This window comes from Trachinotus anak, unplaced genomic scaffold, assembly GCF_046630095.1.
Source record: "Trachinotus anak isolate AG129_WGS33_773 ecotype Australia unplaced genomic scaffold, CSIRO_AGI_Tana_v1 ptg000020l, whole genome shotgun sequence".
In the NCBI taxonomy this organism is placed as follows: Eukaryota; Metazoa; Chordata; class Actinopteri; order Carangiformes; family Carangidae; genus Trachinotus; species Trachinotus anak.
In genome coordinates this window covers 8,605,712-8,677,800 of record NW_027273871.1, presented here as the reverse complement: position 1 = coordinate 8,677,800, position 72,089 = coordinate 8,605,712, and the positions used below count along the sequence as shown (strand labels likewise).

Genomic DNA, 72,089 nt, shown 5'->3' with positions numbered 1-72,089 from the left:
TCTGTGGGAATTTTAAAGGGCCCTCAATTAGGCGTCCGTGGAAGCGCCTGTTCATCCCCCACTCTGCATGCAGGCCTCGGCTGGGGGTCCTGAACCCAGCTCCGTTCAGCTCTCTGTAACGCAGCTGCTGGACTCACCTCGCCGGGTGACACGCATCGTATGCAAAAGAGAAGCAGAGGAGGAGAGAGGAAGAAATGAAGCGGAGTGTGTGAATACATCTGCATGTGTCAGAGACAGACTGAAACTACACTGGAGGAGACGTACGGAAACAATTCACGACCGAAATACCTGCAAACCAAACTAAAAGTATAAATGAGAATCTGACCAGACAAAGGAAACAGTGTTTACTTGATACAGGCTGTAAAGATGCTCCAAAGATTCCTCAGTTCAGATTTTATGAGGCAGTGAGGGGAAGCAGCCATATTTGACTCCAGCATGTCAACTTTGACTTTGGTGCTTCGTTAACAGATGTTTCCAGATGTTTCCAGATGTTGATGCAGCCTGTCAGCAGCTGCACCCGTTCAGGGACGAGGTTTCTGAAATGTTGTTTTTAAAATATCAATCCTGTCTCCTACACCCTGTTTACACCTGGTGTTAAATGTGAAATGTATTTGAGGAGAAGGTGGAGTTGAGGAGGAGTAAGGGGTGGGGCTAACCTGCTCTTTCTGTCAATCACACAGTAGCCCCGCCCTAATGCAGCCCCTGCTTTATGGTGTATTTTCCTCTAAATGGATCATAATGTAAAAACTGAACATCATCTTGTGTTAAAGAAGACTTGAAACTAGAGACTGAGACATAAACTCATCAGCAAAACGTTTACCGAGGTAATAAACCAGTGAGAAGTCGAGACATTTTCACATAGACTTCAATACAATCAGACTGTTTACAACCAGTGGAGTTGCCCCCTGATGTCAGTAGAGAGATGTAGCTTTAAGGCTCTTCAGCATCGGCTTCAGTGTTCAGACCCAGAGGCTACGACCAGTCTGTGAATGTGAGCCAGACCAGCCCCAGGTCAGATCTGATCACACTTTCCTTATAACATGTCTGCGTACAGATTGCATGTTAATACTCATTGTAAACGTGTCCTAAATATTATGTTCATATACAACTAACTTATGTTTGCAAATAAGTTTTGTAGGATTTTTTAAAATCTGTGTTGTTTGCTTGAGCCAACTTGAAACTTTTCAGTAAAGTTGGGGAAAGAACAGTTTTGGTAAATTGCTGTAAAAGTCAAAGAGTGACTTGAAGCACAACACTGACTTTTGAATATATAAACAAAAAATGTATATAGCCACAGTGAAAGAGAGACAGGAAATTCATGGAGAGAGAGGGAATGACTCAAACCGGGGCCACCACAGTTAGGACCAGGCCTCATTGGTTCACGCTCTACCAGAGGAGCCACCAGGCCCCCCCACTTTAAATATTAAACTAAAACAGCTCAGTGTTGAAGCGGCCTAAACCTGTTAACATGAAGAACACAGGATGGGAACCACTGGTCTCTGGTGTCCAGGCTCTGATCATTGTGTGTCAGAACAACCACAGTTAAAGACACTTCCTGGACTGGAAAAAAAACACAACCAGTGAACCTAATCCAGGAATAATGGATATGGTCATGTAGGACACAGGGTTGATCAGAATATCCAGAATGCTAACTGCTAACTGCTAGCCGCTGCTGCTTCCTAAAGGGATGAAGAACATTAAGGTTGTTGTGGGTGTTTGTTGTCACTTCAACACAACTGATGCAAACAGACCGATGACATTTACTTAAATAAGAAGGTTGAAGATTTACACAGTGTTTGGTTGAACACGATGAATCTGAGTCAGATCAAGATGGAAATGAGCGAAGATGAAAACAAGATGGAGACAAAGGAGACGGTGGGTGAGGAGGGGTGAGGAGGAGAGGAGGATTTACAGTGGACTCCCCCCTTCATGAGATGGTTAATGACTCCTGATGGACAAGGGAAGCAGGAGGAGGAGGAAGGGGGGGAGGGGGAGAGGTGAGGGGTGAGGAGGGGCGGCAGGTGTGACTGTCATAACCAATATCAGACATGCAGCACAATTCACACACGCACACACACACACACACCTTAACTTCATCTCACCTCCTTTTCATCATGGCCACCCATCCTCCCTCACCTTTAGTCTGCCCCCCTTCTCCTCTCCCTGCACCTCCCCCCTCTCACCCTTCCTCTCCTCCTCTCCTTCTCATCCTCACCTCATCTCTCACTTCAGTTTCCTCTTCTCTTTTTTTTCCTGTCACCACTCCTCTTTTCTGTCCTCCCTCTCTCGTCCTTCCCCCTCGTCCGTAACCTCCCTCCATCCGACCTGCCTGCCCTCTTCTCCCCTTTCTTTCATCCTTTTCCTCGTCCCTCTATCCTTTCTCCCATCCTCCCCTCCCTCCGTTTCTCTTTCACCCCCTCCACACTTGTCGTCCCGATTATGCAGATGAGTGTTTGTGGCGGGGCCCTAAAAAGCAGATTAAGACCAGGAGCCTCTGGATTGTGACATGGCTATTCCACAGAGGCCAGCAGGAGGGCGGCATTAACACGTGTGTGTGTGTGTGTGTGTGTGTGTGTGTGTGTGTGTGTGTGTGTGTGTGTGTGTGTGTGTGTGTGTGTGTGTGTGTGCACGTGATTCAGTTATGGGTTCCCTCATTCCTCACATGGTGCCTGTTGTCTACATGGAGGAGTGTGTGTTGATGTGTGTGTGTGTGTGTGTGTGTGTGTGTGTGTGTGTGTGTGTTGATGTGTGTGTGTGTGTGTGTGTATCTAAGCATGTGAAAGGGAAGGAGACGGAGAGTGCAAGATGGCAAGCCACTTAGTGAAGGCCCATATGTGTGTGTGTGTATGTGTATGTGTATGTGTGTGTGTGTGTGTGTTCAGTGTCCCAGGACTGATCTTAATGGGGAGACGTAGCAGTTGGACACTACAGAATGAGAGTGGCACTACTGCCTACTTGTTATGATACACACACACACACACACACACTGTAAACTGAATGTTGGTCCCTTCACTGCACAGGAAACTACAGTAAGTATCTCAGATCGAAGCTGAACCAGGAGGAATCGTTGCCTTCAGGCTCAGACTCGGTTACAGTCAAAAGGTTTCACTTTATTTTCCTCTTCTGAATGAGTTTGATAAAACTGATGGTTTGTTTACAATCAGCTGATCACATGATCACATGTTTACCAATGTGACATCATCTCCAAAACTCAGCAATGAACTTCGTGATTAGTGAACTGGTCAGTAACGAGTTCACCTGTTCAGCTGTTTACCTGATGTCTTGATCAGGTGCTCTGTTTACCCTGAATGATGTTAATCCACCATGAATGAAACTCAGCACTTCCCTCAGAATTTTCACATTAAAAGTCTTTCAGCCTTGTCTTTATAAATATGTTTTTAATTCGAAAAAACAACAAGAAGAAGTAAACATCATAACATCGATCAGGAATAAGCTGAAGAAGAAGCGATGAAAACATTCTGTTAGAAAAGAGAAGAGAATAAAACATGACTCTGACATGATAGTGACATTTGTGAGCTGCTGTAGCTGGATAAAGGAGATGATTCCCTCATTGTATTTTTACCTGGTCTTCATTAGTGTGTGCTGACCACACCCCTGACTCTTATTTAAGACTTGGCTTTTATATGAGATTTTACATTATACCAATAATTATGCAAAGTAGTAAAAGAAAAAATAGTTTGATTTAAAGGGAATAGTTCAGTTGTGGGGTAAATGCTTATTAACAGTTTTACAGGAGACCAGGCTCATGTCTGTCTGCTGAATATGAAGATACAGCCTGCAGCTGGTTAGCTTAGCTTAGCAGCTGTCCAACGGTGTTAAAATCCACCTAGCAGCATCTCTTATTTAACCTTTTCTCAATCAGAAATGTAAAAACATCAGTTTATTGTTTTATGTGTAAAACTATTTTTTCTTCCAGAAGGTCACACGTTATTTTACATCTGGATATTTATCTGTTCTCATTCTTATTGTCCATTTGCAGACTCATCTGTCTGTCTGTCTGTATACCAGGGCATCTGTTTGTTTTCCAGCCTCTCTCTCCCTCTCTCTCTCTCTGTCTTTCTGATGTTCTTAAACCTCGCTTTGCCAGCTGCAGTGCTGCCCTACTTTCAGACGTCTGCCGTCTTTGCATTTGACAGCATGTTTAAAGGAAATTAATATTTCAGCTGGCAAAGAAACGCAGGCTTCCATCTCATGTGTTTATCTCTGCTCATCCGATGGATGAGAGTGCTGTGTGAACATGCAACACAAAAACTCAGGCACCTTGATTCTCGATTTTCAAGGGCTCTTTCAAAAAAATTTTTTTCACCCAAATCACTGCAACAGAGGAAATAAACTAAAGTAAAACACACATTTGTCAGTGATAAGATTAGAGGGGAAGTCACGGGCAATGATACCGAACAAAGCTTTAATTTTTCAGAAACACTCGGCCCATTAAATTTGCAAGTGCGTGTCTCATTTTGCAGACAATGTTTAAATATTGTAGCTGTTTGAATTCAGACGGCCTGGCCGCCTCTCCGCCGTCCACAATCCACTTCTTGAAGAGAGACGAGCGGAGGATGGAGGCGGCTTAGTGTCGTCTCTCCTCTGTGAATAAAATGTCCTCCATCATGTCTCGTCCTGCTGATGTGCTGCTGATACTGAGACTAACATAACATATGCCATCTGTGGCTAAAGCTGTTCAATGAATAAAGAAATAAAAGGTTCCATCATACATGCAACATTAGACTGTACGACCACATGCTTTTACATTTATGGGGACATTTTTAACCGTCACAAAAATGTGGTTGTTCACATATAAAAACGACAAAGTGTGAGAATAAAAGCTGAAAGTTTCTCTCATCAGAGTCTGTGCAGTGTGACTTACAGAGCCGGTCCTTCAGGGGACTTCAATAACCAGACAAACAGGATCAGCCAATCAGGAGGGAGGTGGGAGGAGACAGGTGTTTTCCATCAGCTCATCAGCTTTGGGAGTGAAGGCGACAGGTGTGTCTGAATAAATAAAAACCAATAAAAACAACATGTAAAGGTACAAAATTAATAAAAATAAATGGACTGACTCACATAATAATAATAATGATGATACATTTTATTTATAGAGCACTTTTCTAACTTAAAGATTCTTTACATGAATTTAAAATGAACAAAGAAAACAATACAATAACACACATGACACAAAGGTAATCATTAATCACACATTAAAATCAGTTATTAAAATAAAGGTGAGTTATGATGACACATTAAAATCAGTTAATCTCATGTTAAAAATGAAAATATATCAAACATCTCACATGAAAGGAGTAGAAATAAAAGTATTATAGAAAGAACTATGATGGAAACATGCTGGGACAGAAACCATGTTAGATACAAACCTGATGATAAAAAAATCCATTTACATTGAGATCTGCACAGTTTAGTGTCACAGAAGAAGAGGCTGAGGCGGGAAAATGGAAATGTGTTGGAACATGAGTTTATATCATTTCTCTGTTTGGCTCTTTAAGCTTTTAACACACAGACATGTAAACATGCAGTTGTTTAGTTCATCACACACACATTTGTTTATTGCACAATAACTCTCCTACAAATTCTGATTCTATAATACAATACAATACAAATACAAAACATTATCACTGGTTGGAACATGATCAGTTATGATCAGAGGCAACATATTTCTTACTGAATGAATAAATGAATGAATGAATGAATGAGGACATTTATTAAAGGCAGCAGAGACACCAGCAGCTGGTTGTTGGATGTCGGGTCGATTAAACCAAACCAGGATCTTTCTCCAACTTTAACCAGCTGATGTGAGTCAGAACAGAACCATAACAACTTTATAGTCATTACAAGTCACTGATACTGTTCTGTCAGACTGGACGTCCACGGTTCAGTATCTGTGTATTTACCATTTAGCAGAGACGTTAATCGACAACATCCTCATCAGGTTAATGGAAAACGTGTCTGGTTGTAATTTGTACAAACATCATTTTTAGGAAAAGGGTCGTGTACACAAACATACAACAACAAGACACAAGTGTTAGCACATTCAGGTATACACACACCAATACAGACACACACACACACCAAACTTCAAAGGCCTGTGGTTCCTGGTTTCCTACAATGAAAATAAAGTATTTATACTCAATACAACACAGTCTTTCTTCTCCTCAGACTTCACACTACACACCTGAGCAGCCTCCCTAAACATGCCCAATGTGTGTGTGTGTGTATGTGTATGTGTATGTGTATGTGTGTGTGTGTGTGTGTGTGTGTAGCTTTGAAACCTGGTCTTCTCCCATCACTGTTTGCAAACCTACAGACTCGACAGGTCTCATCAGATTCATCTTCATCATCCTCTCGGCTCAAAGACACAATCAGCTGACTGATTTATTTACCTGATTAGCAGCAGTTCGAGGTCAGAAACAAAAGCCCAAAACAAATATGTATTTTCACGTTCAAGTGACAAAGCTTTTGGGGATGATAATTAATCCACACAGAGAGAAGGCTGTGGTGGACGGCTGCTCTCCACAGGAAACAGCTGTTTGATTCTCTTTCCTTTGGATTCTTAAAACCCAAACTATAATCCAACTATTAGTGTTTGTGCCTAAACCTCAGAGCTGACAGATCATTAAACACTGACATTTCTGGAAGTCACCTGAAGGCATCAGATTCTCTGTGTTTCACGTATTTCCACACTCACACTTGATGTTTCTGTGTTCACATTCACAAGTATGTCAACATACAGTTCACTACAACTGCCTGGATGGTTCATTCAAAACTGTCAGAGGTGAGTGTAAAGCGATGGACACTTCTCACCCTCTACAGTTGCCATCTTGGTTACGCAGCGGAAGGGGAGGGGCCACCAACGACTCTTCACACTTGTGACCAAAGAAGGACGACACGTCGTCTGCGCAGATGGCAGCTGAATTTCCACGTCACAGGAAACAGCAGGACACAGGGAAGTAAAACACTTGTTTTAAAGTCACATCAGCAAAGCAGCCAGCAGTCTCCATCACGTCATCATATCCAGTGGTTTATTCACTCACTGGATTGAGATTGAGGTTTATTGACAGGATTGAACTAATTGAAGTTATTGTAACTACATTAAAGAGACAGAACATTTATCATTGTACTGGGATTTGGAACTACACCATTATGTGATATGATGTGATGTACGACGGTGTTCTGTTGTCCTAAAAACAGAACTTAAACTGGTTCAAGTGAACCAGATGGAGCTGTAACCACTGTTACACCATCCTGTTCCCACAGAGTATCCACTGTACACAGTGTACTGCATGTCTGTGTACTAATAGAAGTATTGTGTCATTACATTAGTTTGTTTGTTGGTCTGTTGAAGACGAGAAGCTGGTGTCACAGGTGGACGACCCTCCATCGTTGTTGTGTTTTGACCTCTGGCTGTAACAGGAGGATATAAAGCGTGATGATGTCATGATTTCAGCGTTAGGAGAGGTCAGGGGGGGTGTGCTGTGCTTCCTCAGGTAGGACAGGAAGAGTAGGGCAGGTATGAGATCATGTGGTAATGAATGGTAACAACCCTACCGACCGTCACGCTGACCCTAATTAAACTCTATTAACCCTCTGTCATCGCCCTCACCTCCGTCTTCTCCGTCCATTAGCAGGCAGCCTTCGCTGAGACGAGCCCGCGGTGTGGTAGAGATGTGCCGTGAATCCTGATGCCACGCCGAGTCAACGCCTCCCCTCCTCCCTCCTCCCTCCTGTCCTGTTTAATTAACTGGTGTCCGATGTCGAGGTGAGGAGAGGAGGAAGAGGAGAATCTTAAATTCTGAGTGAAAAGGGGAAAAAAGGTAGAGGAGGAGGAAGTGGAGGTGTGAAAAGAGGAGGAGAAGAGGTGAGGGAGAGAGAGAGCGGGGCGAGTGGGGTCGTCCTCCCTGCTAATTTGCTGACATGGGGGCATCGGGGAGGGCTGGCCTCCTAATAAGATTGTTTCTTGAAGGAGCAGAGCGAGCTGTGAAGGGAACAAAAGTAACTGTGCCCTGCGAATCCTGTAGCCAATTAGTCCGTATCAATAATTAAAAAGCATTGTCTGCGCAGGGGCAGGGGCGGCAGATTGAGTTTCCCTCCACTAGACTAGATTGTTATGACAAGCAGTGCCTACATAATGATATTAGCCATTAATAATTCAGCGGCGGGCCTGCGTTGCTGCAGGTGACAGGAGGCCTGAGCCGCTCAGGCAGCCATCAGTCAGACGGTTACCACAGGTCAGGAATCAGGGATGGAAGTTGGAAATTGCTCTGGGTGGACAGGTTGTGTTTCTGTGGTGTGTGTTGAATGTGAAGGTGAATATGGAGGAGACAGGTAACAATCAGGAAAACTCAGAGAAGAACTCCTCAGATCCTTTACTTACTTACTGTTTCTGCTTTGACCATTGTCTCTATCAGTTTGGACGCCACCGAGATGTCAGACGCACAATTACACCACAAGACACAAACTTCACCCTGCGAGCAATGGTTAGGATTCAGTTCCTGCACAAAGATTATTCAGTGTGTTGAGGGGAGGAGTCAGGACTCTCACACCAACCGTAAGATCGAAGGCCTCACCGGGCTCCAGCTGCTCCTCTGCAGCTGCCTGCAACAAACTACAACCAACTATAACAAACTACAATGAACAACAACAAACTACAACAAACCACATCAATCTACAACAAACTATTACAGACTGCAATAAACTACAATAAGTTGAAACAAACTACAAAATGCAGCAAACTATAGCAAACTACAACAAAACTACATCCGTCTGCAACAAACAGCAACAAACTACAACAAACTACAACAAACTACATAAACAAAAAACAACAACAAACTGCAACAAGCTACAATAAACCAAAATAAACTACAATAAACCAAAACAAACTACAACTAACTACAACAATCTGCAACAAACTACTACAAACAACAACAAACTACAGCCGTCACAGAGGATGAAACAGTTTAAACAGTCAGAAACAAACAGAGTGAAACCAACACGTCAGTAATGATTCCTCCACACTCAGTAACATCAGTTTAAACACATGGTGTCTAACTCGAAGGTGGCTTCGATGATTCCACAAAATAGCATGGGATCATGGGAGTTGTTGTCTTTATCATCATTGCCGTCAGCTTGGATTCCTTCAGAGTCAGTCGTTCAGGAGGTTTTCTCCTCCTCTTCACAACAAACAGCCCAGCAGATTAAAACCAGTGGAAACATCAAATAAAGCAGTTTCACTTCAAAATGAATAAAGTCGTTGTTCTTCTCTGGCGCCTAACATTTGCTCCGCTTTCTTCTCTGATAAATGAAGATCCAGACGCCCGATGACTGAAATCCTTCAGGAAGACATAATGACGTCATTAACAGGTCACCAAATGAAATGGACCATTGCCTTTTAAAGATATGACACATGTATTTTTTTAATTATATATTTCTTTAGAAAAAAAAATATGTAACAGGTCTAATCATTATTAGACAGTTAGATATTATACCAATATCTACAACAATAAACCTGGGATGATCCTTCATTACCTCATCATTCTATAAAACAACATTCAACACTTTACATAAGGAAACTTCACCAGTTTCATTTGCAAAAATATTCAAAGTAAAGAACTGATTCCCCTGAGAGGGACGTGTGTCATCGACGTATCACAGTATCAACTTGTTGTTGGTGTTTTTTCATTTCAACAATGATCTGCAGAGGAACCTGTCACTGCAGCCGCCCGCTAACTGTGGCAGGTTAAATGTAGAATATTTAAAAGGACCTCCCACAGAACAGAGACACAGGAGGAACTAGTAAGTAGTAAATATTCTGACTCCTCACGTCAGCGTTTTATCTCTCAGAATGTGGGTTGAGATGATTGACAGGCAGGTCAAAGCCTCACTGGCTCCTCAACAACTGCAACATCTGTGCTGGTGAGGAGGGCACAACAAAGAGGTGTGCGTGTGTGTGTGTGTGTGTGTGTTTGAGGGGGTGGGGCATTTGGTGCAGAAGCGATGAAGGCAGCAGATGCAGTGTCCATGTGTGTCAAACCCACACACACACACACACACACACACACACCACATGCCTGTCTCCGTCTCATGTCCCAGCAGGCCTTGCAGTGGGCCGACAGAATGGACGCTCCCTGCTGGTCTGGTCCGTCTGCTGGGTCCTGTGGGCGAGCTGCACGTCCAGGCCCCGTCACTGCAGCAGACACTGGGATGATGGGGTCCCTGAGGTCCCTCTGGTAAAGCTCCACATCTGGACCCTGCTGATGGTGTTTTTCTCACTATCTGTCATCTTTCTTCTTCTTCTTCTCTCTAAGCTTTTATTCTCTGTTATTCCAACATAAATGTGCAAGTAAATAAAATAAGAAATAAATAAAAAGATGTTGTTTTTTTACTTCCTGCTTGTCTTCCTGTCTTGAAGCCTAAACAAATCTGAATGTCTGAAAAGACAAGAGGAAAAAAAGAGACGACAGAGCAGCGAGTGAGGGAGAAACTGTAGAAGAAGAAGAGACGACGAGGGCAGAGCTGCTGAGTGGAACACGATAAAAGAGGCGTCAGTCAGTGTTTCACTCTGTCACTGTCAACTGAGCCGGAGGACGGCGCCGCTCAGAGGAAATCAGAGGATCCATCGCTCTGCTTCCTCACTGATGGGGCTGACGGCGGCAGATGTTGTCAATAGGAAGAGGAAGTCTCAGCTGTCACCTGGAAAACTCAGAACTTCAGGTTATAACTCAGATGTAGCTGCACTGGTCAGTTTGTCATTTTGTGACTGTAACATCTGCTTTAATAAAATAACAGTAAAAAAAAGATGGCCGCCAACATCCATCACTAGTTAAGATTTTTACATCTTGCTTCAAGTACAGAAGCAAACAGCAGATTATTGGCTAAGTGGACACATGTCCAGGGCCCTGGAGCTCATTAATTCTCTTTTAAAATATGTATTAAAATATCTTTATCACCATTTTACCATTTGTCAGGTTGTTAGGAAACAGGTTTGAATATTCACTGTAACATGAACGTGGAGAAACACGTCTATGATGGATCCTGTGGAGAAACAGTCACTTCCTGATAACGACTGTGTGGGAGAATCCTTCTTTTTGTAAATATCATGATAAAGAAATGAATAAAAAAGATAAGGACAAGGAAACACCTGAACAGTGGACCATGGTCACTGGGTCTGAACGTGTCTGCTGTGTGACTGGACCTGAAGCTGTGTCTCTTTACGTTATTCAGGTGCCTTCTTTGTATTGACTGTTAAAGATGAGTAATAATTGATGCCGTGCTACTCATGGTGTGGAGAACAAAACAGACTCTAAATCTCATTCATGTAACATATATAATAATATAAATATAATGTGTGAGCAATAAGTGCTGTTCCTTGTCTCTGTTTGGTCAGAGCGTTTACATGTGACTGAGGCTGTGGTGAGTTTTCCTCCAGGACCCGTGGTCATGATAATCTATCCAATTATTGATCCACGATCGGATGAAAAAGCTTCTTATTCAAAGTTTAGGTATATTTATATGGTGGTTTTTCTAAAATACAAAAGAACACAGTACTTTTACTTCCTCACGCTGGATAAAAACTGCACCTGGACAGTGATGGTAAATACAAATATGTATTTTATAAATCCCCTCGTACAGTTTCCCTCCTGTCAAATCTCCATGACGATGATCAGGTGGTGGATGCAGACTCTGGATTTAAACACATATCTACGAGTAAATATAAAATCCCATAATCTGAAGCAGCCACTTTAAACTGCACATTCATGGGAAAATCATATTTCTGTCTTGTTTCAAGGCTGAACAGCTGCACTCCTCAGGGAGGAGGTGCAATAATCCTTAACTGCAGAGATAACTGCACATTTTCAGACATTCACAGATGTATACTGTTTATATATGAAAAGTTGACAGAAATAGTTTTGTAAAGAAAATAAAATAAAAAGACCATCAAACACATGTCTACTTATACATCTAAACTGAGTAATCGCTGCATGAAGAGGATGAGCTTTATGGATTGTTGGTTTCAGTTTAGGGACACAAAGCCCCCACAAAACTGTGATGTCCACAGGTCGGAGGCAGGAAGATACAGATGTGGTTGACGGAGTAAAAGCCAAAGTGTTCAGACTTTAATCTACAATTATTTTCAGGATCTCAAAAGTCTTCTGGTTCTACCTTCCCCTCTTCGCCCTGTTCTCCTTAACTTTCCCTCAGACCTCATCTATAGAGGAAACGTGGACACGGGAGAACAGCCTGAATCAACAGAAGAAGACAACAGGCGGCGAGGCCGTCGTCCTCGTGAGACTTTGTTCTGGTGGCGACGGAGTGGCCGCGGCTGCCAACATCAAATAGTCAGCACTTTCTTATTCACTTTAATGTCTCCTCCAAGGAGAGAGCTAATCGGGAACGATCCCAGCATCTCCCTAAAGCGCTCCAACACAACTTAGCATAACAGTTAATAATACATAGAACCATCAGAGGGGAAATTGTATTCTTTCTGCCGGGCTGGAGAAATGAATAACTCCAACTGAAGTGTGACTCAGATCTTCTGATTGACATTTAACCCTGTCATCTGGAAGCGCTGAGGGGTGATCAATAAATTAGTGACACGGCATCAGATCTGTGTGTTTTAATGGCTGAGCTGTGCATTATTCATCCATCTGAAGGAGATGAGCAGTGAGCGGACTCCAGGCGTTGATTACCGAGCTAAAGACTGATCACAGTGAATGGAAGATCGGTGTCTGTGAAGCGCGGCAGCCAGACGGCAGCAGCCCATCAGGATCCACAGAGGAAAATAACACGGTGGGGGCCACTTCCACAGGGGCCAGATTTCTAGTCTGCAAAGAGTCAGTTTGCCTGATTCTGGACGTGAAGCTGAAGTTTTATTTCTGAACCTTCTGCTGATCAGTACAGATCTGTAACGCATCCGAAAACTTTTCTTAATTTTCCACCTTTAAAAGTTGCAGTTGGGCTGATGGAGGAGGCTGAAGATCGAGTAGCTACAGAACCAGATATATTTCTCTTTTGTTGGTTGTGACCAAGATGCAGATAAAGGTGATGCGACGTATTTACATTTGTCAGGCGTGGAAACTCTGAGGTCAGTGCTCGCTGCGTCTCAGCTGTGTGTGATCCAACGTGTCCACAGCAGACATTGAAGTTTAACCCACTGGATGAGATTTACATGTGTAGTTTATGATTATGGTGTTCTTAAAACATGACTGATGAAGTGCACTGTGATTCACTGACAGTCATGTCAGGAAGGGAAAATGCATTATGGGAAATGTATTTCATTTGTGCTTTTTGAAAATTTTAGCCACAAAAAAGATTTTAAAGTCGCGGTTCGGACACCGATACTGAAGCAGTTTCCAGCAGTTACCTGGATGAACACAACTAAAACTGTGACTCAGAAGAGTCAGACACTGACTTCAACCTGCTAAGCTGCTAACTGGCTAGTCAAGGCTCAGGGAGGAGGAGGGGGAGGAGGAGGAGGAGGATCAGTGAGCCAGTATCACCACTAGCTAGAGATAAAGATTCACCTCACTAAAACCTCTATTTCTCAGCCTCTGAAGCAGATAGAACATGAAATAACAAACCATCGGAGACCTTAAACCTTTGGCTTTTATTGTAAATCGTTGACTTTTCCCTAATGCTTATCAACTTTTTTTTTTAAATCAACAAACCTTAAAAAAGTTGAACTGAACAGCATATTTTAAAAAATGTGCTTGTTTTTCCAGCCATATACAATTCCTAAGGCAAAGCAAATGATTTACAATAAAAGTCAAAGGTTTAAGCTCTCAGATGGTTTTTATTTCATGTGTCTATCTGCTTCAGAGGCTGAGGAATAAAGGTTTTGGTGAACATCAGGTTTTCAAAAAGTGTTGAGGTTCCAGAAGGTTCAGGTTCCATGGTGAGTGGTGTTCGGGTCACTGCAGAACCTAAAGAGAACTAAAGCAGAAACACGGGTCACCGCTGGATGCATTAGAGCTGTTTACAGTTATAGGTGGTCATCATGTTGTAAATCTGACCTTTACCCAACTTCGGTCTGTGGAGAGACACATCGCTGCAGTGATGTTTCCCAGGGTGCAGCCTGGCGAAGTGATGCAAACAGAGGCTTTAACTTGTTTAAAGAGCCGTCTGGGTATAAAGTATAAATAATGAAACTTGGAGAGAGAGAGAGAGAGAGACAGAGAGAGAGAGAGAGAGAGAGAGAGAGAGAGAGAGAGAGAGAGAGAGAGAGAGGTCATTTTGCACCAATCCCTCCATTCTGCACACTCACTGTCCAACCACAGGTTTGCTGCATCCTCACTAAGCCCCTCCCCCTCTCCTCCTCTGTAATGTTTGCATTAGTTTATATGTTTGTTTTTTGGCTGTGATTTGCTGTCCCATTAAAAAAGAATAGGATCTTATGACATATTCAAAGAGGGCATGCCTGGAGTATAAAGTCTAGGGAGGCTATGATTCATTAATGGAGCCATGAATAGATAACTGGCTGTTGTATGATATCATACTCACTGTTGAATTCACGGTGCCATTCACATTTTTCCTGTTCAAAGAATCTGGAGACTGTTACAAACAGTATATGAGAGGATGAGACCAGCTGTTTAAAGTATTTATAAGCACACAGCGAAGCTATTACAGCGGCGTGGAGTTTCATATGTGAAGAATCTGTTTCATATATGTTTTTAATCTAAATAATTAAGACGCTGATTAAAGCAGTTTAATAGTGAACAAGCTCTGTCATCAGTTCACACCCAGTCAGAGTGACGCAGTGAAAAACTGCCATCAGAAACTAAGGTGTGGTCACACGGGTCCGACCACACGGAACCATCTAATGCCAGAACCCAAACCAGACCAGTGTATCTTCTAAAGACCTGGTCTGCACAGCTGATTGATATGAACAAGTTCATGTTAATTTATAAGTTGTCAAAACAAAACTTTGTGTCTTAGTTGATAAAGTCATAATCTGTCCTGTGCCTGCTGTGATGAATATAATCCACTGCTGTCTGGTCACAGCTGGATCTGCTCAGATCCAATCTGGTATTACACATAACGTCAAACTGACCCAGGATCAGGGACCTGATCCGGACCCTTTGATCTTGGATCTGAACCCGTCAGCTCCTTTATGGGTCAGTTTCAGGTCATAGGGCTCAAGTGGACCCGTGAAGACTTCACCACATGTGAACTCTGAATCTTATTTGTTCATTTACAAACAGGAACAACAAAATAAAGACAAGTACAACAAGTTCTTGGTAATTCCTCAGTGAGACCTTGTGGATTTGAAGCATTTGGATTCTGATCTAAGTTGTGTTAGATCTGTGTCACCACCTCTCTGTGGGGCTGAAGAGGTTCTCTGTTCCTCACCACTTCCTCATCTGTCGCCTGGCATTCCCTCTGCTGACCTGCGTCCTTCTACCTTCAAACTTCCGCGTGTCAGAGTCTGGACCACGTCCGTCCAGCCCGTCGGTCAGCGGCTGGAGACTCGTTACTGTAAAGACTCACAGGAGCTCAGACTCCACGTTCTGCTCTGGATGTGGACGCTGTGGTTGTCGATGTTTCATGCAGGAGACTGAAGTTCGTGTCTCATCACAGACCAACCAGAGTCCACGGATGTGATCAGCTGTTCCTCCTGCTGCGCTCACCTCCTCTCACACCACCCCTTCAGTGTCCGACATGCTGTGTGCAGAGAAATGGTTTCACTGATCATTTGAATGACACTGGAAATTATCAGGATTTATTTGATTGTTGTTTGTAGATTTGGTTGAAATTATTGTAGGAGCCAAATTCTTCATGTGAAGATATTGAATGTTGCTTTTATTGCCCCATAAGATTCAGTTTGGTTTTTTGTTTATCTGTATAATTTAGTGTAGAAACAGAATCTGGAGTCTTCAGGGCCCAGGTAGATGGTACCAGACCACATGCTGCTGTCAGTTTTTAATCTGATCTGAAGGTTCACAGAATCTTTATAGTTTATTTTCTGTAGTTATAGTGAATAATCAGGCTGTTGTGATGGACCCTACTTTGTGTTCTTGATAAATGTTGTTCATCTTCAGATCCTCCCGGTTTCTTGGTTGGACTGTGGTACCTGTTGAGTTTGGATCACAGAGCTGCATCTACAGATAGAATGAAAGGACAGAATCCTTTCCTCTGAACCACAGTGGGCAGAGCTGAGGAACTACTCTCTGGTGCATTCATTTGTTAACTTTCAGATGTGATTATCGTGATCTGATCAAGATATAGATAACAAGTATAAATATGTTGAACCGTGTGAATCTGTTATTCGATACGTTTCTGGACATGAACCAAGTTTATCCCTTCGTGTTTTGTCTGAGAACAACAGCAGCTGCTGCTCACACGCTTCTCTTCTCAGAAGTTGCAGAAGTTTGTTGTGAACTCAGCGGAAGGAGTCGACTTCAAGCTCATCCCGCCGGCACAAAGAGACTCACAGCGCAGAGACCGGCACAAAGACTCCGCTCCTTCATCTTCAGCTAATAACGTGGATGAGACTGTTCCGGCTGCTGCTGCTGCTTTGGTGTGAATCGATCTGAGCTGCTCCGATCTGTTGTTCTGTAATAAGTTCAGCTCAGTTCACTCTCTCTGTCTCTGTCTCTGTCTCTGTCTCTGTCTCTCTCTCTCTCTCTGTCTATGTCTCTCTCTCTTTCTCTCTCTCTGTCTATGTCTCTCTCTCTTTCTCTCTCTCTGTCTCTGTCTCTGTCTATGTCTCTCTCTCTTTCTCTCTCTCTGTCTCTCTGTCTCTCTCTCTCTGTCTCTGTCTCTGTCTCTGTCTATGTCTATGTCTATGTCTCTCTCTCTTTCTCTCTCTCTCTGTCTCTGTCTCTCTCTCTCTGTCTCTGTCTCTGTCTCTCTCTGTCTATGTCTATGTCTATGTCTATGTCTCTCTCTCTTTCTCTCTCTTTCTGTCTCTTTCCCTCTCTCTCTGTCTCTGTCTCTGTCTCTGTCTATGTCTATGTCTATGTCTCTCTCTCTTTCTCTCTCTCTCTGTCTCTGTCTCTCTCTGTCTCTGTCTCTCTCTGTCTCTGTCTCCGTGGAGTCAACTGCTGGACTCTTCTCTGCGGATCCCGAGCGACTCTGCAGCACCACAGCTTCACCTAATTGCCGTGGACTCTCTGCTCACCAGTCTGCTTCTGTCTGGGAAAAAAAGACAATGTTTGTAGCTGGCTGTTCAGCTTTTATCTATATTTTAAGCCACACACAAGGTGTAGAGTCGGCCTGGAGCTTGTTACAGGGCCCGTGGCTGCATAATTCATGAGAAGGAGCCGCTCGCTGCAGCGGCTAAATAAAAGATCTGCCAGCAGCAGAGGACAGAGGAGCACACGGTACCTGCCCTGCCACCTGTGTGTTAATGCAGGTGTGTGTCTGTTTGGGGTGGGTCCGTGTTTTCCTGTGTGCACCTCCAGCCCCTCAGGTATGATCAATACCTGTGTGTGTGACAAACACAGGACTGTGCACATGCACACTGAGCTGTGGAGGCTGATCTGTCTTTCAAAGCTGCTGCTGTGTCTTCACAGAGGGGACGTCCCGCTCAGGTCCAGCATGAGATGCCTGGTCTTCCTCTTCTTTGCATCAGCCCCTCCTCCTCCTCCTCCTCTCATCATGTCTCCTTTACCTCAGAAAACATCTTCATTCAAATGAGCAGCACTTACATAACACAACTGTACAACCTGGTGGTGAAATGAGGAGACAAACAGTCAGCAGCAGCTTCAACTAACAGACCCAACTCTCAATAATAATCTAATATAAAGAAGAACTGTCATTGTAAAAATCCTGAATTTGAAAAGTCAAAAAACGATTTACAGACTCTCACATAATGTTGAAGTATTTGCCCTCAGTCACCCACTGGCAGAGTGTTGGTGGCCTTCACTGATCAGCCTCATCCCTCGCCTCCTCTTATAAAGCTCCATCCAGTCTAAAGGTAGATGTCCATGTGTTTGTGATTATAAAGCAGGTCTAGGTTCTATATTAATACTGTGAAAGTGTCAAAGCCTCAGTCCACAGAGAAATGCACACAGCCTGTATTCAGACACTGAGCCTTAAAACCAGCCGTCAGGACTTCTGGAACTTTGTGATGTCACTGCTCTCAGGCACGCCCCATGCCCCGCCCACCTGCAGGATCCATCCAACCTTGCAGGACTTGGTTTCTCTGAAATCTGCTATATTTTTATTGGATCATCTTCTTGTGGAAATCAACACTTCAAATAAAACACAGGAAAAGTGTAAAACATGAGACCTTTAAGTTCATTAGATTCACAGTCCAGATCCTGGTCCTGAGTCGTGGAGACTCTGCACCATCTGAACTTCAGCTTTTTCTCCCATTTCCCAAGTTACTGAGTTGTTCTTCCAACTTTGGTGTGTTTATGTGCTGTAAAGTCAGAATATAGGAACAACATGGACACTATGAAGGTGATGTGTTTTATTTTTATTGCTCAGAGCGTTTAACATGTTTATATCTGTTTCAAGAATTTGTGTCAGTTGTTATCAGGGTTACTGATCTTTTTACGTGGACGGCAACTAACAGTTACAATATTACAAATTATTACAAAAAATGATATGCAATACAAAAACTCTCACCATTAATCAAAAGTTTAATCACCTTCAATAAACATTTACCTCTGTCTGCCTGTCTGTTTGAGCTTATATAAAGTTAGGGTTTTTTTCCAATTATTCTGACACCACATGAATGCACCTTTAGCTCCAGTCTCTGATTAATTGTTGACTGTACATCAGTGGTAAGTTCACCTGGGTATTTCTGCCTCTGGTCATATTCTTCTTTTGTGAGTTTGCCTCTGAAGTCAGAAACTATACACGAGGTTTGTCCTCTGTGCTTTGGTTCTGTTAAAGTTACAACGAGCAGTTTTACTATTTTATCCCAAATCCAGATTTAAATTGAATCAATCTTCTGAATTCATGCAACAAATTTGACAAAACTCATCTTCTAATTTCACCAGAGCTCGAACAGCTCAGATGGTTTAAACTCAGTCTTGTTTTTGATGCTTGTCTTGTTTTCACTTGTTTGTCCTGATTATTCACCAGAAAGGTTTCACCACACCAGCCTGTCATTTATTGTCTGTGGGGGAAAACAAATAGGATTCCTTCAAACACGCTCATCAGCCTCCTCCTATTTATTTGATTTACTTCTTCAGTTGTTTAGAAATGATGAAGGGATCAATAAAGTTCAAAATAATTGGAAAAGATTCAGATTTTTTATTTTTTTTAAATTCAGGCAGAGTTTGCTCACAATCCTCATCAATTTGGCTGAAGTTCAGCTGCTACATCGAGTTAAAAAGTGGATAACGATTTAACAACCGGGCTGCCGCGTTGTAAACATGCTACAAAACATAGACACGATATACATAACTTAAAACTGGCAGCAGTGAAACAAGCTTCAGTTGAATTATGAGAAATAACCACAAACACATCAGGATTTTCACCTACAGCTGCAAATTTAATCTGAAATAGAAAAAAAAAAGCAGTGTTTTGATTCCAGCTGAGTGCTAACTGTTCATACTGTAGCAGATCAGGGCTGATTGTTCGAGATTAAATAGTAAAAGTGTCTGGAGACGAGCTGCTGTGAGCGGCAAGAGGCATGAAACCGCATATGGAAGATGGCAGCTGTAAGTTGGACGGTGGAGCCGGTGGAGTCTAGCAGCCGTACAAAATGCATGAACCCACACAAGAATAACTGTTCTTTTTTTTCTGTTCATCTCTCTCCTGTTTCTCTCCTTCCTTCTGCCTCCATTTTTCTTCTTCCTCCACAACAGCTCCTCGCCACACTCCTCCAGAACGACACAAACAATTCTCTCATTCTCTTTGTCTCGTCTCTTATGTTGTGTGTCTGCTGATGAGCAGCGATGCACCAGGTGGCTGCAGGTCTGAAGTGGGAGACGTGCAGAGAGAGGAACCAGGAGGCCCTTTGGTCCGGGGATGCTGGGGAAGGGTGAAGAGAGAGAGAGGGGGTGGATGGCACGTGGAGGCGCGTGGAACAGCAGCGGCCTGGGAGAAGGCCTGATGCCTCGGATACAGACGGGATGAGAGGAGGAGGAGGAGGAGGAGGAGGAGGTGTGCGGGTTGATCCCTCTAAAAGCCATGGCTTTGTCAGCAGGCTCAAATTATTACCAGCGTGCGAGGAACAAGGGCTCTGCTTCGGGGTGAGCCACCCAGGAGAGCGCCTCGCCCCGGGGCGATTTTCAGCAGAAAGTAACATGGGAGAAAAATAATAGGAGGAGGGAGCGTGAGGAGGAAGACGGGGAAGGAGGGACGGATCGGTGAGGCTGAGGAAAGTTATGGGGATTTTCTGCAGTCTTCTGATTTCCCACCGTGCTGAACGCCCAGCTCCTCGGCCCCCGCCCTCATTATCTGAGGCCTTTCATGCTCTCCACCCCACCCTCCTCTAGCCAGGCATCTCTCCCTCTCCTCTTCGTCTATCAATCCTCCCCTACTCAGCTCTGGGGGTTTTCTACCTCCTTCAGGCATCGTCTTCATTCACCTGCCCCTCCCTCCCTCTATCTCTACCTCCATCTATCCCATGATTGATTGAGCTCTACAGGCCGCAGGTCTCTCTCTCTCTCTCTCTCTCTCTCTCTCTCTCTGTCTGTCTTTCCTATAAACTGTCACTTTGTTTTAGTTTATTTTTCTCCATATAACTTTGTATGTGGAGCTTGTTGCATGTGGACACCTGAACCTCTCACCTGTGTGTCACTGCAGTAAATCAAACACCTTCCTAAAGATCCTGGATCCTGGCTGCAACCCCCCCCAGAGGACCGAGCCTCCTCAGCTGATGAAGGCTCCTCTGGCCTTTCTTCTATAATAATACATTAGCACTGTCCATCCAGTCCACACTGTTAAAAAAATTGCAGTTCCCTAAAGAACCTCTCAGTCACTCCAAGAACCTTTGGAACTCAAATGCTCCTCAACTAAATTATGCAGCTGTGGCAGAGGTTACGATGACATTTATCCTCCTGTTAACTGGGTGATAGTATTATGGGATGTATTCTCTGTAGTATTGAGTATAACACACACACACACACACACACACACACACACACACACACACACTGTCGCCTGACTTCCTCCTTTTCTACCTACACAGGTGACCAACAGGCTTGTTTTTAACAGAGCATAACCACAAATAACTTTTTTTTTTAAAGCTAAATTTGCTGTCCTTCTGTTTCTCTACCTCCTGCTCTTCTTCCCTCATGTTCTCCTCTTCATCCATATTTCTCATCCACACACACTTTCTGAAAACCTTCACACTTGAAGCCACAGCTCTTAAACCTGGGCTGTAACCTGAAACTAACCCTGGAAGAAGTGACAACCTGCTAAAGCTGCCTCGCCCCATGAAAACATCCCCACTCCAAAGAGATAAAACTCAACCAAGGACAAGAACACACTCACTGACGCACTTACCGCTCTTACCCACAACCTCTTTCTCTCTCTCTTAGTGATGTGGAGCCCACGGGCCACGGCGTGCTGTGACTGATATGCGTTCTGACATGTCAAACGGGGAGGCGGTGCGGCGCTGCCCGTGGCAACCAGAAGAAACATGCTAATAGCGAGGTGCATTAGTGCACTCACAGCCGGCATTGCTAATCAGAGAGGACATTCGCCCCACTCTAAGTCTCTGGCAGTGAGAGCGGCTCCTCCATCACTCTCACCGCTCATCCACCATCACCAGAAACAACCCCCCCACCCACACCCCCACACTTACCTCAGCCGCCCACGCCCTGTCCCAACCCACAGGAGTCAGTGTAATGTCTATTCTCCAGGAAGCAGTGAAAGATGGAGTCAAGACAAAGTTTTTGTTTTGATAAATGTTTTGATTATTGGTGAATAAATAAATGCTGAACTCATCCTGATGTACGATCGCTTGTTATAGCTAACCTGCTAGCTAACAATTGCTTATTTACACATTTTTCAGATGCCAGTTTTCATTCCACTGTAGGAAATAGGAAATAAAAACTTCCCTTATGAGCTGGTCACTATGTTTGTCTGTTTGGTGCTGAGCAGCATAAAGAGCTAAAGGGGAAAAGCTGTCGGAGCTTGTTTGCCAGAAATGGTTACATACATTTTTATTGATGGTGTTGATGAAGGTTTTGAAACTTAACCATGCAAACACACAGTGAACGTGACGCCATACAATTAAAAAGATGATAGAATGATAGAAATAGAAATGACTGAGTGTTGATTCTCAGTGGGATCCCACCTACAAACGACCAACGTAGAACTATTTGTATATATGTTAATATTAAAAATGTTGCTTCTATGAGTGACCTCTACAGCACCGTCATCTGACCATCTGCCACATGGTAAACACACAGCGACCACATTTAATGACCCCCCCCCCAATCTCAGATTTTTTGTGCGTCATTGTATGTATGTATGTATGTACTTGTGTATGACAAGTGTAAATCTGCTTAGTGCAGAGTTTCAGCTGGTTTTGAAACCTCCGCTGATAAAGAAGCATCGTGCAGGATTTGTCCCTCACAGCCGAACTCAGGAAACTGTCCTTTCAGCTTCTCATGTTTCAGCATCACAAAGATTCAATGTGTTGAAAATTGTATCACCTACTTCACTGTGGAGTTTTCATACCACTGGGTTGTTACTGCAACACACACACACACACACACACACACACACACACACACTGAAGGGAGACTGACAAAGAGTATGTGCAGACCTGGTTCTTCTTTATTTGAACTAAATATTATGTCACCAATGGTATAAAACATGGTTGTAATTGCAGTTTATGAATATAAATGTATGTGAATGTAAATGCACGGTCAGCAGATCCTCACTGTTAAAAAAGGGATTAAGGAAAATCTTTGAGCTGCTACTACACTGCAAAAAATGTAAATCTAAGGTGATTAATTTCAGCATCGAGTCTCAGACTTTACATTTTGGCAGCATGTGTTAAGCTAATAAAAGCGATCAATATTGAATCTGCTGTAATATACATACCCTACATACTAGCATGTGAATGTCCCGCCTGACAGTAACAGTTCCTGTATTAAAATGAATTTTACAGACTGTGGTTGTAAAAATAAAAACATATAAACCTAAATTTTGAAATAGTTAAGGTTAAAGTTCATGTGTCTTTATTGTTATTCATAAAACATAAGCAGCGAAACAACTCCATGAGCCATGTAGTGCAAATATAAATATAGATAGATTAGAACAAAAAGCACAAAACATAAACCTAAATATTAAATGATACGTTATATGATATATGTTATTATATGGTTCTGCAGGGACGACATGTTTGTGTAGACCAACCTGGACATTAGCATCACCCTGGTTCCCTCCACAAAGAGCCAGAGGGATTATTACATTTGCTTTTGGATTATTGCAGAAAACAGATCAGTTTATCAGAACTTCACCTTTTGTTCAGCAGGATAATCTTCACTAATGTAAAGTTAAAAACAAACTACACCAAGGTCACATGACTTCAGCACCAATAACTTTCCAGCTCGTCATTTGATGTTATTTCTTAATGTCTTGATCTGGATCCACACAGTGGTCACAGGCACTTCTGGCTTTTACAAAACACTTTTCTAACAAAGTTTGAAAGAACATGAGTGTAAACACAAGGAGACAGTAAAGACAGACTGATGAGTAGGTTTTCATAACGTCCCCAACAACCTCTGAAGTCTCCTTTAGCCACTTGTTAGCAGCCAACACTGAACACATCAGAGCTTCAGAGACTAATCACAGCTGGAGCACTTATTGATGTATTTTATGTTATGTTAGCTTGTGTTAACACAGACCTTATTTTAGCCATTTAACCTAAATCCCATTCAAAATAACTGCTGACTGTGGGACAAGGGAACTGCTAATTAGCTAATGCTAACTAATTTCCAGGGTTTACGACTCATTTCTGCAGAACACAATTTACAGGAAATTCACATACTCTCACATCATCATTTCCTGAGGTCGTCTATATCCAGATGTTTCAATATCCGCCTCGAAAAACTTCTAAGATCCGGTTCTATCATTAATTTTCTTAGATCATATTGATGTCATCACATTTATCCACCATTTGAAAACAGGCTGAGAGATGTGTTTCAGTATTTCCAGTTATTGAAAGGGAATATCTACGTCAGTGTCATCGTGTTCACACATCTCAGCAGCTGCTCTGGATCAAGATCAGAAATAACAGAACAATAAGAGTTATTGTTCTAACAAACACAACTGCATCACCTGGCCGATGGTGCGTGTGTGAAACCTTTCAGTAAAACCTCCGACTCCTTCACGACAGGCTGGCGAACATCTGCATCACATGTGGAGCTGGCTGAGATCTTTGTGATCACACTAATTCAAAAGCTCCTGGATCAGGAGGAGGAACGAGCTCACACACACACACACACACACACACACACACACACACACACACACACACACACACACACACACACAAACTCGGTTTGATGTCCAGGATATAAATCAAAGACTCATCATTCTATTTGATTTCATCCATCAACCATGGGGATATTATTAAAAGCTATCAAAGAGCCCCAATTGAAACCTTTTTACTCCATGAGAAACCAGCCTCCTCCCCACCATCCGTTCAGTCCTGCTTAGGGGATTATATTAAAAAAAGGGCTTTCATTAAAAAAAGAGGGGGGAAAGAATATTATTAACACCCAGTGAGGCTGATTAAAGTTTAATCGGGAGCCCACAGTCTTCTCCAGCAGTGGCCTCAACAGGTCTGAATCTTCAGCGACCGACCAAACAAATGTGTGGACTGAGAGGAGGCTCAGGTAGAGAGCTCATCGACCGGTTCCCGCCCTCGTCTTCAGGAATCAAAGCCGCGGACTTTTTATTTGGGATCAATAGGCTCTCACCGCTTTGTGTTTGGGTTTCGTGGCGATTCAAGCGGCTGATTTGTGGCGCTGGCTCCGTCAGATCATCCACAGTCGAGGCTCATTAAGTTTCTCCTTAATGTTCTCATCAGAACTCGTGGATCCATTATTTATGGCTCCGAAGGAAAACAAAGGAGTGGAGGGAGTGGTTTCATGCTCCACATCAGTGCAGCCCGCTGCGCCTCCGTCTGCCACTCCTGCGCCTCCTTCACTCTTTTTCTTTTTCTAATTCTTCCTCCATTTCCTGTCTTTGCTCGTACTTCCACTTCCCTCTTCCCTTCATATTCTCCTCCCCCCTTCTTTCCTTCCTTCACCACATCCTTTACTCTCATCCTGCGCCTCCTTCCCCGCCCTATCCTCCTCCTCCTCATCTCATCCTCCTTCTTTTCTCTTCATCGCCACATTTTTCTCCCTTCACCTCCTCTTTTTCCACCTCATCCTTCACCTCCAGTCTTTTGTCTCTCCTTCTCCTCTCTCCTTCCTCTCCCACCTTCACTATACTCATCCTCTCCATCCTTTTCTTATCTTTAACATCTTCCTCCCACCCTTCCTCCCTCCGTACCTTCTTCTTCCTCCTTTTCCTCCTCTTCTTCTAGCTCTTCTAGCACTTTGTTTCTTTCCTCCTTTACTTCCTCCATCTCTTTCTCTGCCTCTTCCTCCTCTTCTCTAACACCTCCTCTTGCTCCACCTTCCTTTCCTTTTCGCTCCACTTAATCCTTACTTTCTTACTTCCTTCCATTTCCTTTCCTTGTCCTCTTTCCTTATTCCTCCTCCCCTTCCTCTTCCTATTTTCCCTTCATGTTTTCCTCCTCCACCTCCTCCATCTTCTTCCTCTGTCTCATCCCATCACTGTTCTTCTTCTTCATGTTGTAAAACTCCTGCTACTCTTCACCACCTCGTCTTCACTGTCCTACTTTTTCCTCTTGTCCTGCTCCGTCCCCTTCTACATCTTCTCCACCTCCTTTTCCTCCTTCTCCTGCCTCCTCTTCATCATGTTTTTGCTCCTCTACCTCATCTTCATCTCCCCCATCCACTCTCCCTCCACTTTCCCTTGTTCTCTATCGTTTTCTCCTCCCTCCCCCACCTTCTTCCTCCTCCTCTCACTTGACCTCACCCTTGTCTCCTCTCTGCTGCTCCTCTTCCTCCTCACACCAGCTTCACCACACACACACACACACACACACACACACACGTTGAGCAGCACAAGGACTGAACCCGCAGTTGAACGCAGAACGAACAGAATGTGAATTCATTGAGGGATTTATGTGCTGCCAGGCTTGTAGGTAATTCTGTTAACAAAAGGTATCCTTAGATGAGATTAAATATTTATCTGCTCTATGAATAACAATTGGCACGGGAGCGGAGAGGCAGTGTTTACTTTTTGGAGGTTGGAGAGGAGGAGGACTGATGCTGTTCTGCATCTCGCCTGGGTGAGCTGATTGCTGAGGGGGGGTAGGGGGGTGGGGGTGGGGGTGACAGGACGACCTGGGGCCGCAGGTCGTCATTCCGCCTGCAGCGGAGCCATGTTCCCGCTCTAATCCTGAGCCGGAAGGAAGCCGAGCTGCTCGGACTCAGCGGGGACTCCGACCTGACATTCAGGCTCCTGCTGCTTGTTTGTGAACCAGTAGCTGTGGGGGGGCTGACCTCCCTCTGCCCCCTGTCATGGCATCTGTTTGATCCCCATGTACAGTCACATGGGGGGTACGGGGGGGGACACAAACTTTTTTATAGTTTGTGTCTCCTCTGTAAAAGAGGTCTGACTACACAACAACACAACAACACGACAACACGACACAGACCAGCAGCCTCCACACACCTGCACAGGTGTCTGAACCGGAGCCACTTACATCAACTGAACAGATCTGAAACAAAGCAGTGGCTTAAAACTGGGACTGAAACAGCTGCAGTTAGAGGAAACCCTCCTCTCTCACCTGCAATCATTCAACTTCTGGTTAAAAACTTTCACACAAACAGAGAAAAAGTCTAAAATGTTCAGAGAAACAAGTGAACATGAGTTAATGTAAAGACCAAACCAGTTTCCATCACAGCGTCACACTGGTTCCTGTCAGATCTGGTGTCAAACCGCTTTAAAGTGACAGATTTTACATGTGAAGTAAAGGAGGTTGAGGTGAAACTGAGAACTTATATCTGAGTTTGTGTTGTGCTTCCTGCTCCGGGGGAACAGGTGAACAGCCTCCATGGTAAAACTAGCTGTTTTTCTGTGTCAATAGTGGCAATAATCTACCAAATTAAAAGACTCATCATCATAGTGATGTTCGGTCTGTGGTTGGACTGATGAGTCTGTCAGAGCTGAACTCAGGACACAAGAGACAAAAGTTTCCAGTTGGTTTCGTATAAACCAACAAGACCTACGTGACAGAAAGAGGTCAAAGGTCAACAGCTCTGCCACCTGTGTGGTTAAGGTTAAATTTGGGCAAATAAAACTACTCAGTTAATGTGAAGGAAAGGTCACAGTCACATGTAACTGTCTCACAGCTGACCTGCTGAACTTTGACCTCTGAACAATTACTAATAGATGTAAACACAACCCTCCACAGTTCAGCATAACAACATCACACTACTCCTACCTTTGTTTATGAGAGACGTCAGTGATTATTCCCACAGTAACAATGTAAAATGTAAAGTTAGAATTAGAGAATAAATATGAGCAACATGAACTTGTCAACAGCGAACTTCAACCAGAATATGATAATAACTGGATCCATTTAGAACTTTTTCCAAACATCTGACACAAGCTTAGACACATCTTTGTTATTTCAGTTGCTTTTATGGTAATAAAGTTACATTTGAATTAGATTCTGTCAGAAAAAAGTCCATAAAAGGTTCTGAAATAATCTTAAAACAGTTCATACAGAGGAAATGTTACTGTTCTTATTTAACTGATGAAAAAATACTCTACTTTTCACTGAGGAACATTTTCACACCTTTAAACACAAACGTCTCCACAGCTTCCTCCTCCTGCTACTTGGTGATTTGTTCTTCTTTAAGTTTCAGCCTCATGAATAAAAGCAGGCGCTGCGAGTTTACGCAGGACGACCCTTCGCTGACCACATGCAGGGGAAGGATCCGTCCACCCCTCCGGATATAGACCTTTTCTTTAATTACCAAAGGCCGGAGTGGCTCCCTGCTATACTGAGTGGAGCTGGCAGAGGCTGGAAACACTGGTTAAGCAAATTGGTATTTAACTGGAAACTTGCTGGCCTCGGAGCGCTGCATTATTCATCACCTAGACAAGAAAGTAGCGCTTCATACATCCCTTCAGCAGCAGCAGCAGCAGCAGCCTCCAGAGCAGGGAGGGAGAAGGAGGAAGATTGAAGGCGGACAGATATATAGGGCAGAGAAATAAAGCAGCTCAGTCCACAAGGAGCGAATCCCCAAACACAAGCCCCAACCAACCATGCACACACCCTCATACCCACACACACACACACACACACCAATTATTGGTTTCTCTGTCAGTTTGTTTCTGTCAGTTTGCTGCATTTGAAAGGGACTGCTGGGAAGATGAGTTTGCTTTTTAATCAAAGTGGCCCAGCAGCCCAATTCTGAGGTTTGTTTTTTCTCATTCAGCCTATTTTGCATTGGTGTGTGGTGTGTGTGTGAAAAGTGCAGAGGTCCAGCAGTTCTCTGGAGCGGCGAGGAAGGATTAAAAGATAACACAGATAAATGCAAAAAAACCAACAACTTTAAATCGATGTTTTCTGCACTGGTGATACATGACTTTATTTACCAGGACGCCTGCACTGGAAATGATATTTACTTTTTGCATGAAGCCTGAGAGCAGCCTGCTCCTCACCAGCTCATGTTTACTGTACATGTTGATGATGCACGGATGTTACACTCTGCAGGCCTACCTGAGTCTGCCTCCTCCAGCTAACAGGAACATGTGGAACACATGGATTCATTCAAATAGTGTTGAAAGAACAAAGACTGTAAATGTAGATGTGATTCATTTTGCTATTTGCTGCATTAATCTAATAGATTTCCTGTAACACCCTGTACATGCTCTGTCACTCACTCCTTTCCTCATGAGGATGATTCATTTTTTAGCCTGATATGAAATAAACTGAGGTAACTGGCTCAACACGCTGCAGCAACACAGGCTCAAATCCATTTTTCAGTATCTGAGCTGTTCGTGAAGCTGAAACCAGAACTCTCCTCTCCGCCGTCAATACATTTAATTTCATTAAAATTGTACTGTAACTAAACGCTGAAGTTTAGCCGGTGTCCGTCCGAGGAGCGGGGCTTCATGTTGTAGCCGCTCTGCGTTTCGGGCATCCTGTCAGTTCCTGGATGCATTATTGATGAGACATGATTAGAGGAGCCCGCAGCTGCGCGTCTCTTTGAACACACTTCTCTGAATTAAGTGGAAATTCGTATTTATATCTTGTTTCTTCCAGTCAGTTTTCAAAATAGCGTGTTGGATTGGCGCGCTGGACGGATGTGGAGGAGGAAACACCTCGTCTCATTTCATTTTAAATTCTACACAGTAACAGGAAAAAAAGAGATTCTGATCAAAAACTAAAGCAGATTTTCTGAGTGTCTGACTCACAACCTGCAGATGTTCTGCTCAGCCACATCTGGACCGAGCGCAGTGTCCCCGGCTCTGACGGAGTGCGGACATTCCCGCGGCCCCGCCATGGACAGCTGCTCCTTCTTCGGAGTGTGGATGACCAGCTGATCATCAGCTGATCATCGGCATCCAGAAGCGGCTGCTCGAAGTATAAATAATTCCGCTCGTGCGTGCGTGCGTGCGTGCGTGTGTGTGTGTGGGAGAGGAAACGACTCAGGGCTAACTAAATATCAGGCTGACTGACAGTGAAATCACAAATACACTAAGAATAATAATAATAACAATATTAACAACAACAACAACAACAACAACAACAACAACAACAACAATAATAATAACAATAATAATAATAATAATAATAATAACAGATTTAATTATTTTTCCTAAAAAATACATTTGCATGTATTTATTTATTTTTCTTTGAGTGGCTTAATTAAACATGTGTGTTTTCATCTCGTTTATCAGATTTAATGGGGCTTTTATTTTGTATTATTTACTAAAATTATTAATCATTGCACAACAAATGTATCTGATTTGATCCTTCCTGACTCCTCAGGTGTTCTCAGGAAATAAATGAACCCACACTCAGGTATTACCCAGCAGGCCTGACGTGTCCGCTCCTGTGTGTGCGTGTGTGCGTGCGTGTGCGTGTGTGTGTGTGTGTGTGTGTGGTGTTTATAATAGAGGCTGATGTCAGGGAGGCCGCGGTCCTCTCCTCTCTTAATAAAGATGCAGCTCCAGGTTGAGAGAGGAGGACCAGCTGTTTTTATTTATTTATTAATTTTTTTGTATTTATTTTATTGTATTTTTTATTGTATTTTTTATTGTATTTTTTTGTATTTATTTGATTGTATTTTATTGTATTGTATTGTATTGTACTGTATTGTATTGTATTGTACTGTATTTTATTATATTGTATTGTATTGTACTGTATTGTACTGTATTTTATTGTATTGTATTGTATTGTACTGTATTTTATTGTATTGTACTGTATTGTATTGTATTGTATTGTATTGTATTGTACTGTATTGTATTTTTTATTGTATTGTACTGTATTTTATTGTATTGTATTGTATTGTATTGTACTGTATTTTATTATATTGTATTGTATTGTACTGTATTGTACTGTATTGTATTGTATTGTACTGTATTGTATTGTATCTTACAGCGCAGACTCACGTTAACAGCGTGCAGGGTTAGCAGTGTATGAGCAGGTACATTATTGATAAGAAGCGAAATCTCCGATTTAACGTGAAGCTCGACGCAAACGGGACAGAGGCTGGCGCGGGAGTGCGGCCGGAAACGTCTGTCCATAATAGGAGTTAAGTTGAATTTCTTATTGAGCATCAGTGACGGGAGCTTCCTCTGTCAGTGTGCAGGCCCTCAAACGCATCTCATCAGCAGCAAATAAAAACTCAACGTGACTGGAATTGATATATTTGTAACATTTTTATTGTTATTTATTTGGCTAATTTAATGGTCCGGACCTGTTTTAGTTTTAGAAACCTGTCGCTTTCTTCTTCTTCCGTAAAAAGGATCTGGGATTCCTGTTGTGTAAATATTGATATCGCTGCTACGATATGGTTTTTATAATTCATGCCATCGCATTTTTCATTTATTTATTCACTGGACTCTGCAAGTTTTGTTTCACATTTACCATCATATATCCTTCAATAATAATAATAATAATAATAATAATAATAATAATAATAATAATAATAATAAATACTTTTCCTCCATATTTCTCTTCAGTTACAACCTGACTTCCTTTCCCCACATTTGGTTTTGTCCTGCTCTCCTCAGCAGTAGCTGTGCAGCGGTGGTAGCTGCCTGACCGGGGGGACCGTCATCCTGCTCTCCGCCCATTAAGCCTCATAACTGGGCCGTTTGATCACCGCCTTTCCCGCCCCGATGCTCATTAGGCCTGATTAGTTATACAATGTTCCTAATTACGACCGCCATGTTTTAATTACCGCCTCATATGCATAATGTCGTCAGCCGCACACACACACACACACACACACACACACACACACACACACACACACACACACACACAGGCCCCCATCACCATCCAAACCTTTGCTGAGAGGAAGTGTTTTCAGATTATTTCCTGGTTTTCTGGTGGATGGAAACACTGTAGTGCTTTCGAGCAAGGAGCCGACCCTCCACCTGACCTTTGACCTCCCAGAGGGGCCCCTGCAGAGGGAGGAGGTGAGGAAGAGTGTGAGGTTATTCTTATTTTTCTTTCTGTTGTATTTGAAGCCAATTGTGTGATCAGCTTTTACAAATGTGAGGAAGAACACACCTTTATGTGTGTGTGTGTGTGTGTGTGTGTGTGTGTGTTTCAGACGGCTGAAACGAAGGATTTATCTACGAACGTCGCTGATAAATATTGCATCAACAGAATTGAACACTTCCACTGTGTCGGCAGCAGCCTACTGTGTGTGTGTGTGTGTGTGTGTGTGTGTGTGTGTGTGTGTGTGTGTGTGTGTGTGTGTGTGTGTGTTGCCAGCATGAACTTGCTTTTTAACTCCATAACAGAACGCTAACGGGGGTCGATCCCCCTCAAGATACAATAAAAAATAACTGGCCAAAAAAACCCCCCACACAAATTAGACCCCCACATTAACCCCCCCTACACACACACACACACACACACACACACACACACACACACACACACACACACACAGCCGTGCTGTCAATATGCAACCGGCTGCCCCATGCACCACTGCAACAGGGCTGTGAGTGTGTGTGTGGTGGGATGGAGTGGGGTGGGGGGGTTATGTTTGCATTAGTGTGTGTGTGTTAGAGAGAGAGAGAGAGAGAGAGAGAGAGAGAGAGAGAGAGAGAGAGTAATGTAACACAGGGCTGATTCTCCAAGGCCCCAGCGCTGCACTCAAGACTCAGAGCTTCATTAAAATTTCATCTCCGCAGCTCGGCCAAGGTCTATTTATGAAAATGCGCTTCCTCGCTTCATGGAAAACACAAGCTGGAGAGGAGTGGATGGAGTAATCTGAAAGAGAGTGGAATTAACAGCAGCCACCGCTCGGCGGTGTAGATGGGGCTCTCCTGTGGACTCACACAGGGAGGAGGCCGGTTCCACCATGAGCTGGTGAGGGACCAGAAAAACCCCACAGACCACTTTCCAGTTGACTTGATGTTCATATCTTCCCCCCGTGCTGCATGAGGCTGAGTTGCATGTTTTCAAACCAGAATGGTTTGTGCATGGGGAGGGGGGGGGTCTGGAGTGTTGCACTGAAGCCCATTTTAAAGGCAGTGTTTTCTATTTCTGTATCAGTGCCTGGAAGGTTTCTGCACCCAGTGAGCAGAGAGAAGAGATGGAGCAGATTCTACTTGTCCAAATGAAGTTCTGCTGCCTGGTGGAGACACCCGGGAGTGGGGGGGTAAAAGCAAACGTAAAAGCAGAAGAAACTCTGTCTTGAAGTGAAGCTTCACGCAGAAAACTGGAACCACCGCAACCATCTCTTTCAAATATGTTTGGAGGAAACGTTATAGCTGCAGATTCCCTGGTGGAGGGGGTCAGGGAGGAGGGATCAGCAGAAAAACACAGGATGAGCAGGACTCTGACACCAGGGACCAAGCAGCGACCTGCTGAAGCAAACATGGAGCTGCAGTTCCTCTGATGACCACTAGAGTCTGGCTCCAGCAGTGAGTCAGTCCCACAGACTCCCATGTTCAAATGTCTTTACAGCAGAAAGAAACATGTTTACAGCCTGGTACAGAAACTGTTCTGGTCTCTAGAGATCATTTCCTCCTTCATGACACCTGTACGGCTGAATTTATTCAACTCACCTGTTTACATGTTATTAAGGACTAAAGTTATTTATAATTGAGTTATTTATAATTGAGGATGTGGCCTCTTTGAGTGACACATCCCACCTCTTTGCCCATTTCTGGATCAGCGGGGTGTCAGGTGGAGTCAGGCACTGCCAAGGTGGCAACGGTGAAGCAGCCCACTCTTCAGAAACCTGCGGGTGACCTCACTGAAGTTACGTCCATCTTTATTCACAGTCTATGTTTGCAACCTGTGTTTTGTAACAGTGCTACTGAAATAAATTCTGTGAGTTGCTTCATGATTTAGTTGCCACAAAACGACATTAAAGGGAAAACAGATCAAATACTTTGACAGTTTATTTTCAGTATAAAAGTCTCTGGGTGACATTAATCTGGGTGACGTTACATTTTATGCAAAACCAGTCTGTTAAAGCATTTTTAGCATTTAGCATTTAAGGTTGTTTTACCAACAGACAAAGCTTTTTTTCTCGTTTGGTCCGAAGCAGGATAAAACATTCTCCTGTGTGCCTGAAACTCTGTTTTCACATCACTGTGCAGAGTTTCCACCGGCAGGTTTGAGCTGCACTGCATCAGATAAACACTCAGTCACTGCAGCCTCTCTCACAACACTGTCAGCTGTTTGTCTTCTGGCTTCACCTTTGAGCTGGAATGTCTCATCATCATTCTGACAGAAGAGGACAACGTTTAATCTGAGCTTTATTCCCACTGGAGATTAACAGAAGGAAAGAAAGCGACGTGAAGGTACAGAAGAGGAGAAGGAGCATTTCTTTCCCTGCACCAGTGTCAGCCTGGCAGAGAACAGGTGGCACTGGGCTGGTTTATATCCCAGGAAGTGATTGGAGAATGAGGAACAGGTGAGTGTGTGGGCAGGTGGGGGCGGAGTCAGATGGGTGGGCAGGGTGTGAAATGAGTCGGTGACTGGCAGAGAATGAATGAACTGTGTCAGACTTCACACACAGCAGGTTATAAAAGCATGATCTAACCAAACTGCTTCTGTTGCCTAAACCACAGTCTGGACTCCAGACCCCCCGGACCCCCTGGACCCCCGACCCCCATCTGATAAGATTCTTGTTTTATTAAATTTATAAAAATGTTTCATTATTCATTAAAGAGTGTTTGAAACCCCTGAACAAAGCAGTCACACGTTCTGTCACTGTGTCACTTACGGACGTCGTCATAGTGGAAATAAATGACCCCCCCTCTCAGACCCCACCACAGCTGCAGCCAGTGAAAGTGTGTTTTGTCTGTTTAGCGTTAGCAGCCTAGCTCCAGGCCTCTCATCACTGCTGCAGACATTTAAAATATCATCGAGTGATTCAAAGTATCTGTTTCTCATGTTGACGACTCAGAGTTTTTATAGAAAGTCATGTCACCGCTGAAGGATCCTAACAAACATCAACACATCAACACAGCCACTGAGGCCTGTGTAAACCGGCTCATCCTGAACCACCTGCCCACAGTGACGCTTCAGGAATGACTCAGACATGGCATCGAACCTGTGAGGAGGCCGGACTGATGAAAGGTTCAGGTTAACGAGGTAAACTCTGTTCCCTGCTGCTAACCAGCAGCAGCTCCTGAACTCAGTGAGAGACACTTTGTCTTCCTGACTCGTGGTCATGTGACTAACAAGTCTCAGTTACAGGGACCACGTCCAGTGACTTCAGAGGTTCACTGTTTCACTGTTTCACTGAATGTGAGTCCACAAAGTTCTGACTTGGTCCTTTAATGGCTCAGGTCCTGCTCACCCTCCATCAGGACGGAGGCACAGGACTGATGTTTGATGAGAAAACCATAGAGACTGTCTGTGTGTGTGTGTGTGTGTGTGTGTGTGTGTGTGTGTGTGTCTCCTGGTTCACGCTGGCAGGAAGCTGCAGTACTGATTTGTGCTTGTTTGGATCCAACTCAGGAAAACACAGCAGAGGAAAATGAGGCCTTGCGTTTCTTAATTATTTAAATCAAACAATTAACGACGGTCGTCCTGGGAGACGCTCTTTTATCTGCAGCAGCAGCCGCAGCCGTCAGGGTGGAGTCTGCAGGAGGACAGATCACATGGAAAACAACAACCACCACAGTCATTTCTTTGTCAGTCTTAATTATTAAACCAGTAGTTTGAGGCTGTGCAGGTGTTTCTCTGTTAACACTATCACCAGGAGTTTATGCATGGTGGGAATGTTGGGTCTCTAGATAGCATTATAAAGATATTCTATTCTATTTTATTCTATTCTATTCTATTCTTTTAGATTAGATTAGATTAGAAAGTCTTTATTGTGTCTGGTTTGCAACAGAAGTCAAAACCACCAGTACACATCATAAATAAAGTAAAACAATAAGTAGAGACATAAAACCATCCAACATACTTTAGACTTCACTATAACAAGTTACAGTTGGACATGAATCACCATCAGTGTTTGTTAAAAACAGCTGATGGGACAAATGATGGGGCTCTGACCTTTGCCCCCTGAGCGGCTCTGACTTGATAAACGTGGCAGAAACGTGTATGAGAAGCACCCTGAGATAATCTGGAGCTTTATAGATAAAAATTGACTCAGCCACAGATTTCTCCTGAATCTCTCTTATTGTGTTTGTGTCTTTTCCTGTTGTGAACTTGCTCCTAACACCACAGAGTCACATCAGCCATGAGTTAAATAAACCTTGATTCACTCTGTCATAAAAACTCTGGGTGTTTTTCTTTTACTTTCTTCCTCACAGGAAATCAGGGAATTGCAGCCCTCTTCAAAATAAAACCACCAGCACCATGAAAATCCTCATCGCTCAGTGTGTTTAGAGATCCCACAGACGGTGAAGAAATAAAGTCACTTTAAACTGATGGACACTGTGGTGATATTAAAGCTTCTCTTTACTTTTTATTCAGTGTAATATAATTTGATAATAATTTCAGTCACTTTGTCTCAGGAAAACTCGATACACTGTTCACATTGATTACACGGTCAATTATATATAATTTATAGGCTTCAACTGGAGAGCCGCTCCGTGATTAAACTTTGATGAATCCATGTTCTACATTCTTTGTTATAGACCAACATGTCAGCCACTGTCTGCTGGGCCAAAAAATATCTGTAAATATTGACAAACGCACAACACAGGAGTCCGTTTTTTCCTGCTTCTCTGAACTTGAAATATGAGACTGAAACGTCAATAAACTGGTGAAACTCATTAGAGTCAGATTAGAGGATTAAATATGTTAAACTTGATGTTTTATTTGTATTTTAGTTTAGTTGGCTGACAGATGAAGTCCACTCTCGTCTTTTTCAGAATAATTACTGATGATTTTTGTTATTTATTGAGAGATTATGGAGGAGATTTTCCCGATCAGATGATATGACATGAGGAGGAAGGTGTGACCTCCTGTCTCCGCCAGTGTTCTGGATATTAATGAACATTATTTTAAAAGATTTAAGGGAGTGTGTGTTATTATCTGTGTGTGTGAAACAGCACTTTAAGGAGGAGCCTGAAAGCTCTTCATTAAAACCCAGGATGATGAAATTCTTGCGTTTCAGCTCTTTAAGGTTCGGTTCCCTCTAAATGTAAAACTCACTAATTATCACCAACACAACGGCGGAGAGAGAGAACTTATTATCACCTCTCCATCCGCTCACTGTGCAGACATCAAGTCATATGAAATTTTAGGTGTTTTTCAACCTGCTGGGTCCTCCATGGCCCCCCCACCAGCAGCCTCTGGGCCCCACACTGCTTGAAAAGGCCTTTATTGGGTTTCTCTGTTGTACGACAGAGAGAAGCAGCTTCTTAACAAACACAAGCAAAAATCAATAGTATCATAACAGCTGATATTTATTATTCATTAATAACGAGTTTACGCGTCCAAACCACCTGCTGAGCTGGAGAGAGGAAAGAAAAGAAGAATACTCATAAATATGAAATATGCAGATGCAGTGTGTGATATAAATAAACTCAGAGTCTGGTTTCATCTCAACATTAAACTGGATGTTTAAACTGAACCTTGTGCAGAGTCAGTTTCCAGCCTGTGAGTCTTCTGCCCTCCTGTTGTTATCACAGTCATCTGTGGGTTTTCTTACTAACACACTTCTTGTCAGTTTGTGTCTCTGTCAGAAAACTGAGGCTGTGCAGATCTCACACATTCATGCACAGGTACTGTTCACATGCTTTTATTCTGCAGGTAAATCGTGCACGTTTAAGGTTTGATTACATTATGTTTCCTAGACACAGTTTTACACCATATTTATTTACAGCATGCACATTTCATCCCAACTATACTTGTATAATGGTTTAATGTTTTTTTAATTAATTCTTCAAGTGAAACATCTCTGAGTATCTTAAAAAAAAAATATTATTATTATTATTATTATTATTATTATTATTATTATCATCTGGTGTCTTGTACCTTCAGAATAAAGCTTCCTTGTGCGTTCGTAACCACCAGTGAACTGCTGAAGCTTCTGTTTCCTCACAGATCCATTGCTTTCATTAGGAAACTCATGATCATCTTATTTGTTGTTGCTCCATTGATCCTCTAATTGTAGGAGAGGTGAACGTTGGCTGATGGTTAATAAATGAATGGGTGAGGTTCGAGGCAGGTGTGAAGTGAGGACAGGGGGAACACACACTGTTTTTCACCAGGTAAAAACATCTTTATATGTTTGTGTTATTATACATAAGGTTTTGTGTATTGTGTAATTTAAATGTACATTCATACAACATATTAAGCTGAAGAAGCCCCAGTTTGTTCTCAGCAGGCTCAGGTTGTATCAGACTGTGCTGACAGTGATGCTCAGGACGGGGCCCACACTGAGGAACCTCTGAGGTCCTGCAGATGTTCATAAACTGATTCCAGCTGCTGATAATTCGGCTGAATTTCAGACTGTCTTCCTGGCAGTGTGGAGACCAGCATTTAGACTTTCACTTAGGGAAACTGAATTTACAAAAAAATAATAATAATAATTATAACTGACTGTTTAGAAATTTAGAAAAAAAAATTTTGATTTTTTTTTCACTCAAGGGCAATTTTTTCTCAGGGTGACCCACGACCGCAGTTGGACCCGGACTGAGAGTTTTAACCTCTCAGTCCGGGACAGAGGAGCTGATGAAACCAGCGTCCACCTCACTCTGCAAATCCACTGAAGTGTCTCGCTGATTCCTGATTGGCTGCACTTTCTTTTCAGTAATAATTGGGTCAGAGTTTCTTCTTCACTTTTCAAATTCTCTAACTTTAAAAACCACAGTGGCAGTTTTCAGTGGCCCCGCCCCCTGAGGCCGCCTCAGAGAGGCGTTGGCCTCCCTGCCGGGCCGGGCCGTGCCGTGTCCGCACCGAGGCTGATCAATGTGAGTCACTCAAGTATCAAATCCTATTCATCAGCGCTGGGAAGCAGCTTTCAGACGGACCTCCTTCACCTCCAGGCTTCTCCTGTTTCAGAGCAGCAGCTGCTGTGCTCCGCGCAAACACACACACACACACACACACACACACACACACACACACACACAGCTCGTGTTGCACCTCTCCATTGAATCTATCTGCGTTAGAAACCATTGACGCCTCAACCTGCAAACACCAGCTCCATCTGATGACAGGCTCCTTTAAATCCACATTTTTATTCTTTTAGGCTTTTTCACCGTCTTTAATGTCACAGTAAAAATGTGAAATATATTTTTCAGCTTCCTATGAGAGTCAGAAAAATGAGATTTGGATGTTTTTTCTGCAAAGAAAGGCTGTCAGAGGATGAAGTCAGACGTGCACGGTTTATTTCAGCTTCTGTCGCTTACACAGACACATTTAAAGCAACACTTCCACAAATGAAATATGACCTTTTTTTCTTCTGCTTCTCCAAAATAAATTAAGTTTAAATAAATAGAGAGTTAATAAAATTAAACAAAACGAAGTGGTGAAAAAATATGTATAAATAAGGCCGATCTATTTCCCTCCATCAGAATATCTACAAAGTGCGCTCCACAAAGGTGTCGGTGACCAGAATAATTAGAATAACAATATGCAAAAAGATTCGTTTCCATGACGACACAAAGGGGGGAGATCAACAACCTAATAATAATAATAATAATAATAATAATAATAATAATAATAATTTGATTGTCAAAGCATCATTGCAGTGAACTGGAACATACAACAGGTTTACACATCAGTGAGTCTTCTAGGCCTAATTCACCATCAAACCGGTGGAAGGAGAAAAAGCAAAGACACATTAAAAACAAAGAGAAAAATGAAGCAACTCGTCTTCTTCTTCTTCTTCTTCTTCTTCTTCTTCTTCTTCTTCTTCTTCTGCTTCTTCTTCTGCTTCTGTCAGCCGGAGTGTGAGACCGAGCCAACACGTGGTGATGAGGTAGACACAGCGACGCCGTGCGAGTGCGTGTGTTCGTGCGTGTGTTCAGTGTTTCTTCTTATTGCAATGCATTCACTTCGAGGAGGGGCGGGGGGGGGGGGGGGGGGGGGGGGGGGGGGTTGCGTAAGTTTGATATTTTTAGATGAGACGCACAAAAAACACCCCCCCCCCTTCCCTCTCCTCCCCCCTTTACGAGTAAACCATGCAATGGATTACAGTAGAGTTGTTGTGCCTCATATACTCGCCACAGACAGAACACCCCCCCCCCCCCCCCAAAACAAAACAAAAACAAAAACCAAAGAACCAAACATCCCGTCGCTATAGAAACAAGCACCTGGGAGGAAACAGCGAGATGAGCTTTGTCCACACGGAGGTGCAGCGTATTCACACATATGTACAATGATAAATATAAAAAAGCTTTTCCAACTAAGGAGGATAACAACAGTTATTCCTCCATTCCCGTCACTGTTATTCGTAATGTTTTGTACAATAATTGCCATATGAATGAAGGGATGGGACGCAGCGCGGGTCCCGCCTCTCCAGCCCGCGGGGGGGATCTCTGTGTCCGTCATGTCTCAGAGAGAGAGGTGGAGAGGTGTCACAGTCCGCAGGGTTTTTTTCCTTTGTTTTTGTTGTTTTGTTTTTATTTTTATTTATTTTTGAATTGTAATTATTCATGTTTCTGGACAGGGTCCCAGTCCCGGTGCTTCTCCACTGTCAGAGGAAAGAACAAGGTACACCGCTGGATCCAGCTGTTGTGTCTTTGTGAGGCGGAACCTTCCCAGAAACCAGCTCCTGCTGCACTGAGTGCGGGCTGGTCGCCAGGTGTCCCTCATCCACACCCCCAGCCTCTAAAATACGTCAACACCCAGAGCAGGTGTCGGTGCATCGGCTTCAAAAAAAAAAAAAAAAAAAAAAAAGTTGCGGCCTGTGCTTCAAATACTTTCTGTGAAAAAATCCACAGCTGGAATTGAGGCCCTGGCTGTGATGCTGCTCCGTTAGGGGGGGACAACACTGCAGAGCCTCTTAACAAGACCCCTCCTCCTTCATCAGTCAGGACCTGTGATTGTTTTCCTTCAGTCAAATCAAATTCAGCCAGTGAGGTGATGTTGGATGCAGAAACTTTACCTTAAGAGAAAATAAAAACCAGACTCTCAGATTAAATGACTTGTTAAGATGGAAATCTTTTTTAAGTGCGCACTGTCGGGCCCCCCGTCAGTGTCGGGCCCCCCGTCAGTGTCGGGCCCCAGTCACAAAAGGCACAACGGTGTACCTTGTTTTTCTGACAGTGTGCAGCAGCAGCTTGTCTCTGTTTGTCTTTGTGTTATCGGGGCAGAGACTCTGCTGTTCCTCCCCCCGCTGCTCTTAGTGCGTCGCAGAAAACTTCATCCGTTTCTGCTTTTGCCTCTGATTGCAAAACCAAACCCGGACCACGTTCTTTTTCAGGTCCAATTTCTCGGCGATCGCGGCGATCTTCTCCGAGGAGGGCCTCGGCTGCACGGCGAAATACGCCTCCAGGGAGCGTTTCTCCGGGGCCGCGATGGACGTGCGTTTCCTCTTCTTGTCGCCGCCGTTGAAGATCTCCGGCTTGGACATCTTCTCCCTCTGCGCCCGCTCCGCCTCCTCCAGCCAGGCCTCCAGGATCGGCTTCAGGGCCACCATGTTGTTGTGTGACAGGGTCAGGGACTCGAACCTGCAGATGGTGCTCTGGCTCAGACACCCGACCCCGGGGATCTTCAGGTTGGCCAGGGCCGCGCCCACGTCCGCCTGGGTCACTCCGAGTTTGATCCGCCTTTGTTTGAACCTCTCGGCGAACGACTCCAGCTCCCGGGGATCTGGCTCCGCGTCCCCGCCGGTGGCCCCTAAGGAGCTGTGGGAGCCCAGCCCGTGTGGGTGCATGTTCATGGACTGTGGATGGTGGTGGTGGTGCTGCATGTGGTTGATGGCCGACATGTGGGCGGCGTGGGCGGTGTGCGAGGCCGTGGAGCAGACGTCCGAGCCGGGCATGCCTCCCAGGGAGATGCCCGGCGTGAGGTGGTCCAGCAGGTCGCCCTCCAGACCCTGCGCCGGCTGGTGGTGCCCCGGGTGGTGGTGGGAGGTGAGCACGGACGGGTGGTGCAGGTGTGCGGAGGAGGAGGTCGGGGTGCAGGTCATACTGGTCATGGTGGTCATGGTGTGGTAGGTGGCGTCGGGCTTGAACGGGTGGCTCTTCTGGGCCACGATGTCCACGGCGGCCAGAGCCTCGGCTCTCTGCAGCAGCGTCTCATCGAAGCCCGCGAAGATGTTGCCCTGAAGCTGCGAGGGGAGCAGAGTGGGGCCGGTTAGAGCGGGAAATCTGACACACATCGATCCATCCACTTTATCTAATCATCAATCACCAATTTGATTTTCGATTAAACACGAACCAATCATCCACAAATTTATTCAATTTCCTTCCGTGAAATTAATTTGATCTTCTGTGTCTGATCAAAACCGGACGAACGTCAGCAACATTAATGATTCTCTCACATGATTTTACACCATGTTCAGTGTGAAGCTGCATTAAAGCAGGTGATGCTCAGTGATTTCAGGAGCTGAAAAGGTTTTTACATCTGAAACGCAAAAGTCTCGATTATGATTTTATTTCGTGCAAAAGCAGTGAAAAAAAACTTGAACTTTCTCTGCCACATTAAACCGTTTCATTGTTGGACTTCTGTGTGTGTGTCCGGCGCCTGCAGAAGTGTGTCAGATATTCATCTAAAATTCATCTTTACGATCTCCTGAATTATTCCTGCGGACAATGAAATGAGACGGTGTGAGTTGTGAATATGAATGGAACAATATGAGACAACCCGCGCGAGTCCAGCCTCCTCTTCCTCCTCTTCCTCTTCACCTTTTCTCTCCCTGCACTTTTCAGCAGCATCACTCACATGAATCTGAACACAGGATTATTTCACAGACAGAATCATCCACATCTCCACTGTCTCCGTCAGTGTTTTCTTTATGTCATTCATCTGTCATAAGAGTTACAGTTTATTTCCACTGCAGCCCTCAAACCTCTCCGGGAGGTTCAGTGTGAGATTCTAACCTCAGGAACATGATGTTATTATTTTATGATGACAAACTGAGGGTTAGTTTCATTCCATAAATTAACGTGGAAACATTATTTTAATTTAAAGGCTCAGCTCAGTTCCTGATTCCTCTGTGCGTCTGCGCAGTAGGTGAAACTTCACATCGAATCATTAACGAGCGTCTGTGTGAAAGTTGTTAAATTTACCAAACAACAAAAAGTTCCTTCTCTAAGCCTCATGCTGTGGTTCTGCTGTGTCTCCAGAAGTTTTGCCGCTGCAGGAGTGAGTGAGCTCAGACTCACCGACGGGGTGGGCAGGCAGGCCCTGCGGATGGCCTCCGAGCTGGAGTGCAGGGGGGTGTACTTGGGTTCGTGGAGGATGGGGTGCATACTGAAGGGCTGCTTGCTGTTCATCGACATCATGATGGCAGAAGTGAGGGAGGGTCGCTGTCCGTCGTCCTCGGTCGGCTCCGTGTTGCTGGTTGTCTATGAAGAAGCGCCTCAGGGAGGGAAGATCAACCTGCCGGACGCAGACGGTGTGGAGGGAGAGTCGGTCGTGGATCGGGGTCGTGGCTGGTGTCGGGTTTAAAACGAGAAGAAGAAGAAGAGGAGAGGTAACTCCTGCGCTCCTGCGGGTCTGCGGCCTCCTCTGCGCCTCTGAATCACTTCTATAAGACGGATGCTCCTCGCCTCCAGCGCCTATATGCGACCGCTGCCGCGCAGGCTGCTGCTCATTGGTGGATCCTCACTCCATCCATCTGGACGCCTGCGCCAATCACATGGAGAGAGAGGCCTGTAGCCACGCCCCTCAGCGTTGATGCTGTGACTGCACCGTTCAGAAAACACTTCTGGAAAAACCAAGAGTCCGAGAATCCGGAGAGCAGCAGAAGAAGAAATTGAAAGGCTGAACATGAAAACAATCCGAATGAAACCTGCGCCAGTGAAGCTCGGTTTCACTTCTGTGATAATCTAAATGTTTATTATCTCCCTCAAATATCTGCAGTAAACAGGGAATCATTGTACATTTTCTGGCCTGAAAATCGTCAAATGTAAATGTCAACTAATCTCACAGGAGTTTAATCTTCAAACACTCAGAGCAGATCAATTATTTAAAGCTTTATTTAAATGGATGTTTGAGGCTGTGGGTTTTGCTCTGGAGCCGCTGGATCACTGAGACACCAACACATCTTTTTAGAGAGTTTCAGGATCAGCAGAGCGCGCACACTGTCATTATTATGATGATTATGATGATGATTATTATGACAGATATTCTACTGTGGTTCAGCATGGAGCTCACACTGAAGCGTAGCTGTTAAAAGTTTTTATTGCACTTACTGAGGAACTCATTTACATCTCTACATCACACAGTTCAGGATATTTTGATTACACACACACACACACACACACACATATATATATATAAGTTAGTTGTAAGTTGTATATATATATATATATATATATATATATTACAGATATAACCGGACACAGACGGAGAGCGATCAGTCGACTGATACAACTTCAACGGATTAATCGGTTTGTTCGTCTCTGCTCTGCCCGGATGAACAAGGCAACAATTACATGGGTTTGATTAGGAATATGAACCTGCTCTCTCTCTCTCTCTCTCTCTCACACACACACACACACACACACACACACACACACACACACACACACACACACGGTGTGATTATTAATTGATGGCACATGGTGAGATGCGCAGGAATTCCTCCTCCTGAACCTCATTCACTTTCTCAGCAATTAATACATTAATTAATCATGTTTCATTTACTTTGTGGCTGTAGCCAGGGTGCCCCCCCCCCCCCCCCCCACACACACACACACGTAAACAGGTCTGGATGGGAGTTAAAGGGCAGGTGACTTCCGGCGGACAGACATGCCCGTGACACGATAATCACCTAACTGCGTTCACGGAGGGGGGGTTATGCGGCTGCGAGTGCAATAATAATAATAATGATAATAATAATAATAATTATAGCAGCAACAACAACAATAATAATAATGATAATAACAATAATAATAATGATAATAATAATTATAGCAGCAACAACAACAACAACAACAACAACAATAATAATAATAATAATAATAATAATAATAATAATGATAATAATAATTATAGCAGCAACAACAATAATAATAATGATAATAATAATAATAGCAGCAACAACAACAACAACAACAACAATAATAATAATGATAATAATAATAATAATAATAATGATAATAATAATTATAGCAGCAACAACAATAATAATAATAATGATAATAATAATAATAGCAGCAACAACAACAACAATAATAATAATAATAATAATAATAATAATAATAATAATAATAATAATAATAATAATAATAATGATAATAATGATAACAACAACAACAATAATAATAATAACAATAATAATAATAATAATAATGATAATAATAATAATAATAGCAGCAGCAACAACAACAATAATAATAATAAGAAGAAGAATAACAACAACAACAACAATAATAATAATAATGATAATAAAGCCTCTGCTCAGCAAAATGAACTAATTGAGTAGCAGTGAAGGTCCTGTAGTTTAAATGAAACCAATAACAACAGTTGTAATATTTATTTAGTGAGACTTCATCAAACAGAATGACTGAGGGCTGAACTTTGTAGATGATGAATCATTAATAACAGGACAGAACCTGCGGATGTGGAGCATTAACACCTACATGTCTTCATACTGAGACTGAGACCTGAGTGTTCGTCTCAACACACCAGTAATAATCTGTCAGAGACTCTGCTCATCCTGTGTCTGGTCTCTGAGGGAACACTGTTACTGCCCTGAGATCTACACTGAGTCCTCTGCTCAACATGAAGATGTCATCTCAGATTCACAAACAGCTCCTTTAATTTAAGAAAAAGAGACATTTCAGGTTTTTAAAACCCTTTGTGTAAATTTCTGTCCCATATTGAACCATCTTGTCCAAGTCCAGTTGAATCCAGTGTGTGATTAGTTTAATAACAGTGTTTTTTTTAGAGTTGACTCTTGTGTAACTAAAGCATTCGAGCAAACACTCAGAGTATGAACCTGTGACCGTTTGACCTCCGTGTGCTCTGTGTGTCCATCGCTCTTGTGTTTGAATCAACCCTGAACTTCCCCTGTCATCTGAACATGGTGCTCTCATCAGTATTGTGCGTCTTTGCTGGTTGTCTATTAAAATGCATCAAAACGTAATTGTTGCACAGAATTCTCAACATTAAAGGTAAAAAATCAAACAAAAATTATTAGCAAACTCCACACTGGCTCATTTATTCCAACCTGATCTGCACAGTTACATCTTCCCTCAAACGTTATGCTCTTTTTATGATGCTGAATAGAACAAAAATACTTTTATTGTGTTGATAAAAGTTTAACTACCTGTGTCTAAATGAGTGAATAAAGCTGAGTTAGTGTTTAGAGGAGACGCCTGAGGTCAATCAGACAAAAAGAGCAGAAGACAGAGGAAGGAAAATAAAGCAACGGGAAAAAAGAGCAAAATGAAAACACAGCACTGAAGTTCAGCTCAGATTTAAAGCAGAGACAGATGAAAAGAGACAGAGAGAAATAAAAATAAGGAATTCAAATGACAAGTTTAATGGGATCTGAAACATCTCTGCTGTTCAACAACACTAGACATGAAGTTTCTCTCTTCACAGGACATTTGTGCTGAATCTGTGATTTTGTCAATAATAATATCAAAATGAATAACTTCCTGGATGTTGTTTTAGAGTCTGTTTCTGATCTGTCTGTCATGATTGAGTTATGGTTGAACACTTGACCCTTGACCCAGGGAGGATATTCAGTTTATTGTCTGTGTGTATCACCAAACTTATTAAATATTATTATTCTAATAACTATAATCACCTTCAAACCAGAACTACACAGAACATGATGGGGACCAGTCGTCTGATTCAGCATTCATCCTGACAGTACTGTTTCTGGGTAATAATCACCTATATTGGAAATGTATTGATAAAATCCAGTGAGTGAGACTGTGCTGCGTGTGGGCTGTGCTGCTCCGCCCCCCGCTCCTCTGTCCCGGCTGAAACTCCAGCCTTGACTCACGGCTTCACCCACAAAAAGAGCAGCAGTGTCGGTGACGGCCAGCGGGAAACCTGAGCGAGGCCCATTGTCCCGCTGTAGCTGTGGCCCTCCAGAGGCCCCCCCTCCTTCCTCCCCCCTCCAGCACCCCCTCATCAAATATACATCACCCGCCTCCAATGGGACGCCGGGCAAGCAGGACGCTCCTCTGGGAAGGCACACCGGACGCACGAAATGTAGGGAGTCCAGCTGGGGGGGGGGGGGGGGGGGCAGGATAAAAGGATGGAGGAAGAGTTTGGGATTGGAGAGAAAGGAACAGTCGGGGGAGCAGGAAGTGGATTTTCCTCCAGGTTCAAACGTTTCCACCAGGAAGTGGCAGTTCGTTAACACCAGCCTGCTGCTTCCTCTCAGCTGGTCTGAGATCTGGTGACCTGAAGGCCACAGATATCATTCACCTCATTTTCATACTCATCGAACCACCGTAGCAGACCACCCCCCCCTTACAAAGTCACTTTGACTCTCCTGAGAACAGGCAGCAGCTCCACCTGTGTGTGTGTGTGTGTGTGTGTGTGTGAGTGTGAGTGTGTGTGTGTGAGTGTGTGTGTGTCCTTGTAGAAGTCTATATTCTTCTCTGTTTACCGAAGGCCACTTAAAACAAGACATCAGAACTTATGTGTGTTTTCTCTCCACCTTACTCCATAAGGGAGTGGTTGGAGTTTTATAATGTGTGTGTGTGTGTGTGTGTGTGTCTCTGTGTGTGTGTGTGTGTGTCAGATAAGTGGTATGTGTGTAAGTGTATTTTATACGGAGATGAAAGACAGATGGCGAACAAAATACACATGTATGTGTAGGTTATGTCTCACTCTGCATGGGTGGCTGTGTGTGTGTGGCTGTGTGTGTGTGTGTGTGTGTGTGTGTATGTGGAAGCAGGATGGACTCTGAGGCATCAAACGTCCGGCGAAGCTTTCAGCGAGCAGAACATGGCTGCCACGCCGCGTATTTCTGCCACATTTAGCAAATGGACACTGAAGTGCAGCCTTCTCCCGACATCCACCACAATCTGAACGCACACCTCCTCACATCGCTCCTCTCTCCTCCCCTCACCTCCTCCTCTCCTTCCTCCTGTTTTTCCGTTCACTCTTGTCTCCTTTCCTCCCCCTCTCTGCTTCTTCCAGCTCTGAATTATTGATAGTGAGTAAAATCTGACGTTGTAAACTTTGTGACCATTCACCAAATCGGCCTCAGCTTCTCACCGAGGGGGCCCGCCGAAGGGTAGGCTGTGTCTAACCGCACACTTTTAATGTAATTGCCTGTAGGGTTCCTTGTAAATATTTCATTGTCTGCCAGTACAAATTAAAGACACGGGGCTGGAAGAAAAGGTTAGTTGGTTTGCTCGGGGAGAGATCCTCAGCACTTTACCTGCAGGTTTGGAAAAGGGCTTCGCCTCTCGTCTGTGTTTTCTTAGAGGAAACGGAGACAGAGTCTGTGGGAGAGTCTCTCCGCTCCAGTGATGTCACCGCTCCGCCGCCATGCTGTGCTGAAAGACGGCAGAGGATCTACAACAAGACACATAATGGTTTTAAATTACATGCAGCTATGTGCAGTAGTTTTGTTAGCATTGGGGGTTAGCATGGAGTGCTAGCACCGTAGTTTGCCTAAAGACACAGATTATTTCTCTTAACTTGTTTTTAGCTCCTAGATACTAATCAGTTCCTCTGTTTGAAGTTTCCACAGGTTTAAAGAAAAAATGAATCTTTCCAGATTTTCCCTGTCGGTGTTTCCCAGGTTTAATGTCCACAATAAACTTTGTAATGAAGTATTAATACAGGTGTTTATGTAGTGGGATGGACGGTGGCTGTTAGGAACAGTAGTAAGAGTAGTAACATACAAACATTGTTTGACTACTAAATTTATTCTAATCTTTTTTAACAACTTTGTCCGGTAATGTTTTTCAGCAGCACTACACTTTAAAGGAGTTATTTGTAAGTTTTGCTATTGCTACATAGCCAGCGTTAGCATAAACAGCTGTTTACTTTCCACCGCTGGAAACAGCTGTTGGTGAATAAAGGAATTAAGTTTGATACTGAACTCGCAAAGTTTCGTCGATGGCTGAAGCTCACAGAAAGTCTGGTACGTAAAGGTCTGTTAATGCTAACGTTGCTTCCTGCACAAGCTAACGACTGGCTGGGTAGTTACTCACAGAAAAGGCTTAGCTTCTAAATCTACTCCACAAACTCTCCACAGTCTTTATGGTATAAAAGGATGATGTGATCAAAACTTCAAACTTTGAAAACGGTGCTAAAAGCTAAAAGCTAACTAGCAACCACTCTGCCTCAAGGCAGCTAATTAGATGATAAACATTAGAAACACCTGTCAAATCATCACTGGAGGATATTCCCATGGTTGATCAGACAGCTCTGGTAATTACATTACATGCTACGCACTAACTGCTAAATCAGTGGATTATCAATGTTAGTGACTTAGTTCGTAGAGTATTTGTGCGACAGTGGACAAAGCAGCGTGTGATGTAATTTCTGCTGAATCCACTAGAAAATGTTTTACAACCAGGACTTTGTGACTGTGGCTTCAGAGCTTCCTGGATATGAAGCTGAGTTTTAATGAGGAGTTGGGACCAGGATCTCAGGGCTCATCCGTCAGGACCTCAGTCTCTGAGAGAGTCTTTACAGTAGGACGTCATCACGCTTTAGGTTCAGCGGAGAAGTGAGTGGATGAGAACGAGAGAGGTGGAGAGAAGAGTAAAATATGCATGAAGGTGGTGCTGTAAACCGAGCAACCAGGACAGGATGCTACAGTGCTGGTGCGGCTTCAGGGGAGCGGCCATGTTGTAAAAAGGCTGTGGAGCACTGAAGGTTCTTTGAGGATGGATCTCAGTGGAGTATGAGTGTGTTCCATCCATTAACTCCCAGGTCTGTCTCTGAAACAGTGGAGAGGACAGACGAGTCCGTTCTAGCTCTGTTCTACTGTCAGTGTTCATTCTTGGGGTTTCGGTGCAGTGGGAGTAAACTGGGATATTCAAGCTGGAACCACAGCCCAGTTTCTCTCAGACTACTGCAGTTCTTCTTTTCCTTTTCTTGTTTTCACCCATTTAGGTTTGTTGTTTGTTTGTTTGTTTGTTTGTTTGTTTGTTTGTTTGTCAGCAGGATTACTCAGTACAAAACCAATTTGCACCGACTTTGCGGGAGGACTGGGACGTGGACCGGAGAAGAACCCAACACATTTTGGGGCAGATCTGAATCATTTCCGTCAAATTTGATTGGTTGTTTGACATTGACCTTGGAGGAGGATTATGCTCTACTGTGGGCATTTTCTAGTTATTAACTGTGACTAGGATCTTTCTCCAGTTAGTTAACCAACCTAACATAACCAAAGTCCATTTGCTATACCCACGATCTCTCTACAACCCTAACCCATACCGTGGTTACCATAAGCAAATACTGTAGAAAGTCAGAATTTGAAAATGTTGCTATGACCAAAGTCTTAATCCTAATTCCAACCTCAAGGTAAAAATCATCATATTGTAGCTCGTTCTCTGAGTCTCCAGAGGGTCTGGTCAGGCTCTGGGCTCTCACCTGGTGCTGGTGTTTTGTCCCCGTGCTTGTCTACATGTTCATCATCTCAGTGGGTTACACTTTTTCTTTCTCTGCCCTTTTCATTCCAACCACTGTTCTCTCTCAGGGTTATTTCTTATTCAGGGTTTCTGCATTTTTCATGGTTACACCTTTCATGATCTCCACCTCTTCATGTATGTCCCTCTCTCATCATCTCTTCTTCTAATCCGTTGTCATGTCTGTCCGTGTGCTGCAGTTGGCCTCTTAACAGAAAAAGAACAGAAGAAGAAAACATGGGGAGAAAAACAGTGAGCAAGAAGTAAAGAGAGGGTTTGACAGAATGAGAGAAAGACAGACAGTAAATGAGACAGAGAAGGAGAGAAGACATATTTTGGATCAATAGATTAACTGAGTGCTCATGTATTATGCATCTGAGCCCTGCAGCACTTGCACATAAAGGGAATGTTGGGCAGGATTGGCGTGTAAAAGCTTTATAACCGCTGGCCTGTTTACTCAGAGCGTACAAGGGGACCACTGTCATGCCGAACCGAACCAAACAGAGTCGGACTGAGGTGAGACGGGTCGGCCTGCAAACAATCTGCCTCCTACTTAGTGACGTGCAGGAAGCAGCCAGGTTCTACTTCAATACAAACAAGCACCAAATGTCCAACAGCATCCGCAAAAAAAAAAATCATATCAAAACATGAAGGTGCCAACAGCAGCAGCTCAGGACAACTACACACGTCTCAGCTGAGGTTTTTATGGTGAAGATGGAGACTAGAAAATCAAACTTTCCACCTCTAATACAACAGGAACAGATAATAATGTGTCGATGAATCAACTTGTCAACTTGTGGGGACGGGGGGCGGGGCTAAATACACCTGAAACCTTGTCAGCACAGAGAGCCAGAGTTAGCATTAGCACAACCACTTACACTGTGTCAGCCACTGCCAGTTACAAGCTAACAAACAACATAAACAAATAGATGCTAACTATGCTAACGGTTCTGATCCATCTGCTAGTCTCTGATTCTGGTCTCAACAGACTCCTCCTCTGAGTCTGGGTCTGACTGAGGCTCCAACATGAGGCTGAGTCTCTGATGTTTCCTCCTCTAACATCTTCATCCTCTCTGCTCTTTCACCTGGACACCTGGAGCCAGCAGGGGGTGGGCGGGGCCAAGGCCTGGTCCAGGTGTCTCAATGAGGAAGTCAGAGTAGATGAGCTTCAGACCAGTTTTTGATTTTTTTTCCACTTTTTATGCAGTAAAACCATGTTAAACAAAATATTAATCATAGCAGAGTATTTTACAAAGTTTAAAACACGTCTGTAGAGGAACTTTAAACTTGGTATCAAGTCTTCTTCCTTCTACTTTCTACCTTCCTCCTCTACAACAGTGACGCCATGATGTACCAGCAGATACAGAAAAACTCATAAATGCGTCACACTTCTGAATCTTCCATCCAACCAAACGTCATTTCTCTAACTGATCTCCCAACAAACGATCGCTCTGTACTAAACCAACGTCCTGCTGGAATTTCACTTCATGTTTTACACTTTTATCTGAAAACTGGAACAAGCTTCATCTCATGTAGATAAAAGTCAGAGGCAATAATCCTCTGATGGACAGGGATAAAATTAGAGCTCCCGAGCTCATCAAATAGGCTAAAAAGATTTTATTCTCCTCTGGTTCAGCCCGACAGAATGAACTTTGACTTCCTGAGGCAACATCTCGGGGTCCTCCCGTCGCCCTGCTGCTTCCTCCCTTCTCCTGAGTTTAATATTTCTCGACTGTGACGTCCCGACACGCCGTGGAGGGGCCAGGCATCAAACAGCTCAGCCCTCGGAGCGTTTCCCCAGAGACCGCGCTAATTTCCATACAAACAAAATCCTCCTCTGTACTACAAGAACAGAGAGCAGTCGAACAAAGGCAGAATGAGTAAACAAACAAAATGATGTATGAACATGTCACTGGGATAAGGGGAAATAACAAGGATTAGAAGAGTGTATGTATGTAAATTAAAATTAGTCTCTTTTTCACGTATGTCTCTGGTGTTCGGGACTGGAGGGAGAAGCAGGAGAGAGACCGTGATACTCAGAAGAATCAAAGTTATTTGAAGAAGCTCTGCTCCCAGATGTAGCCACCACATGACGACGGGTAAATAAGCTTCAAATGGATGAATTCAAACACAGCAGAGGGTGTAAGAACGATCCCACATTTCCCATAATGCAGCTCAGGAGCATCTTTTTATTAGACCAGTGGTTCTCAACCTTTTCCAACTCATGGCCCATTTGAAAACCTCAGAAATGTTGGCGGCTCACATCCAACCCCACAACAACACAGAGGCAAACTAATGCTTCAGAGCCGTTTTTATTTTAATGATAATGATCAGACGTTCAGGACTGAACTGAAAGCGATTCGATTCTTTCCTTTTAATTTGTCCTGTTGGGAACCAGCATTCGTTTTTATACTTAAAAACGGATGCTTTTTACCATTGATGTAACATTTTAGTGCTCGATAGCAAACAAAGGATGTTGACAACATCAAGGTTCCCGTCATTAGCTTATCACAGTGATAGGCTTTAATATGAGAAACTTTTTTTTAAACATTTGTAATGTTTTTACAGATCATTTCATTTTAAAACATTAAAAAACATTATAGTTTTATTTTCTCATAGTTAATTCATTAAAAATTACTTTGTTTTGTAAATGATTTGTCGATTACTCTGATGACATCACAATGTTCACGTCACTGAACCTGCTGGCTGCTGTTTATCTATTCTGTGTGCTTTGTTCTTTACAATGCTGTGTGGCTGCAGTGTGTTAGTGGAGCAGTATTTGCTATTTTTGTGGTTGTGTTTTTTAGCTTTTCTTTATCTCAAAGTCATAAGAGAAACATGCGACCAAGCGTTTCACTGTTTCTGCACATGCACTGTAACTTTGATCAATGATGAAAAAAGGAAGTAAAAGTTGAGCAAATAGTTGCTCCAACTTTATTTCATACTAGCTTAAGATTAGCATGCTAGCATTATCATTGTGAGCATTTTCATCATACTGACATTAGCATTAACTCATGTTCATGATATCGACGTTAGCATTAGCTCATGTTCATGATATCGACGTTAGCATTAGCTCACAGTGGCACAGTGCTGTTAGCATGTGGCTGCAGTCTTTCTTGGGGAGGAGAGGTTTCAGATTTTGCCAGTGGGGGTGTGGCGGTTGTTGGGACGGCTCAGGACCAGCTGACAGCTGTGATGTCATGTGAGTGTTTGGCTTTGGGGCAGGTACTGAGCTCTGCCTGAGAATTTAAATTCAGATTCAGTCAGGCCTGAGCTTCATGGCTGATGGATCCAGGGGGAACTGAACCCAAAACCCTGACATTCAACACAGAACCATGTATGAATGAATGAATGAATGAATATACTGTATGTGCGTGTTGTAAGAGGGGGTATTCAGGTCTCACATATACCACAGGGCTCCAGCTGGTGTGGGTTGGTGGGGGTCTTTGTGTCCTATATAACCCCCCAGTTTCTTGTCTTCGTCCCCCAACTATCCCCACACACATCAACACTCCCTCACACCCCCTCCCCCCGACTCCCCCGTCTTCCACTAACAGGATTAGAGGATGGAAGGTGCTCGCTCAGCAGACCTCAGGACGTACATATGTGAGAGACAGCAAGCTATAGTGGTGGTCTGTGTGTGTGTGTGTGTGTGTGTGTGACTGAGGCTTAGTGGGAAAGTGTTTGTGGCTCTGAGGGACCCCAGGAGCCTTGAGACAGTGGCCCCAAGGGACAAGAGACACAACTGGGAGTCTGTGTGTTTCAGTGTTTGACCATGTGTGTGAGCAGGCTGTGTGTGCGCCTCTGTTGATTAAACAGTGTATTACTTTGTACCTATGATGATTTGACACACATATTGTTCCCACACTGAATATTCTATTGTTGTCTGACTATGACAATAAATCTGAAGCATTTATTGTCAATAAATCCTCCTGAATTACAAACAGAAAAGACTAAGATAATGAAACTGAATCAAAGTCATAAGTAAACTGCCACAAAGCTCTGGAGAGAAATAAATTATGGCTGAAAACTTTGTAACAGTGAAAGATTTTACAGAAAGTATGAAGAACAGATATTAAATCAAAGGCTAACTCTGTCAAGAAGCCCTCTGAGCAAGACGCAGCATCAGGGTCACGTCCTCCAACTGCTGGGAAAATAAACTTAAAACTTCAACATCCCCTCCACCTTTGTCCCCTCAGTCAGAGCAGCTGTGACTCATCTTTATGTTTTTAACCCACCAGAGACAAAAAAGGTGTGGGTGAATTTATGTATTTAAGGTGCAAGTCTCTCTGGTTTTCATGGGTGTGAATATGTGTCAGTTTATGAAATTGAATTTCCGATGAGTGACATATTGTCTCAAACAGCTTCCTTCAAAACCTGGGTCCAGATGGACGAGGGGGTCAGAGATACGGGGCCGTAAAAATCCACCTGTAGTGAAGAAATGTGCAACAAGGAGAAATGAAAAGAGCATCACTCATCCTGTCTCAGCACCAACCTCCCAGTGTTTCAGGTCACCTGCTGCTCTTGTGTGTCTGCGACCAAAGCGTAGACAGTGACAGACACTGGGTTATTTAGGGCCAGCAGCCAGCTGTCAGGCACTGCTGCAAAAAGAAAAGCATAGTTTTACCTCCACCTCTTTTTACTGAAGAGGAACAGACCAGAGAGCGACACAGCCAGAGAAAAACACTCAGCAGCACAGACACACTTTGTTCAGTCCCAGTCAGTTATTCCAAGTCGACTTGGTTTGTCAGTGCCAAACCTTGTTTTGCACTTTCTATAATAACCAGTGTTGTCACTGGCTCTGTCTCCACTTTTGTTTTGTTTGTTATTTTATGATTGGACACCTGACGTGGCGCCGCCTCCTGTACAGACGCTCCAGTCTCTGTGGGAGTTACATTCGTTTTAAACATTTCTGCAAGACTCTACATGAAACATGAAAAGTTCAGTGTTGAAGGACCTATTTGTGAGTTTTGCTAATGCTACATAGCCAGCGTTAGCAATAACTGCTAACGCTAAAACAAGAGGTTATAACACGTCCTCTGAGCAGCTACTTCTTCAGGGTAGACTGGACACTACAGCGACTCGGTATCAGAAAATGACGAGACAGTCCGGAGGGCAGGGGCTAGCTGGTTAGCATGCTAGCTGGTTAGCATGCTAACTTCAGTGGAAGGAAAGTGATAGAAACAGAAGGAAAACGAAAAGGCCTTCGACCTCTGGAGACAGCTCTTGCTGAGTAAAAGAATGAAGCTTGATGATGAACTCGCTTCTTGTAGCCTGGTGAGTAAAAAGCTGTTTTTCACCAAACTGATCTTAAAGTTGAAAGACTTAAAAAAATCAAACCATATTTAGAGGTTTAGTCAATATTTAAAGTGGTTTGTCTAACTTTAGCCATGTTGTACTTATGTGTGGATATTGTGGTAATAATCAAACAACACTGAGTTAATTTCCATTGAACATAATCCAGAGTTATAGAGAATGGCTCTGATTGGCTGGTAGATTGGCTTTGACAGGTAATGAAGTAAATTAACTGGTTGTTTTCAGAAGTTAGTTTCCTCAGCACTGGTGGAGCAGGTTTTCTGGATCTTGCCTCTGGGCCCTGGTTTCTGGAGAGGCCTACCTGGCAGCACAGGGAGCATCAGGAGGGCCGGCGCTCTCATTACAGCTACGATGAAATAATTATGAATGGAGCGCTGAGACCTCATCACAGCAATATCTATTGTATTATTTATTCAGCCAGTCCCCTGGTTCAGGGGGAGAGAACACATATAAACTTCCAGCCTCGTTCCTCTCCTCCACACTCCAGCTCCTGTTTGCTGAGGCGCCTGCTCGCTCGCTCTCTTTCTTTCATTCTCTCTCTTTTTTTCAGTCTTTCTTTGTTGTTTTTTCTTCCGAGGTGCGGCGCAGGGAGCATCCACCGGAGCCCTGAGGCCTTAACACAGTCCGGCCTGCCAGCTGTGGACGCGCTACACTTGCCCTCATCTTTATTTTTTTATTTGCTGTCTCTTGTTTTTCTTCCTTTTTTTGTTGTTTTCTTTTCACTCAATTTTACCAAAGGACTACAAACAAGAAATAACTGGGATTTGTGGGACGCAGCCTCACTTCTCATACACATACTTTGGCCAAGACCAGATGTTTACAGCATACAAAGGATGGAGCACTTATTTTAGGATTCCCTCATGACTGCAGATTAACATCTGGCTCAGGTCTGCACAGAGGAAAGAAAAAGAGGAACCGCTTCTCTGGTGGTGCAACATGTCGGCCAAACAAAGTGGCGCTGGACTATGAAGAGAAAGTTAGTTTGCAGAGCACAGAGGGTCACGGAGGACGCCGCCGCAGCGACAGCATGGATGCTGCACAATAGGCCTCATTCAGAGGCAGCGCTGGATGTGAAGGTGGTTAAGGGACAACAAAGAAGGATAACAAGAGAGAGAGAGCAGTGGAGTGGCTGGGATGACAGCTGCATCATGGGGACCGGGGGAGGCGTCGCCTGGGGCACAACAGGTGAGTGATGCTGCTGCTGCCCGGCTGACTGTCCGGCTGGTTGACTGGAAGCACTGAGCGGTGGCTAATTGTTACTGATTGGCTGGTGCGGGTGACGTGCTGTTTGAATGAAGCCTGTTTCTTACAGGGAAGTGACACATGATTCAATGAACGTCAGAGAGAAAAGCAGGTAACATGCTTTACAATGTGTAGTTTTACCAACGAAGAATCCTGCTTTGTTTTATCTCAACAGCTGCTCATCAGTGAAATTAATAAAATTCACCAATCACAGGAGTTCAACAGTTTCACAATCCACCAGGTCCAAAAGACGGATCCTGGACCCTTTACTCCTGAATGTGTAAATACCTGACAGGCCGACTCCTCTCAGGTGTGAGGATCCGTCAGCGTCCTGCTGTCACTGTGATCGACGGGTCCACTGTCAGACTCCCACCGCCCCCACGGCCTCCGAGTGTCGCGTTCAGGCAGATCTGGTTTCACCTCACGCTGCCTGTCAGAAACACAAGTGTTGCCAGTTTTTCCAAGCAGAGAAACTGAACGTTAGAATCAAATAAAAGCTTTTTTTTAATCCTGCAAACTTGAAAAAGTTAAGCAGTCAGTAATCTCTGACATCACTGCTCTTATTTAGTGACGCTCAGCTCATAAATACATGTTTATCAGTTTGAAATTATACACAAATGTCAGATCTGCACTTCCATGTACACATGCAGAACATTTTGAAGTGTGCAGACGTGGCTGAGCTCCGATTGAAAACATCAGCCCCTCTTCCAGTCTCCACTCTGGCTGCCTGCTTGTTTTTAGAGTTGATTTTAACATCTTGCTCGTTTCATGTCCTGGACCCAGACTGGATCCCTGAGCTCCTCCCATCAACCTGCTGAGCTCTGACTCCAACAATAAACTCAGACTCAAGAGAATCAGTATCATCTTCTCTGGCGGCCCATGTTTAATGGAGGCTTTGTTATTTTTTGGGGCAGATTTTTTTCAGCCCTATTTTTTCTTTTTTCCACATTTAGTTCTTTTCTGCTTCATCTAATTTTTTCTTCTTATTTTGTTTTTCTCTTTGTAAATTTTACAAATCGCTATTTTGAATAATAGTTATTATAATTTTAAACTTTGTGTTTGTGGTGCTTTCTGTAAAACAAGTATAAAATAACATTCAGCAATGTTACTTATTTTGCAGTAAACCTGAACTGTCCTCAGTAATTCAGTCAGTAATTCAGAACCAGCTGTTATTTCGTTTAGGAAAAACTGCTCCTGAAGCTGCAGAAACAGGACAGTTAATATTTGCTGTTTTATTTATCTGGCTCCGGCTGATGCTCTCTCTGCCGGGGAGGAGGCAGCGCTGCTCGGTGAGCTCTGCTGGGACAGTTTGGGTGCTGCTTGGTGGGACGCAATGAGCACGCTCCATCAATAATGCAGAATGTTTCCGTGGTAACTGCCTGGCAACCACGGGCACAGCGCTCGCAGAGAGAGAGAGAGAGAGAGGGAGAGAGAGAGGGAATGAATGAGGGAGAGAGAGAGAGAGAGGAGGAAAAGTAATGAGTAAAGGCAGGCGGGTGAATGAGGAGAACGAGGAAAGAGGGAGAGAGGGAGGCAAAAAAGAAAGGGAAGAGAGAGAGAGAGAGAGGGAGGGGTGGGCTCCCATGGGTGCTCATCTATCTGACTGTGTGTGTTTCCTGTGGACCACCTGTATAACAGACAGTGTGTATTACACCTCCTCATAATCTGAATGAGCAACATAAATACACACACAGCAGCAGCTGAGTGTGAGTGTGAGTGTGTGTGTGTGTTTTGTGTTTTGTGTACCCATCTGTTTTCCACAGTATTCTGAGCTTTACGTCACCTTTGCATCAGCATTGTGTACCTGCAGAGATACTCTGTGAGTTTCTAACTTCAGATAAAACCTGCAGGTCCAGTTTTACACGCAGCTTTTCATTAGCCCCGCAGCATGTTAGCATCCACCTGACAGCAAATATAAACTGTGCAACACCGAAGAACACTAACACCACCATTTAAAAGGAACAGCTCAACATCTGGGGAAATTTGCACACTTGCTTTTTTTTACCAAGTTATGAGAAGATTTAATGCCACTCTCTGGAGCTAGGAGGGCATTAGCTTAGCTTGGCTTATCTTAGCTTAGCTTAGCTTAGCATAAAGACTGAAAACAGGAGGAAACAGCTAGATGTCTGACGCAGAGCTTTAAAATCAATAACACGAGTTGTGGTTTGTTTATCTGCTGCTGTTTCTTTGCTGGGGACGGTGACTTTCCTGGAGAGTGTGTGTGTGTGAGTGTGTGTGTGAGTGTGTGTGTGTGTGTGTGTGTGTGTGTGTATCCAGCAGGTCAGCGGTCAGTCAGAGATTCTCTCTCTGTGTTTAAAACATTTATCTCTCCCCTTCTCTCCTCATTTGTACCAGTGAATTATTAAACACTCACCTATATTTCAATTATTCAAATGGTAGATTTTCTTTTGTTAATCACAGATTTACAGGATTCATCATCACCTGAATTCATTCAGTTTGTGTCTGTCACTTCTCCCCTAACTCCTCTACATGTTTAAATCTTCACCATCTTCCTCATACTCATCCTACCTTTAAAGAAGAAGAAGAAGAAGAAGGACAATCAGTTGATCATTGTTTTATGATCAGTAGACCCCAGATCAGCTCTCACAGTTCTCCTGATCCCCCAACAACCTGTTCTCCGTCAGGAAGTAGACTGGGACTCCTCTCTCTCTCTCTCTCCCTCTCTCTCTCGCTCCTTCTCTCTCTATGGCGGGATGGTGCAGTTTGACAGGGATCCCTTCCTCCTCTCTGTCTCTCTGCCCCCCCCTTCTGTAAAACATGATTAATACTTGATGCTGTGATGATAGCTTTCCTTTGCACTGTAGTACTGGGTGGATGCTTCAGACTACAGGGAGATGTCACTCTTTGTGTGTGTGTGTGTGTGTGTGTGTGTGTGTGGAGAGGTTTCGTACAACTTTGTCAGGGTGATTAAGGCCACATGTTATTGATTGGCAGACCACTTGAAGTGCAACATCATCATAAATAATTCTCCTGCCTTCCAGAATAAACTATCACCTTTTGTTGGCCGCCCTGACGTCCGCCATTGAAAGGGAAATGCATTTTTTATGTTTTTGCTTGACCTTAATTTAAGTTGTACAAGGGCGATTTCTTATTTACGAGGTCTGGAGGAAATCAACAGATGCACAAACCATTTAAGGCGCTGCATTTATATAAACTGTATGTAGTCAGCGGTAAATATCTCATCTGCCATCACTGCTTGTGATTTTAGCAGCTCCTCTGGATGTATTTTAAATTTGCTAACTAACTTGCAGTTTAGATCAGCTCAGACCACGTAAAAAAAAAAAACACAGACAGGATCCCCTGCAGCTTCCACCCCCCCCAGTGATATTCTGCCTTCTCACTGGGAAATGTGATGTTTTATTTCTCTGCACTGCTCTGGCTACAGAGGGAAACCCTCGGCTGCTCTGTTAGTTTTAGCAGCGTCAGCAGGAAACAACACGTGTCACTGATGACTTTAAGTTTAAATACTTTTTTTTCGCAAATGAACAATGATATTAGTTCATGTGTAGAAACGTTTGTGTGTTGTTTGTTTCAAATGTTCATTTGAAATAGAGCAGAGCTGAGAAATGCTTTATTTTTTACTTGCAGTTGCAAAGACCTGTAAAATTTGAAATCTTTGGCACTGATTTGTGTAATAAAATAAACACTGATGGCTCCCAACCTGTGGGCCGCGGCCCATCGGTGTGCCTTAAAGGCACTGCAAGTGGGCCGACAAATCATTTGCAAAACAGAACAATTTTGGTGAAAAGATGTAATTATAAAAAATTATATAAATATAATGAAAATAATATTATTAATCAATTCTAAAATTAAATATTTTAAATATATATTTTTTAATAATTTTTTTTAATTAAAATTTTTAAATGAAATGATTTATTATAAATGATTTAATGATATTAAAAAAAACTAATTTCTTCATTGTTTTTTTCTTTTCATATTAAGGCCTATAGGAACGTCCACGTCAGTCTGATTGTTGCTTAAAGATCCACGACAGAAACTGGAGAATCAACAGGAAGAACTGAATAAAAATCAAACAAAAAAGAAAAACTGAATTCCCTCCATGTTTCTGGTGCCTGATGGTGTTGATATTTGATCATTACCGTTAATGAGAAGTCAGGATTTGGCCTCCGTAGTGTGATGGTGTCGACCACCAACAGTTAAAAGGTTGGGAGCTGCTGACCTATCGTATTGTGGCTGTTAATAGAAACGTCTTTATTAAGCCACGACTCCCCCACTGCAGCCGCAACAAGACAATAACTTCCCCTGAGAGAACATTAATATTTCAAGTTTAGGTTGTTTGCATTCATGATTTACCAGTTGTGGAAGTCAGATGTTCAGGAGTGGTGCGTATTTCAGGAGAGGAATTTGTCTGCAGCTTTGCAGGATTCTTGCGACCGAAGTATTGTGCATAAAAAACGATGAGAAGTGGCGTCCTTTTTTCTGGTATTTTGTGTTTGACATTCACCAGCAGAGGTTTGATTCACATACACCAAGGTTTGAGGCCCTGACTTACAACATTTAACCATCACTATGGAGGGAGAGTGAGAATATGTAGACATGGCGGTGGGAGAGGGGGCGTCGTTCGGGCTCGGGATGAAAGCAGCCGGCGAAAAGCGTCTCTAAGTATTTTCTGGCATGTGAAGTCGGTCCCTCGGCCTTCTGGGACACTCGCTGCTGGTCTGATGCCTTAGAGACGACCTCATTCATATTACATGGTCTTTACCATGAGCTGTGATCACTCTTCATAGAGACATAAAGGAGCACAGAGAGAGCAAGTGATGAGGGGGGGGGTAGAGGAGGAGAGAGGAGATGACAGAGGGATCGACTGCGAGGAGAGGAGGAGAAGGGAGAAGAGAATGATGGGAAAAAAGGAGAAGAGTGGGAGATGAAGAAAGGAAAGGAGGAAGAGGAAGAGGAAGAGGGAGAGAAGATGTCCAAAAACAGAAGAAGAAAGGGAGAAGCTTTTATGCTAAATGACAAACCAGACTCTTAAGTCATCTTTCTCTACCCCCCCCCCACCCCACCCCCCACCCCACCCCCACCCACACACACACACACACACACACACACACACACACTCTCCCATCAACCTCCTGTCCCTGTGCATTAGGAGCTGCCTGGGGGCATGCGAGGCAGAGAGATACTGAGAGAGCAAGAAAGAGAGTAGAGTGGTGGTGGTGGTGGGGGGGGGGGGGGGGGGGGCTGTAATTTAAATAAAAGTTAGCTGAGGGAGTGAATGGGTGCAGCCTGGGTGGGGGGGGGGGGCAACATGGTGGGGGGTGGCTGGGTATTTGTCCTGATATAATTGATAAGAGTTATTTTATTGTACACGATGTTTTTCTAAACACTGGACGTTTGAAGCTGAAGCTGATGTGAGGTTGGATCCATCGTCATCCACCTTCATCTCTATGGATCAACCTGCTGCTGGGCGGGGGCCAGGATCCTAGTTCAGACTGAGGGGAGGGGTCCCAATGCAACATAACTCTAAGACAAAATAAGAGGCTCTATAATCACCACACCTCAGTCTGCCTTTTCCTCTCCAGATAGAGAAGATGAAGTATGTGAACTGTGTAGTATACTCACATAATCAATGATATCAATCATAATCAATAACATATAATCATAAGTATAATCACTACAGGACTGCACCTCGAGTGTAAACAAATGGGATTTCTGGGGGATTCGCTGAAATGACTGCTGTTATTTTTCTTGGCAGGACTGTGCCGCGGCTCAGTCTTGTTTTATTTCTCTCATCAGTCACGTTTCTGTACATTTGACCTCTGAACAGGTTTAAATGCTGGTTCACAGGCGTCAGTATCGTCCTAAAGAGGAACAAGAACTGCTTCTATTCAATTGTAAGTGAATGTCAGAATCTTTATGTCAGAAAACTGTCAGATCCTATAAGTTGATTAAATCCCCCGAGATTCCTAGAGACAGTAGAGGACACCAGGGAGGACACACTGTGGGGACACAAAAAGGAGATTTTGTACTAAAATGACTGAACACACTCGTATCCAGACACTTCATATTAGCTTGAATATGTTTCTGCACAGGACAGTGACCCCAACTTTGTCTCAGCAGACGACATGAAACACACAACACGACAACACTAACACACAAACACGTCGTTCAGGAGGAACCAGTGTCGCTGCGTCTGCAGCATCACGTCGACACAACCGAGCATGTGTGAAGCAGCTAAAGCAATAAAAGAGGCAACAATGGAAAAGAAAGCTTTCCAAATGCTAACATCCCGTGTCATTCATCCGCAGATGTGAAATGTTTTGTGAGCCATCTGGGCACCCTTACTCACATCTCAGCTGACACACTTTATAAATTAAAAACCACACACAGGGACCGAGTTTCAGTACGACCTCAGTGACGAGGAGGAGCGATTCCACCAGTCAGTTTCAGTGCAGGACTGTGAGTCATTTATTAAGCAAGGCTGTCAAAGTTAACACCATAATAACGAAGTCACACAAATTCCTTTTAACACCATTATTTTTTTTTGACGTGTGATTAATGCACACATTCTGCGATTATGACCTTTGACCTGCAGCCCTAGTTTGGGAATCAGGAAACAACACAGCAGCAATGTGGTGGACGGCAGCAGAAACAAACGTCCTCCAGTAGAAACGGATGAAGAAACAGGTTTTTTGAGCGACAGGTTCAGCTTCACAGCCTCACGCAGCAACTCTGAGCTCATTCTGGAGAATATTCTGGACGGTTTTTATCATTGTTTTGGATTGTTGCAACAATAATAAACCTAAATTTGCATAAAGCTAACAGATTTGTTGATAAGAGTAAAACTTGAAAAATATCCTGTTAAGGTTAATTTAGAACAGATAAAAAATGTGTGATTAATTTGAGATTAATCACGAGTTAACTATGGACAATCATGTGATTAATCGTGATTAAATATTCAAAACAATTGACAGCTCTAGTATCAAGACAGGCTGGAAAAAATCATAATCTACTGTGTAATATGTCACAAACATATTCTATTTACTCTTATTTTTGTTTCCAGTTTATTATGAATATTTGTTACTATTCATGGAGCTGAAGTCAACTGAACTGAACTCACAAGAGAGAGAGAATAAGAGAGTGACAGAGAGATGGAGGGAGGGAGAGGGGGAGGAGGGAGGAGGAGGAGGAGGGATGGGGGGGGGAATGATGGGTTCTTTAGTGGCTGTGTGATCTCGGCCACCAGTTCCACAGCTGGTGCACCAGCAGGCAGCCCAGCCTGGCCATATGCTGCCTGGGCTGCTCCCATTGCTCCCATTATCCTCGGTGCAGTGGCCCCACCCCACCCCACCCCAACCCCCCAACCCCAAAACCACCATTACTATGCTGTCTCACCCCCCCCAAGACAAACTGACGAGACTCTGACAGAAAACGTCCGTCTGCTAACTGAGACGTCAGATCAGAAAACCTCAGGAGGAAAATGACCAACACCATATTTTGTAGTTGACTTGTTGGTTTGTTTTCTGGTGTCTGATGTTTGTTCTGCTGCTTTTACTGCTTCATGTTCTTGAGAGTGATGAGATTCCCACACATCATGAAAGCACGAAGAGCACAACTGTTATTTAACAACCTATTCATCTATTAATCAGTTTCTTTCTTCTTGTTAATCTATTATTAATTGGCCGTTTAGCATTTAAAAATAATGACAAGTTGCCACAGAGAGCCGAAAAGCAAAGAACTCATTTTAAAACTGAGACATTAACTTTATTCAGCTTCAGTATGACTCACCTTAACGTTCACTTAGATCATTGGGTTTATTTATTTGATTGATAATCAGTGCACATCATCTTCATCTGTTTCTGATCTTGTATCTATGTCCAGACCATTTCAGATAAAATGAGATTAATGGAAAAGATTAAAAACAGGTTATTGTTGCTGTCAGGAGACAAAAGGTTGAACGTCATCATCCACCTTTCATACACTGTGTCACACAACTACACTATTTATCAGAGACACTGCAGAAAAATGAATGGACAGTGTGCAATGCTAAAGCAGGAAGCAAAAGTATTATTGGGGGGGGGGGGGGGGGGGGGGTTCTGGGTGTGAAACCTGGTGCCTCCTGTCTGGTAACATTGTGTTAAAGTTGCTGTTTGTTAACATGTTTAACACATTTATTTTCTGTATAAAAAACGGCCCCTGAAGTCGTCTGTGCAAACAGGAAGTAACGTCGTCCCGTTCAGTGACATCACTGAGAGGCTGATGAAGCCCTGCAGGAAATATGACGGAGAGGAGGAGGAAGTCAAAGACTCACAGTGACTTTCATCATTGTATAACCGCCTAGTTCTAAAATTATTGTCGTCATGACGACAAAACTCTTCTAACTTACTTAATCTAACCCAAATCATGACCTTTAGCTTCATTAAACCTTTAGCTTAGCATCGTCACAACCTGAAGAGTTGTTGGTTATTTTTCACCACATCTTCTGCCGCCCCACCGGCGCTACCTGACACGTCTCTGGATCGTACCAGACAGCAGAGATAGCGAGGACTCGTTACCACGAGGACGGCCTTCTGTAAACATGGCCGTGGTCATCAGGAGAAAGTGAGAGAATCTCCGATCAGGACACATTTCTTCAGTAGTTGTCTCATTTTCACCTCCAGCCTTTTTCAGCCGCCCCACAGTGTCCCCTCACCCCCCCTCTCAGCATTTACCCCCAGGCTTGTTTCAAGCCTCTTACTCCCCCCAGGTCTCCACCCTAAACCTCACCCTCCCTCCCTCCCTCCCTCTCATCCTGTGTGGGCCCCCGTCAGCGGCTCAGGGTCGGCTACAGTTTCACAATTCCTGCTCTCACTGCTGTCACCTATCTACTTAGCTGACCCCCTGCACACACACACACACACACACACACACATACACTGCTGATGCTGCTTTTTCACTCTCCCTCTGTTTTCATAATTAACCTGAATCGTCTTTGTTTTTTTGTGCATGTTTCCTGCTGCTGTAGCCACAGTTTCATTTGCCTAAAAATGATGATGACACATAATTAACATTAAAAAAAATCTCCATGTTTTGACGCACTGAGCGGAGATGCATTAGGTGGATGATGATGAAAATTTCATGTTTGAAATTTAAAAAAAGCTGAAAAACAGCTGATTAGTGGGAGGGAGGGTCAGAGGTCAGAGTTGACTGTTATTTATAAACATTAAGGAAATACATTTGCTTTTTTTTGCGATTGTGCGACATCTGTAATTTAAACATCTCATTTAAACACAGACATCTCATTTGTGTTTAATACATTCTTATGTTTGAAACAAAAAAAATTAAAGGTGAATAAAAGTTTTAAACAAATATATGAAATAAATTCAATCAATCTGATAAATAAGGAGTTGTCTGCCAAATCCAGGTCCTTTGTTTCTCAACAGTTGTGCAGCTGCTGTAGGCCTTTAAGTAACAATTCAATTTAAATGTACTTATTCATACTTCATGTTGTTATATGCAGCAATGATGGCAAACCAAACATCCATACATAAGTAGGTTTGTGATATATTTTTGTTAAACTCAGTTTCTTTTCCCTCCTTCTTCCTCAAAAGTAGCAACAAAATTTTCATTTTTTGTTTTTCTCCTGTCAGTAATTTACACTTTTAAACAAGACACTAATACCTGCAGAGAGAGGAGCCAGACGACTCTGACTGCTGCACCTTTGCTCTGTTTTTGTTGGATTTTTAGTTGCACTTTATTGGATTGAATTAGAAGGAGCTACTGTGTTCCCCGTAATTTTCAACTGACTTTTGTGCTTGATGACAAGTTTGAAATCTGTGTGAAGAAAGAGAAAAGATTGGGACAATAAATTGTCACGCTTCACATCTTCACTATAGAGGAGAGAAACTGGATTAGCGGACTGGCAGTTAGTCCTCATTACATATTGATACGGCAGAACATACTGTAAAGTGTGTATTAAGTATTAAGCACTTTAAATTTTTCCCACTCTCCAAATTTGTGAGTCTTTAATGTTTTATTTACTTGGAGCTGGTGAGCTGCGGTATGATAATTCCTGCCTCTGCTGTGGGGAGCTGCGGTTTCCTGTGTCACACACTTGTGTGTGACAGTGTAGTGTTGCAACACACACACACACACACACACACAGAGGAACATATGGGTTGATATGCACGAACACAAGAGGAAATATATAAATATGGATTTTCAGACACACATAAAATCAATATGCATATAAAATGCTGCTGCTTGTAAGTTTTTGTTCTGAATTTAGATCACAGCATCACAGCCTCCCCTTCAACCTGTCTGTGAGCACTGGGAGAAAGCTGTGGTATCTTCTAATAAGTCGTCCTTTAGAATGAGTTAGAAGAGGCAACTTATGATGAATCATTGACGAATGCCTTATAGATCAGTAAAAGTAAGATCTGCTTTTGTGAAGCCAGGGAATAATGGTGATCCTCGTCTGGTTCTCACTGTCTAACAAACAGTCAGGTCTGCAGTTGTAAAAGGAAACCAAGTCATGAGAGTGAGTGTTAATGAGCTGTTAATAAGGGGGTTTCTGCTGACGGGGGCAAACAGCAGGAGGGAGACAGAGGTTTTCACAACCTGGCCAGTGAAACCTTGTTGTTACCGACAGTTAACGAGTGAAGTGTTAGAACAGGATTCATTATACAAAACAAGTTATGATTTGTTCCCTGAATGTATTACATGATTTGTCTCTACCCCAGAATAGGACAGGAACAGGCGTACTGGACCTTTGTCGTCATGGTTACAGTAATAAACACATGGTTGAGGTTGTGGAACAGTCTCAGATTAGTTAGTCCAGGTTTAGGCCCAAAAACTACTTGGTTCAGGTCTAGGACGATATCGTGGTTTGGGTTTACATTTCCTTAAGGATAGGGGACTGTCGTTGTCATGGTTACAATGATAAACACACAGATGTGGATAAAAGAAACAACACAGGAAACAAACAGACCGAATGTAGAGCTCGTCGCTGTTTATACGAGGTCACCTGACCTGCTAACAAACAGGGGACGTTAACTTTAACACAACGTCGTGTTCTAGGAGAAATCCAGCGTGTGACCAGATACACAATCTCAGTCACACACACACACACACACACACACACACACACACTAATACACAGGGAAACACACACTACTAATATATCTGTGTGTTCCTGATGCTACAGGCTGTGGTTTGTGGGTCAGCACCCCCCCCCCCCCGGCCCCCCTCAGGACGCAGAAGTGGTCAGTGTTTGTTTGGTTAAAACAACACAACAACAAGGTCGAATGTCACAGAGAGGAAGAGAAGAGAGAAGGGGAGAAGGCAAAGATGACACCTCTTCTTCTCAGCATCCCTCAGAAACACACACACACACACACACACACACACACACACCTTTGTTTACTAAACTTTCCGCCTTTGAAATATTTATTAGATTTGGGAGCCTCAGTGTGTATGTGTGTGTGTGTGTATGTGTGTGTGTACAGAGGTGGGAGGTTCCCCAAGAGACAGCCAACTACCAGAGGAACAGGTGAGAAGTGTGTGTGTGTGTGTGTGTGTGTGTGTGTGTGTGTGTGTGTGAGTCTGTAAATGAGCATCACTTCACAAGTTGCCGTCTGTGTGATGCTGTTTCTCTTTTCACTAAGATCATAGAATCTATTTGTGTTATTGATGATCAATACCCATCATATTCATCTTTTCCTGATCTGCAGCCACAGGCCTGAGGACTTCACATGGGATGTAACTGAAGACGATGGGGCAGGCAGGTCAAAGGTCAAACATGACCAGTGTCATCATCTTTATGTCTGATTTTCCTTCTTTTAAATGCCTGTCTCGATTTCTCGAGGCCTCTCTGTGGCCTGAAACAACACTTTCAGTGTGAAAACACACACTCTCACACACACACACACACACACACACACACACACACAATCTCTTGCTCACTCTCTAATCACATTTTGTTTCATTGTTTTAATTTGCAGCCTTTCCATTTCCCTCCTCTCTCCTGACTCTCATTGGACAATGAAATCGGGAGTAAAGTGGGACTGATCCTCATAAATCATTAAGCAAGGTTTGTTTTGCCTTGCGAATGTAATTAATACATAATTAATATTTAAAGATCGACTCATTTATCAAATTTAATTTCTCCACCACAGCAGATACAGTGGAAGGAGGAAAACAAACAAACAGAGGTGGGGTTGTTGGGGAGGGGTGGGGGTGGAGGGGTGTTCGCTGAGAGAGAGAGAGAGGAGAGAACGAGAAATAAACAAAGGAGGGAGGGGAAGAGAAATTAGCGCTAATGAGGCAGAAATGAGGCGGCGTCTTAATTAGCCGACAGGTAGCAGCTTGGTCCCAGAGGCAGAGGAAGTTAACTCAGCATCTTTTCACAGTTACATCAGTCACACGTGGATCTTCCTCATTTCTCTTGTTTAATTTAAAGTTATGATTTTTTTCCTCATTCATAAAATTTGCTCCAGTACATAAACATATTCCTCTTTTCTTACCTTGTCACTTTGTACTGAATCTTTTAGTCCAGCTCAACCATTTATCCTTGTATTTGACTTTCTTCCAGTAGAGACTAGAATAATACAACTTTTTAAACCATTATTTATCCAGAACATCCAGTTAAAATCACAGTTAAACTAAATGAATTTAAGAATTTGATTTACTGTTTTAAAAATGATGCACAGTTACTTACAAACAAATTCAAACATTGCTGACACTTGAAACTCAGTTGTCTGTTTTGTCATTACTTTTAATTTGGCCCTGTACGAAATTAATATCACAGTCAACTCTCCTGCTCCATCTGTTTTGATTCCTTCCTTCCTTCCTTCATTCCTTCCCTCCCTCTCCTGCTCTCCCTCCCTTGCTCTTCGTCCTTTGCCTCTGGAGACTGTCATGAGAGCGAGGCGCTTTGCGCTAAGTAGGACCACTTTACCCTGTCAATACATTCAATAGATCTTTATTGACCTAAACTGTGGGTGGGTGGGGGGGTGCTGGTGACCGAGAAAGACAGAGGATGGAGAGGAAGAAGGAGGAGAAGTGAGAATCAAAAAACTCATTTAGCACAGTTCTTCATTCATTTCTTTCAAGTTCTACACAGACGCTGCAGCTCAGATCATTTTTATGTCACAATGTGTGGACTTGATTGAGGGAGGCCGGACACATCTGGACGAACAGGGGAGCTGCAGCACGTTCGCTGCATCATGACACCGTCGCTGATGAATAAAGGTTTTTTAATCATCAGAGTTCCCTGTTAAATTTGTAAAAAACAAAGATTTATTCCTGTGCAAACAACAATTATAGGTGGAGAGGTTATAGAATCTATTGGAGGTGGTTGTGTGTAAGTAAAGTTAGATTAGTTTATTTATTTTGTTTGCAACAGATAATCTATGAATCACTCCATAGAGCAGCCAAAGAACACACACACACACACATACACACACACACACGCACACACACACACACACACACACACACACACACACTTCCTGGGCCTGGTGCTCTGATGAAAGCGGTTCCTGGCTAATGGGTTAATTTCATTCCACTGCTCTCTGCCATGTTGAGGACAATTAGCCCAGAATGGAGCTGTGAATATTTAATGACATCCACTGCAAGGTAGAGAGTGAGAGACTGGGTGGAGGAGTGAGGAGTCTGAGAGTAGGAGGAGGTTTAAAGCAAACCGTTGATATCACGGTGTGAACACTTTCTAAAGGCCACAGAAACATCATGGTTAGGATCACACATGCAGATTACTATAGGACGCACACTCCAGGCTCTTGCATCACAGTCAGACACAGTACATGCCCAATGACAGCCTCTCTCTGCACACCTCTCTAAACAGAGAGCACAGGCCTGTGATGAATCATCCAATATGGCAGTAACTCCCAGGGACACTGAGCTGCTGAGGCTGTGTCCAAAACTACTTTTAATGTCTGTTTTATACAACAACAGCAGGTTTCTGACTCTCACAGGACGTCACTGGATCCATCGTATTCTACCTTAACTGGCAGTTTCAGGGATAGTTGTTGTATCAGTGGAGTGTCTGTGTGTGTATCAGTAATTATTTCTTATGTTCCCAGTTTTAGTTTTCTCTTTTACAGCTGGTTTATTACTGTAACAGCTTTCAGAGGCTTGGTGATGTAGTGACTGCTGACAGGGTTAGTTGTTAAACTAGTGTAATTTACAAGCTGACAGCTCACTACCCACCCATGAAGATGCTAACGGAAGTCAGATGGTCACAGCTTCTGTTTTCAGGGTTTTTACATCATTTCATTCAGAGTTTATGATAAATCATAATAACAAATTAACTGATATGGCACCTTTAAAAACAGAGTTTACAAATCAAAGCAAAAGCAATAATAGGTAAGAGGCTCAAACGGCAATGTAAAAAGAGAAAACGGATAATAAGGCCAAACAATAGCAGGGGAGACATGTAAACACAATATACTTCAGTATAAATAAGGACAACTGGAGAGAGTATAAACACATCACCATAAAACCAATAAGAGGACAATACAGAGTTATGTGTTATGTGGCTCGGGGCCTGGCCTGCTGCATAATGGAGAAAAAACCTGTCCAAGCTAAGGCAGTCAGATTAGCTCGTTAGCAAAATAAATTCAGTTTATTTAAAAAATGTTTTTCTACCATCGACTTCTGTCTCATCACTGTCTGCAAATGTTTCTCTTTTAAGAAGCAGTTTTGTATTTGGACAGAAGAGGGTTAAATACATCGAGATGATTTATGTGGATTTAGTTTGGCCTCTTAAATAAAATCCATGATTCTAATAGAAATAATTAACTTTATTGTGAAATGCTGGTGACTTCCAGCTTTTAGAGACCATTCCTGTGACTAGTTCACAGTATTTTGTTAGCTCTGTATGAAGGACTTGAATGAATAATATCCAACATGGTGGAGTCTGCAAAAAAAAAAAAAAAAATCCTACCACCTTCTTTCTTGACCCTGTCAATCATCCGGACTGATTTCACTGACTCATTTAATTAATTAAATGAATCGTTATCTTACTTATTATTTACTCATTCAGTCTCTCTCTTTATCGTTTTCACTAAAGGTATGTTCTCTCCATAAGCATGAATATACCGAGCATCAGCTGCAGTTAGTTTGTTGTGTTAAATTAATGCGTGTTCACGATGTCGCTGTGT

The 72,089-nt window shown here is 43.3% G+C and overlaps 1 protein-coding gene and 2 long non-coding RNA genes across 3 annotated transcripts; 1 reads left to right on the top strand and 2 right to left on the bottom strand.

Moving 5' to 3' along the window:
- Positions 1 to 40,257: 40,257 nt before the first annotated feature.
- On the bottom strand, positions 40,258 to 43,356 carry pou4f4 (POU class 4 homeobox 4). Its single transcript, XM_071506503.1, has 2 exons — positions 42,988 to 43,356; positions 40,258 to 41,930 (listed from the first exon to the last, which is right to left on the bottom strand). Exons 1-2 carry the CDS (start codon positions 43,105 to 43,107, stop codon positions 41,001 to 41,003), a joined length of 1,050 nt encoding a protein of 349 aa, XP_071362604.1. The 5' UTR covers positions 43,108 to 43,356; the 3' UTR covers positions 40,258 to 41,000.
- A 3,959-nt stretch (positions 43,357 to 47,315) lies between these two features.
- LOC139637635 (uncharacterized) lies at positions 47,316 to 59,994 on the bottom strand. Its single transcript, XR_011694647.1, has 3 exons — positions 59,476 to 59,994; positions 57,235 to 57,376; positions 47,316 to 48,319 (listed from the first exon to the last, which is right to left on the bottom strand). It is a non-coding gene; the product is annotated as an uncharacterized lncRNA (long non-coding RNA).
- LOC139637636 (uncharacterized) lies at positions 54,481 to 57,237 on the top strand. Its single transcript, XR_011694648.1, has 3 exons — positions 54,481 to 55,665; positions 56,282 to 56,889; positions 57,122 to 57,237. It is a non-coding gene; the product is annotated as an uncharacterized lncRNA (long non-coding RNA).
- Positions 59,995 to 72,089: the final 12,095 nt, after the last annotated feature.

What these genes read in the sequence shown, in the direction of transcription:
- pou4f4 (XM_071506503.1), bottom strand. Translation starts at nt 43,107, where the DNA reads ATGATGTCGATGAACAGCAAGCAGCCCTTCAGTATGCACCCCATCCTC. An exon ending in CCTGCCTGCCCACCCCGTCG is followed by an intron (nt 41,931 to 42,987) that starts GTGAGTCTGAGC and finishes CTCCCCTCGCAG; the next exon opens with CTTCAGGGCAACATCTTCGC.